Source organism: Astatotilapia calliptera, chromosome 7 (genome assembly GCF_964374335.1).
Source record: "Astatotilapia calliptera chromosome 7, fAstCal68.1, whole genome shotgun sequence".
NCBI classification, from domain to species: Eukaryota; Metazoa; Chordata; class Actinopteri; order Cichliformes; family Cichlidae; genus Astatotilapia; species Astatotilapia calliptera.
The window spans coordinates 68976022-69046645 of record NC_137428.1 but is presented as its reverse complement, the minus strand read 5'-3'; the positions used below and the strand labels follow the sequence as shown (position 1 = coordinate 69046645).

Here is a 70624-nt window from a genome sequence, read left to right as displayed (position 1 = left end):
ACTTAACCCTTTCATGCGTGGTGGTCGCTACAGTGGACACATTCAAAGGCCGTTGTCTTGTATTTGTGTCAGTGTTGATGATATACTTCCACACGAACACCACACACAGTGTATATTATTGACTCGTCTGTCAAATTCATAAGTCAGAACGTATGTTGTCCACCTAAGTGTAAAAAAATCCTGATTGATGTTGTCATAATTCATGCATGAAGGGTTAAAGCAATTGCCCTGTGATATTGCTGCAAAGTTCAGGTACACTGCATATTCCTCTTTTTTTAGTGTTTATTTATAAGATTTAAAGTTCAAAAAGACATAAAATCACACAAGACACAGGGAAAAATTCAAAAACAACAACATCCAAGCACAGAGAAACAAACAAACCCACCGCTCAGTCAGTCCGAAAGGTGTGAGGAACAAGTCCAGGAAGGAATCGGTGTAGTTTTACACAAAGTGCAGTCAAATTATGTTAATATGATTGAGAAAGGGCCCAGATTTCACCAAATGTAAAGCAAATGCCAGTCAGACCACAGAGAACCTCCTCGATATACAAACATGAATCATCTCACGCAGCCAAACCCTAAACGGGGGAGGAGAGGGTGATTCCAGGCTTCCTGACGGGGACGTCGGGGTGCCAGTGAGCCACAGCGAGTATACCATCTGACTTTACTCTTAGGTCATGAAGCAGGCTAAATATGTCAGTGTGGGGCAGGAGGTTCCTTCCATTGCTTTGTGTTCATCACATAATGAGGAACCGGACGACATATTTCAAAGTCAGCGTTCTGCTTCATGTCATCATTCAGCCGTGAAAAACAATCAGATTACATTTGTTCTGACTCCAAAAATACAAAATGAAAATATATGTAAATGTGCAACTAGCCTTTGGCCTGTATCCTGTTACAATGACTGTGGTCAGAATGAAGACGCTTACTCTGGATTACTTCAACACTCATGTATGTAACGAATAATGGACGTGTTATTGGTAGTGTTAAAAGTCATCCCTGTGACACCCAGCCCATAGAGTAGTAGCCATTTTTATTTATTAACCCTCATAGCAAAATCCACAAAATGTTTTTGCTGTATCATCTTATGTATGATATCTTTTTTATATATTATTATATATTTTTTGTATCACATTTGATAGATTGGGCGTTTTTGGCAACTTTTTGTTAACAACAATGTTTAGACAAAAAAAGAGTTTTGTCCAAATTATGGCAAGTATTGATCATGTTGATAAGAGACAGAGGTCTCAGGAACTCATGTAGCAAATATGATACAAAGGGCATGACGGGGTTAATTAAATAGAGAAATGTCTGTAACGGTGCAACAAAAGAGACGATAACTGTGTTTTCCTCGACCTTGTAGGCTCACAGGTTCAAATCAAAACCAGTCAACAGCCTTTACAGCTCCATGGACCTCACATGTTCTCAGAGACTCAGGTTTGCCTTCTGCATTTGTCTCATAGACTGTACATAAAAGATGGATGTAGCCACCATCAATCACCCAGTGGTGTGCTAAGCCCAATTCCCAGTTTTAGACTGGGTAGAGACATGAACCCAACCTCAGGGCATCAGAAGCACTTCAAGTACCAATCCCAAGTCTGGATAAGTGGTGTCAGGAAGGCCATCCGACATCAATGTCACGTCCAGCACGTGGATGAATCCACTGTAGCAGCCCCTGGGAAATAAGGGATTGCTGAAAGTTGGCTTTAGGTTGCAGCTGGAGGGTAGCATGGCTGATTACAATTTTTAAACCAAGTGCTTATCAGGCTGTCAGATTCAGCTGAATCCTCTTCCCAAAATTATCCCAAACTAATAGTTCAATGAGTTTGTCGATGCCACAGAGTTGGTGAAACCCAAAATTCTCTCTAATCCACTCGTTTTTTCACATTTCATACATCCGTAGCAAAAATGACAATTAGTTAAGTGCAGGCGTTGCTAAAGGCTGACGGCGCCGTCTCCACATCAGCGTGAACCCTCCCTTTGTGTTGAGCTCTCACACACTCGGTGTCCCGAGCACCACTCTGCGTCTCACAGGAGTCAAAGCCCGAGACTGCCGAGGTGAGGAGCGCCCCATCCTCCACACTCTTGCTCCCGAACACGGGATCGTTGTGCTGCTTGCTTGCCTGCCACTAGTGGATAGAGTTCATGTTGTATTTATGTGGCCTAAAGCACACTCTCTCCCTCTCTCCCTTTATCATTCTCAGCCCCCCCGTCTCACTCGCTGCCTGTCTTCTGCCGCGTTGAACTCTCGCCAGCTCTACTAGGTCTCCCCTCTGCAGACAACAGTGTTCCATCTCGTTGCTTTTGCCCTAGATAGCGTCTATTTTTATAGGGAATAATTAGACACATAACTGATTTAAATACTAATACTGAGCCGTGTTCTTTTGTCTCAACTTAATGTGCACTGGGTGCACAATGCCAAAGGTAAAAAGTGCACGTGCATTCACGCGTGCACAGTGTGTGTGTGCACTCTGCCGTCTAAAGTGATTTTTATGCAGATAGGCTCAGTAGTGGCACGGACAGAATGCAGTCTTCTGCATTATTTCAGTATAATTGATCTGTGGCTGCATGTGCTGCACACACGAATACTGAAATGTGTGTTTGTGATTGTGTGAGCTGACAGGGGGCGATAGCATGTGGGGTGTGTGTGTGTGTGTGTGTGTGCGTGTGTGTGTGTGTGTGTGTGTGTGTGTGTGTGTGTGTGTGTGTGTGTGTGTGTGTGTGCGTGTGTGTGTGTGTGTGTGCGTGCGTGCGTGCGTGCGTGCGTGCGTGTGTGTGTAGGCTGCATTCATTATCCAATTGGAAGGTGAAAACAAGGGAGAACCTTTAGCCTGCGGTTGCTTCTCATTAAATATTCAGTGTGGAAACAGAAGAAAGATCAACATTACTTTTAATATTTGTTTAGCCTGTTAATTTACACCCAGTCTCCTGTGCCAAGGTCTTTGAGGAGGTATCAGAGTTTATATGGAGCTCAACAAGAAGAGAAAACGCAGCAGTGATGGTGATGGAGAACTTTCTGCCTTAAATTTTTATCTTTTTCATTATTCTTCTGTCATTTATACACCTTCGTGTTGGTTGACGCTCACATTAAACATGACCAAAGCATCAAACAATGAGGCCGTATATGAATTAGCTGTAAACACACAGTTTCAGGTTGTTCTCGCTCTTAACTCTACGTGGTGTCACTGAAAGTGGTCGAGGAGACTTGTTTCAGACAGAAACACTGAGCTGAAAAAAAGAATAGCAAGTCCCAAAGTCTGTTTCTGTTTAATGCACTATTCAAATTTCTGTAACACCGCAGAAAACACGATGAAATCGATAGAGTTAAGAAAATAGATCAATAGACAGACGCTTCTTTGCTGTCTTATTACAGTGTGGTTAACATTTTCATGTATGAGCAGGCAGTGAAGTTCAGCAGGTCGACTGCAGCTCCGTGCCATTCAAATGTGATGACATTTGCCAGCCCACACCTCTCAGCACAGGAAGTGACGAGCAGCAAAGACGTGCACTTCACACCAGAGCAGAGACAGAGAGAGGAGTCAGTGGGCCACAGGCTTATAGATTACAGACTATATTATAGATGAGCAACAGGACATATGTGTATGTATTTACACACAAAAACACACCTGTGTGTTCTCCCTCACCCGTCCTTCAGGCCTCCTGCCTCCTCTATAAGATTTCTTACATTCATCACTCATCAGAGCTGCCTCTCTGCTGCCTTACACTTTATGCCACTGTACCTAACTTAATGTCAGTTATGGAGTAATAATCAGCAGACTAACAGAAGAGTGAGCACATTTTCTAAAATCTCAGTATTTTTAATATTTTTTGTATTTTTGTCTTCTTTAAAATATCACGACTCCGATGTGGTTCTCCACCTGGAAGAGTGAAGGTTTGAGTTGAAAACATAAACTGTGTGCAAAAGATGCAGGTAGCTGCTGCGACGTCACACACTAGTGTCTATTTAACAGCTGAGCATTTTTAACATTGCCTACTTTCTGGACAATGAGTGTAATGGACATGGGGTGGAGCTAACTGAGAATCACAAAGGATTCAACTCAGGAAATAGTGCTTCATTATTTATTATCCTACAGTGTATAAAACGAGCATAATGCTGTATTAAACGACTTCAAATGGAAAGTAACGAACCATAAATTGATTGGGGGGGGGGGGGGGGGGGAGTATTCTGATCATAAATAAAATGATTAACGGGGCTGTTTTTTCTTCATACCTTCTTCTATCAACCAGAGGTCGCCCCGTGCTGGTCATTTGACAGAGTGCACATTAAAGGCTGTAACTGTGTCGTCTTTAATTATATAGTATAATAACTTTAATTAGCACGATGGTTAGCACTGTTGCCGCACAGCAAGAAGGTCCTGAGTTCAATTCCACCATCAGGCCGGGGTCTTTCTGTGTGGAGTTTGCATGTTCTCCCCGTGTTTGCGTGGGTTCTCTCCGGGTACTCCGGCTTCCTCCCACCGTCCAAAGACATGCAGCTTGTGGGGATAGGTTAATTGGATAATCCAAATTGTCACTAGGAGTGAATGTGAGTGTGAATGGTTGTCTGTCCCTGTGTGTTGGCCCTGCGACAGACTGGCGACCTGTCCAGGGTGTACCCCGCCTTTCGCCCTATGACAGCTGGGATAGGCTCCAGCGCCCCCCGCGACCCTGAAAAGGATAAGTGGAAGCGAATGGATGGATGGATGGATAACTTTAATTATACAGGAGTGCTCACGAGACATGAGTAGATGATCGTGTCTACTAGAGATGGACCGATCCGATATTAAGTATCGTATCGGTCCGATACTGGCCTAAATTACTGGATCGGATATCGGGGGGAAATAAAGAAATGTAATCCGATCCATTAAATATCACGAACAACACTGGTAACTCGCCTCATAATCTTAGCATGTCGGAGCAGTGTGCGTCACGTGATAGAGCGGTTGTGACCTGTCTGCGGTCTGGTTGAACATTTGGAGCTTCGCTACCAACCCGGCATTTCATCTCCGAGGAAGTGATCCCAGAGAGAAGTAAAGCAAGTGTGTAAGTTCATCTCTGAATGTTTGTAAAGCATCCCAGCGTTAAGCTTAACAAGCGATACCTGGAGCGACTGCCTCTGTCTCTCTCGCTCTCCTGCTGCTACTTCAATCATGAAACTGCTTAACGATCAGCTGATCGGCTTTTCTGTCGCGAGTCCGTCTCTCTTTGTTTTTGGCCCACTTTGCACCAGAAAGAGGAAACCAGCGGCTGAACAACAGCAGCACGTTTAAGCTTGATCAGCTGTTGTTAGAATGTATTTAATATTACTTTCTACTCGAGGATCTTTTTCTACAGCTGACGCTGGTAACTGTGCAGGGGCGGATCTAGCAAAGTTTAGCCAGGGGGGCCGATAGGGCATGAACAGGGAAAAGGGGGCACAAAGACATACTTTTCTTTCTTATTCTGTCGAGCTTTTAATAAATAATTATCTGACTCTTACACCCAAAGTTTTAATATGATGTAAAATGTATAAAGTCCATTACTGTATATAGTAACTATTAAGTGTAATATACCCTAGTAAGCTATAGTACTTTTTCCATCTGTGCAGTTCTGTTGAAGAAAGATGTTGAATCTATTTAATATTTCTTGAAAAATAATTGATTTCTGTGCATTTTTTTCACACTGCATCAAATTAAGGTTGATTATGTCGATTAAGCATCATGAGGTGGAGCGTGAGGGGTGGTTCCTTATTTTTTATTTATTTTTTTATTTTTTTATTTTTTTCGTTGCTGGGAGTTGGAGCCCTATTGGTTAGGTTGCTTACTCTTTAAAATACCAGAATAGGGAGGATGGTGCAGGTTTAAGTTTATTAGCTTGATCAGTATTGCGAAACGGAACTATTTTTTTTGCATGCAGGTATAACAGAATAGCGTTAGTGTTGTCGTTGTTTTTTAAACTTGAGTATGAACTTATACAAAATGCAGCAGGATATTGAAAAACTGTTTTATTGATTAAAAAACACTATCGGAGTCATATCAGTATCGGCAGATATCCAAATTTATGATATCGGTATCGGACATAAAAAAGTGGTATCGTGCCATCTCTAGTTTTTACCACCATTTCAATGACATATCAGTAAAGAAGCTCAGAGGCTCAAAGATCACACAGAGGCAACAGTTTGAAAAAGACGGGACTTCGTGGAAAAAACACAGGATTTCAATCCTTCTCCTCTGAACAATGGCCGATGCTGAAGTTTTTAGAGTGACAAAATCTATGGTTCAGGAGAATACTGCAGCTGTGGAGACGTCACAGTGGGGCCCGAATCTGCAGTTGTTTACACAGTTTTCTAACAAGTTGTGTTTTATTATATAAATACAACCCAAGGGTGTCTTATATGAATACACCCCTTTATATTTCCCATATATCTAATTTCATATATATTGGAATTAATGAAATGATGTATTTTTACAGAATATTCTTGTGCTTTTCAAGTTATATTGCATTATGTTCTAGTAGAAGAATGAAGAATATTATTGTGAACTGTGCAGACCTGTAAACTGGTATTGTCTGCTGAATTTCCCGGTTCAGGCGAAAGTGGAAGCATTTCTTTGGTTTTGTTTTGAACAAAAAGTAACTGTGTGTGTGTGTGTAATCTGCATGCATACATACAATGACATGTCTCCGTCTCCTGTGCCTTCAGTCATGGGAGAGTGTTAAAAAGAAACAGTGGCAGCACTAAAATGCAAACCAAATTGACTTTCTTCCATTTTCTTTTCTTTCTTCGTACTCTCCGCTCTCATTGAGTGCTTCGTTTCTAACAATGCCGTGTTTCCCTCGTTGATCAGCCTCTGCAGGGAACCCACCCCCCTTTTTCCTAATTTCCCTCTACCTAAACAGAAAAGAGCCCCGTTAAGGAGCGTCATTAGTGCCAGACCATTTTTTTTGTTTGTTTCCATACTCTCAGAAGAAAGAAGAAATGTTATCTGTGGCGGGCAAACTTAACCCAATTAAGATCTGGTGGGGCGCAGGGGCTTGGCTTGGGACACGGGTAAGACTGCCAGCTTTCCAAGCAGGCACACAGCCAGCCAGTCAGGCAGGCAAGTAGCCAGCTGCCCACTCAGTAACCCAGCAGCCAGTGAAACAGTCAGCCAGCCAGGAAACCAAGCAGCTGCCTACTCAGTATACCTACTAGCTAAACAGCCAACAAATTGGCCTCCAGTTAGCCAGGCACTCTGTCAGGTAGCCAGGCAGAGTCAGCCTCTTTAGGCCAGTCCTGTAAAGCGGGTTTGACTTTTGTGAAATTATTTACTGTCTTCTTTTAGTTATACTTTTAGCTCTACAGCATATACAGTATATTTGCATACAACAGGAAGAAGGGTCATTTCAAGCTGTTTTCGCATATTCCCCGTCTCTCTGAGAAGAACTCATTGAAGATGCTGAGCATGAATGTGAGCTGGAATAAACTGGACTGGTTTGTTACTGTTCTAACAGAGCTGCATTTTCTTCTTCTGTTTCTTTTTTGTTTGCTTCTTCTGCGAGAGTACAGTCCATCGGCACCATGTTGCATCGACACAGTGGTCATGGAGAGCTGCGTTTCTGCACACAGGGTTAATGTCTGCCCGAATACAGGCTGAGGCAAAGATAGCCTCGGGTTAGAATAAAGAGAGGTGCTAGTCTGCAGTAGGTCTATGATCCTGCAGGTACCTGATAAAAAAGTGAGGGAAGTCTGGCACCAAAAACGCTGCACACCTGTTTATAGTTGTTCAAGAATGGGTTTTAGGAACATATCAATTCTTTTTATACATTAACAGAGACACATTTTAATGGATGTGAACTAGAAGCTCTCTGCATTGCAACTTTTGCTGCATTGATAGATTGAGCAACAATGCTCAAAAATGCTTCTAAGACTGCAAAGAAATCCATACGTATCCTTAAGATGACAAGCCCCATCTCAAATATTCGTACTTACTAGGTTATGTTCTTAAAGCCCACCGCATTTATCTTCCAGGACCTTTAGCACCTTAAACGTTGGCACCTTTCTTTAAATCCTGCACTTGAGGCCAGAGAGGATGCCTCAGGGGAGAAAGAGCTGGTAATTTGCTCTAATGTGCTCTTGATGCATGCGCTGCATTGGTGTCATTTCTCAAATAAAGCATTTGCAATTAACTAAACAACAAAAGAGGCCTTGTCATATGCAAATGTGGACTGAGACGGAGACATCATCGCTCCGTACATGGGAGCGGAGACCCCCTCACACAGACACACACATGCACAGACGCAGCATATTTCAAAATCATCAAACCTTCTTCCCCTGGTGCCACACCTCACACTGGCACACATGCAAACACGCTCACCCCATGATCCATACACAAGTGCCAGATACACACTCCGACAGCCAAACATGTTGATAATTAGAGCCTTGTTATTGGAAGGTGTTATCACAACAATTAACACCCTAATGTGTGTATAAATGTGTGTGTGTGAGTGAGTGATGACGGTGATAGGAGTGTGTGTGTGTGTGTGTGTGTGTGTGTGTGTGTGTGTGTGTGTGTGTGTGTGTGTGTGTGTGTGTGTGGTGCCGTCATGTGATGATGGGTGGTGAGGAGGTGTGTGTGCATTCCATTAATTCTTTGTCTCTGTCACACACACATACGCGCACACGCACAGTAAGGGTCCAATGTAACAATGAAACAGTTTCCCATTTGATGAAGTTCCTGTGAATTCTGACACAAAGGCAGCAGGAAGAGGTGCTGGTGATAGATTCTGATTGATATCCAGCAGGGAGCAGAGAACGTGGATGGGTGGGGAGGGGAAAAGAGGGTGATAAGTGAAAAGGAACGAGGAAAGTTGGGGGGTGGACCGTGCAGACATCAAAGAGGAAGCAGAGGAAGAGAAGAGTGTTTTAATTGGGTGCTTGTTTTCTACTTAAATGACCAGAGCCTGGTGGCAAACACACTGCAAATGATACGACAGATGGCTGGGCGTGAAGGCTGAGGTCACAAATAAGAGGAACGCTGTTAAAGGACGGCGAGGCAGAGCAGACGATCGCAAGCTCTCTGTGTTTTCCCTTTTTTATTGTCTTTTACGTATCGATGTCATATTTGATTGGCTGACAGGTCATATACAGAGGTGGAGCGGATACCCGGCGCGCTGTAGCAGCACATCGCTCTTCAAACTACAATATCTGCTGACCATGTCAGCTACTGAATACTAGATACAAAAAGGATGTTGTAAAACTAATAATATTCATAACCCCCCCCCCCACACAACAGTGCACTCCAATTAGAAACAAACTCCATGTATGCAGGTCTGCTGCAGCTTTTGCATTAATGTGCTGACCCAGCAAGCTCAGCAGCGACCTCCAGAAACTAGTGACTGAAAGTAAAGCCATACTCTTTTCATTTTAATTAGTTGAGAAAACAATGTAAATGGTAAATCAGAAATAAAAAGAAAAATGAAATCTATGCGTGCAGGAGAAAAACTGCTAATAAAGCTGAGTGTGAAGCTTTCTGTATTTATCTATAAATGCACTTAAATGCATGGCTTTTTAATAATATCCTCACGCACCATGTGGCTGTACTTAAAGCGACCAGATGGCTTGTAGTAACTGAATAGTATTTATTTTGATATTTTAATTGATATTTATTTAGCTGCAGGAAGCCTTCAAAAAGGATTCAATAATGTCCTTTTGACTGTGACGACGACGCCTCGGGCTCAGTTTCAAACAGCACAAAATACACATCAAACTAAAGAAGTTTAAAGCAGGATCATTTTCTACATAAAATGACAGCTTATTTAAAATAATGTGTTTTTATGGCAGAGATGTACGAAGCTCTAATTAAGTATAGGTAGGAACCAAACCAGAGTGACAGGCTTCAGCACTGTCACGGTCGACAGCAGGGACTCGAGCGCAGAGCAGGTTGATGCTTCCAAACACAGTTTATTTACAACAGCAGTGCAGAATAAATACAGTGAGGGAAATCCAGGGTTCCAAAGGTCCAAGAGGAAGCTCTCTCACACTCGTTCTCGTCTTCACATCCAAACTCACACACGTTCGCACAGCAGGAAGGTCACAGGTCCGGGGAGGAAAACTATCGCACAGGAGAGGGAAATTACTCACAAGGTACAAAACACTTCAGCACAGATTCGCGGGAGCTGAGAGGACGACTAACGTGTCACAATCATCCAGCGACGAGAAGGTCTTTGTCCCAGCCTCAAATAGCGGACAGGTAATGACAACTAATCGCGAACAGGTGTGTGGGCCAAGGGCGGGAGCCCGCAGTGAGCTCCGCCCAGGCAGAGCGGAGAGAGAGGGAGAAAGAGTACAGAACACATGCAGCCTTGGGGGCCGGCTGGGCGGACACGGGCACCATGACAAGCACTATTCTTATTTTAAGTAATGATAAGGTTTCTGTCATCTGGCCTCTCATCAGTGTTGTAAACCATAAACTGGGATGTAGCACAAATGTTAATCTCAGGAAAGTGCAGCATGTACCCCAAACTGAACTTTTATTAGTGCAGCAAATGAGAAAAATGTTCATACAAACGTGTTTGTGAAAATCAGGGACAGTAATTGTTCCCTTCAGAGGTTGACTCAACCACAGTCACTGCAAACTCTGCTTTATTTTACTGCACTACAATCAAAGGATACTGTGAATTATGATGCACAATTAAATTATGAAACTGCACAGTTATTAGAAAAAGCCCTTTTCATGAGGTGCTTAAGGTATTATTAATACATGATACCCACACAGATGAAAAATGACATCAGTTATGACAGATAATCTGAAGTATCTGTAAGCTGTCAGTTCTCTGGATGCTGCTTTTTAAAAGGAAAACTTAAATCAAACACAGTCTGCTAAATCAAACTCTTTAGAAATGTTCTCCTGCACACATTTCTGCAAAGGCTGGAATAATTCTTCAAAGTAAGACACGAGAAATATGAATTTGAGCTACTTGACAGTGCACTGCCTTCAAACACACACAGTGTCCAATCAGAGTCTGTGTGTAGGCTGGTGTAATGAGGTGAAGACAGTTGTCCATTACTTCCTGAGTTGATGGGCTCCTCACAGCAGTGCAGCCACAGCTGGAGGAGAGGGGGTGGAGGCACCATGAGGAGAGTATCAGACACATTCAGCCATATTCCTGCTCTGTGTTTGTGTCACAGCTTATTTGACTCCCACATATAATGTCATCAGTGAAATAATCATAATGCACTTTTTACTTACACAGCAAGTATCTCACAAGTTGTTCTTTTCTTTTCTACTTTTCTACAGTAAGAAAAGTAACAATTTATTCTCAGGAACAGGAAAGAGACGGGAACGCAGCACTCCGTCACATCCACACCCAGTTCCATCCAATTTAAAACCTGATCCTTGTTGTTAAATGAGAGAGATGAGGAGGCAGGAAGATCGTGCCACGATATAACATCTTCATTCATGCAAAGCTAGGACGACGCAGTAATGCAGATGTCACTTTCTATTTATACATATAATTACTTTGACTCTGGGTAGTATGATGTTGACTGTAAAGATGCTCAACAACTAACTGCAGTCACGATGCCAGCATCACAGTGATGAATGAAAATGCTGGTCACACACTCGGTTTGGCACACAGTCGTGTTGTCAGAGAAAACTTTGTGTTTCAGGAGTGTTTAAATTAGCAAGTTTCATAAGAATAAACAATTTGACAGGACAAACTTTTGCTGTGACATCAAATAAAAGAACAGGTCTGTGTCGCCATCTAGAGGTGAAAAGGTGCAACGTCACAGGATTTCTACAGGTTTACGCTTCATGTCAACTCAAAAAAGCACACACGATACAATCCAAGCAGCAGCATCGTTTTTCCTTCAAACAGAAAGTCGATTTTATTCCAGTTTCATGTTTTGAATTAAAATGTTGGGCTGTAAAATCCAGTTTAACCTGCAGCTTTGGAAACTGATGTTTTTCTCCTTTCAGAGGACAATATTGCCTCGCAGTGTCACATGACGGGATTAAGGTAACGTTAGATTTTTTTTATTTTGACAAAAGAAAAGAAAAACATCCCTCAAATGACTGAAGCCCCAAATCTCTTGCTATTGATGCATTATGCATGAAGTGGTGACGTATGGATGTGTGCATGCATATGTCTACATATTTGGTGTATGTGTATTTGTACATGTATGTGTGCATGTACATGTCTATACTTATAGTTATCTGTTACTTACACAGTAAGAGTAGAATAGTTGAAATTTAATACTTGCATATTTCCACAAGCCTCATATGGATAGTAGATGGAAAATATATAACATGTTCAGAACCTCAGCTACTGTTGCAAGTCCTTGTTGTATTATCTTGTTTATTTTGTATTACTTGACTGTATTCTGGTATACTCTTTGTATTCTTCTGCTATCTGTACCTGAGCTGTGGTAACGCACAGGTTTCCCTGCGTAGGATCAATAAAGTCTCATCTTATTGCAAAATCGCTTAATGAAACCTCTGAACAGCGTGCGTGAGTGCACACACCAGGCTGCTTGTCCACTTAGTTTGGTTGAACATATAGTGTGTAACATCTGATGCCCCAGTACCCACAAAAAGTTGTGAAATATAATTTAAAAAAATACAGCACTGTGCAAAAGTTTTAGGCAGGTGAGGAAAAAATGCTGTAAACAAAGAAAGCTTTCAAAAACAAAAGCATTGTTTATTTTCATCAATCAACAAAATGCAGAGAATGAAAGAAGGAGAAATTAAATCACATCCACATTTGGTGCGAGCAGCCTTGGCCTTCTTCTAGGTACTGTTGAAATCTCCCAATTCTTTGAATCTTTGGGCTGAAGGAAGGACAATACTCGGTGTATTTATGCTCAATCAACAATCATTTATTTCCATACAATTCAACACTTAAGAGCATAAGGACCATCATGATGGGGAGACCTGCCTGAAGAGGGTCACAGCAAGTCTCAAAATGGTGACGGGTTGCTCAGCTTTTTATAGTCTCTAGTGGCCCCCATCTAGTCGTAAAAGCCAAAACATCACATTCTTTCTCTGTTACAGCGCCTAAGTTATGACCTCGGCAGTTGTCTCTCTGCTTTCTGTAAGGTGGGGGTGTGGAATGTGGTCTGTCTATCTCCCCTGTCTTAGACACAGAGTCTCCTGCTGACAATCTTCTCTTCATGATTCAACAATTAAGCATGTAACACATCACAGCAGATCAAGGATACAGAGTGATGCACACTTGTCTAATAAACTAATAAGTGAATATGTTCTGTTAACTCAAAAGTATAATGAGAACTAAACTACATACAGATCACACACTCTATATTAAAGGGTATAATATGATCTACAGCAGTATTCTAATTCAACTACTTTGATTACATATATAAGGTAACATATAATAACAGAATAATCTAATAGTACACTGGCACACAGTTTTTGAAGGAACTCGGCTGTAAGGACCAAAAAGCTCTTCAAAGTTATCCATACAGCAGAACGCTGCTGCAGGGCTGCTCTCCCCTCGCTACAGGACATTTACACCAGGAGATGCTGGCCCAGAGCAGCTCACATACTGAAGGATCCGTCCCATCCCAGCAATAAACTGTCCCAACTTCTGCAATCAGGCAGAAGGTGCAACACCACCCGAGCAACAGAGAGGCTGAAGAGGAGCTTCTCTCCTGTCATTGTTACCACATTCTCATATCACGGCTGAGCCTTCTGGCTTCACTACAGCACACTTTAACACCCCACTCACACAATGCTCAGATTTTGAACTGTAAATTTCCAGATTGTTTTATTTATATAATGTAACTCACTCACTGAATATAATGTTCTCTCTCTTTTTGCACAGTCGAGCGTATCAGGTCACCTGCGTGTTGTACTTTTATTAGGGGTGGCTGTAGCCACTGTAGGGCAAGATACTAACCCCATGTTTGCCTGATGGTGGTGGTCAGAGGGCCCAGTGGCACCAGTGTCCGTCTGTCAGTGCGCCCCAGGGTGGCTGTGGCTACAATGTAGCTGCCATCACCAGTGGGTGGATGACTGGATGTAGTGGAAAGCGCTTTGGGGTCTTTAGGGACCAGAGATGGGCAGTAACGCGTTACTGTAATCCGATTACTTTTTTCAAGTAACGAGTAAAGGGATTACTATTGCAAAAACGGTAATTAGATTACTGTTACTTTCCCGTAGGAACGCTGCGTTACTGCGTTACTAAAACCGTGATTTTTTGCGAGAATGTCTCACGACAGTGACGTAAGCGAGTGTGACGTTCGTGCCAACAGCTGTGTGCAGATCAACAATGGATCATATATCGAGTGCAGAGAGAGTATGAGCGTGCAGCGTTTACAGCGTGGAAGTACTGACCTTACTTTGAGTTTGATTCCATAAAAAGTGACAAAAACATTAGTGTCCGCTGTGCGTGGGAAGAAAACTTCTTTTTACAGCGAAAAAAACCCCTAAACTTCCAACAAGCACCGAGTAGCTACGACGTAATGGGAAACTCACAGAGAAACTCACGGATTCTTCCACTGACCGCTGCACACCTGCACCAGGGTAAACCTCCGCCTGCTTTACAGGTGAAAATAGAGCAACAGGACCGCTGAGTCTTTGACTTTATTTATGTTCTGCTGTGTTTTACTTGCATCTATTTGAAAGACTGAGTGTAAACACAAAAAATATTTTATTTTACGTGCTGGAATGTGCAGAAAATAGGTTTAAATGTTAAACTAATTTATTCCAGTCAGAGAATGTTGCAGATAATTAAATGTTTGCTTGATACATAAAGTTAAAAGATTAAAACTAATAAAACAAGTTTTAAAAAGAGACTTTTCCATCTGATCACATTTTGTATGATGATTATGCAGAAAAAGTAGAATTGGGCTGAAAGATCTATCACTTTATCACCTACTCAGGTTGTAAATCGTGTTTTTAAAAAGTAACTAAGTAACTAATTACTTTTGAAAATAAGTAATCAGTAAAGTAACGGGATTACTTTTTGGGGAAGTAATCAGTAATTAGTTACTGATTACTTTTTTCAAGTAACTTGACCAACACTGTTAGGGACTGAGTAAAAGCGCTATACACATGCAGGCCATTTACCATTTTTTAAACTATGTTCGTGACAAATAAAGAATCTTGGTAGGTCGTTCCAAACATCTCGGAGAATCAAGCACAGATCTCCTGTGGATGTCGGCGTCTTCACATCCTTCTGTCTCTGATCCCAGACACACTCGATGTTGAGATCAGGGCTCTGTGGGGGCCGTACCATCACTTCCAGGACTTCTTGTTCGTCTTTACGCTGAAGATAGCGCTTCATGACTTTGGCTGTGTGTTTGGGTCGTTGTCCTGCAGAATACATTTGGGGCCAATAAACAATCGTTTATATTTCTGAAAGCACCTTTCACCTGCCGAAACCCTTTTGCACAGGACTGTAAATAAATTAAAACCATATATAATAATCTTGATTGTTCACAGTAGAATATATGAACATATATAAACTGATAAACAAAGGCTAGACGAGCAGGTGGCAGTAAAAACAAACAGCTGGAACAACTGGCAACAGGTCAGCAACATGACTGTGTATAAAAAGAGCAAAGTAGAGACTCTGGTGTTTAAAACTACACTAAGATGTCAAAAGAACATTACAGCAAACACGCGACAGAAAATCACCAATACAAATGTACACAACTACTTCTGTGCCACTTAATATGCAGTTCGCTACCATGAAGCCTGGAAGCTGTTTCCTGTGTGTTACTGTACAGCAGCTCAGGCAAGCTTCCAGTATGGAAATAAAAATGAGTCCAGAAATCTCCATCCACGCGAGAGCTTCAACTGGAGCTTAAAAAAATCCTCATACAACTTTAAAAACCGATGCAGCGAAACCAAAGCCTGTCCAGGCCTCACTCGCTGCTGCAGCAGCTCGTTGTACAAAATACACAAAGGGTTCACTTTTATGTTTTATTCACTTAAATAGACTGATCAATACGTATGTGTTAGGAATTTGAGCACTAACATCTATTCAGACTCTTACAGAAAGATGCGTCAGTTTGGTGAACTTGTATCAAGATGTTCATTTTAATTCGTAATAAAAGAAAAACGTCTCAAAACATTTATAAATGTTTTCTTTGAAAATATAATCGGGACTCCAAACCTGTTCAACATCAGCACGCCGCACAGCAAAGGGAAAAGCATACAGTGGTTCAAAAACATGAAGAAAAAAAACATTTTTACAGTATCTACAAAAGCAAAGCGTTTGTCTTTGTGAGGCCTCAGCCTCCCGCAGCTCCAACAGAAAAAGGCTTCTTAACCAGATAAATGCTTTTCAGTAATGCTAATAAATATTAGCAACAAAACAACAGTGTGCTAGAAATTCTAGCAATGACAAAAAAAGCCACATATGATAAGTAGTTGTTTGTTCCAGACTCGTGTGCTCTGCCTGCATCACATATTTAACAGATATTAAGCTTAAAGGCTGAAACCCACAGCGTGTAACCAAACCTGTGGAGCCTTCTTACTCACATCAGACCTGCCATTCAGAAAATATGTGGTCACTGGACTTATAATGAAGAGAGTCGCATTTCTTTCATTTATGCTGGGAAATAGTTGGAGCTTAGTCTTGTGCTTTGATAGAAGGACTCTGTCAGAAGCCTGGGTAACAAAACAAAGCTGATAGTTGCAATTCCAATGTCACAAGGACGATTATTTTACTGAAATGTACTGTACACGACAGCGATTTTACTGTGCACAGTGCAGGAAATGCAATTTAACAAATACACGTGTTTGTGTTCTGCCATGAAGATACTGCATGCATCATACAGAGTCCTTCAGAGTGACCGTTTTCCTCTGTGGCACAAATAAAATTACACATGAATCAAGTTATATTTGAACCAGAAATACGGCTCCGAAGAACAAACCATTATAAAGTGAAATATCTGTTGTCCAGAGAAACTTTGAGAAATTCAAAGCACCATGTTGAAAAACTGTACACAGCAAGTAGGCTCGTGGCGTTTAATACAGAAGACGTCCTGTTGCAGCCGTGATTGGGTATTGATTACTGCGTGGCTGTATTTCTGTGCAATCAGCTAAACGAACTACCTGATGGACCTGTGCAACACTCACCAACAGTTACAGACCCTGACGGACAAAACATAAAAAAGGCACCGATGCCTTGGGGGGGGGGGGGGGGGGGTCTTAACATTACCACTCAAACCACCCACAGTGAGCTGAAGACATAACATCAACTTTCATTTATCTTCCAGCTAAATTTAGATAAAAAACATAAAAAAGGATGCTTTTGCTCTAACATGAAGTGATACACTGTTCATAACCTGCAAATTTGTGTGTGTGTGTGCGTCTCATTTCCTAATGCCGGGGGACACTCTGACGAAGAAGAGGAGCACCTGAGAAAACAAAGAGGCAAAAAACACGACTTTAGGACAAAAGTTTAAGAAAAGAAAGAAAAACCCCCCAAAAGAAACCAAAGACCAACCTGGAGACGACAGAAGTGGAGGGCGAGCACTCTTTAGAGTGGGAGGGGCTCCTCTAGTGGGACCTCTGGGGCCTGGGTGGAACACAGGAGGAGGGTGGAGCAGGGGCCCACGAGGCACACCGGGACCGCCGTAAGGGATGTGTGACGACAGGGGACCTCGGACAATTGGGCCCCCTAACGACGGACCAGGAAGGCGATGCAAGGAGAGCAGCGGAGGAGGTTTGGTTTTGGGATGAGCAACTAAAAATAAAAAGAAGCAAATCAGCCTCTAGCTGTTCATGATTAGCAATGCCGTGGTAGGTTTTAGCACTCTCACCAAAGTAGGACACCAGGACTTTTCATCATGCTTCACAGCCTCACAGCATTAAAGGTTTGACAGATTTAAAAAGACACAAAGAGGGAAAACCCAAACCTGGTGAAGGCAAGAGGGGTACAGGTGAAGGTGAGGCGTGGTCTCCCATGGGCCCCCCTGTTAAAGATGCAGGCTGAGGCTGTGGTGGCCCAGATGGAGTCGGAAGCAGAGGAGGTGGTTTCCCCAACCCTGGAGGTAACATGATCCCTTTCTCACCCTCACTGTTGGAAGCTGAAGAGATAAAACGCAGGTGAAACAGAGATATATGACCTAAGGACAAAGCAAAGCTGATACAAGAAGTCAAAGCTGAAACAGCGCTTCTGTAGGAACTGCTGTGTAATCGTTTCACCTTGTACGTGGTCCTGCCGAGAGCGCACGTACTCCGAGATGGTTTCCAACTCCTCGGGGTACAGATGGACACCCTCGCCTAACAGTACGAGGAGCTGACGTGTTTCAGAGGGAACGGTGTGGCGCGCGATCTTTTCTCGATCCAGAAAGTCATCGAGCAGCTGCGACGCCTCGGCTGCAATGTCTGCTGGGTCCCTCGGGGGTCGCTCTTTAGCCAGTCCACGGTTGTACTCTGCTAGAACAAAGTCCATGGCCTGGTCTTTGGGCATGTTTCGATGGACTGAGGAGGGAAAGGGAACGGTAACGGTGAAGTGTCATGAGGCTGAGGTAGGAGAAAGAGGTGAAAAAAAGATCCCTTTCAGCTCGCGCTGAGATCGTTTTGATGTCAATGTTGGGATCAGCTGATTAAATTAGTATTTTGGTAAGTAATGCTTCGGGGGGTGGGGGTGGTGTTGGATTGCTGGATGTGTGGCACTGAGGGACATGCATTTTGTGCAAATACGTGCATTATCAGTAACTTTAATACAACCTGATTAGTAAGTACTGAATTTATCTAAATGTGCATCCAGACATTTTATTCTAAATATAATGAATGGTGACGCTTTTTCAGCTTTGTTTCTGAGGACAGACAATTGTGTTTGTTGAATTGATCTAATTTTGGTTGAATTCACCTAACAATGTGTTTAACATTTGTGTTATAAAGATTAGGTCGTGTATGTGTGCTAATAAAGCATAAAATGTCATTTTAAGCAGATTTAAAGCAAACTGCACATTATTACAACTTGAGTTTGATTTTATCCAGAGCCTGGGTCATGCCTCTGTAAAACCGGCCACACGCTTCGTCCAGGAGGATACAAAAGATAAAAATGAAAATCCCCACAGTTACGAGGTTAGATCATAAAGGTCCATAAAACCATAACTGATTTAAATGTAGCCAGTTTCCTCCTCGTGATCATATTTAGAGCCAGTATCTGATCTGATGCAGATCCAAAGTTCAGCTCAGGCTTTGGAGTCGAGGATTACTCTCTGTTAAAAAGTGCTGCTTGTTCAGCTTCGACCTAAAATTTCTCAGTTTGAGAAACCACAGGCATCAGGAGCATGGTCACGGTCTCCTTTTGACATTCACAGCAAATCTGCTTCCCAGGTTCAGATGTGAAAATGCAGTCCTACAGTAGGAGTCCGACCGTAGGAGTTCGAAGGAGAAAACTGGGTCAGCTGAACTGTGATACACGCCGCTGTGGAACTGTGAAAGGATTTGTATACAATCTTCACACTAGGGCTGCCACGATTAGTCGACTAGTCACGATTACGTCGACTATCAACTAATCGACTAATTTAATAGTCGACGCGTCGTTTGAAGCTTTGTAAGATCCTGAAAGGCGCAGGAATAAGTAGCAGGATTTAAGAGCTCAGTTTCCAACAATGGCGGCAGCTAGTTAGTTTTAATGTTACTCTTATTATTCTTTCTGGGTCACAAAATAAACGTTTAACATATTTTCAGGTAAGAATGTAGCTGTGTAAACCTCAAATATCTGCTCAGTTTATCAGGACACCACATATTTTCAAAAGCGCTCCGACGTTTTCGGAGACGTCTGTTACCCACTAGCTCGATAGCGAGCCGGGGGCTAGGCTAACTAGAGCCGTGAGAACACCGGACTCCCGGCAGATCGTTTTCAAACCCACCGCCGCCTTTCGCTACTCAGGTTAAACATATATGAGTCACTTAGATAACTTAAACATGTTATTGTTTGGCTTTTTTCTGTGTTTTTTATTTGTTGATGAGATGAGATAGCCTTAATTTTTCAGTTCCAGGTCTTTTGCCCACAACCGAGATGACAGACCTTTATTTGTTCCTGAGTAAATCGGTTTGGCTGAGATTAAAGTTATTAGATTAGGTTAGATTAGATAAAATAAAACTTTATTAATCCACTGGGTGGTTTTCACACAGCTGAACAAACGTCAAACAGAAAATTGATTAAACAGAAGTGTGAGATGGTCGAGAATTTACTCCGGTGTCCCGTTATATTTTAGGGAGCAAAGCGCAGACGACTGAGTTTATTAAACTTCACCGAGACAATCTGCAAATTTCATTAAAATTTAATAAACTACCATCTTGTGTTTATTTTTAGTTAGCACAGACCTTAAACACATAAAGCTGTAAGCTAATGATGGTTATATAAGAGCAGATGCTGCTGGTGCAATAAGCTGTACGTTTTCTGTCCAATGGATGATGACCTGATTAGTCGACTAATCGCAAAAATAATCGGTGACTAGTCGACTATCAAAATAATCGTTTGTGGCAGCCCTACTTCACACCATCCTGAGAATTTTCTGTCCTCCCTGAAATGAAGTTTCAGCTGAAACGTTGTAGTTTTGCGACACTTGGTACATCTGGTTCCCACAGGACTGAGGTGACACAGAAATACTTTTATGGTCTGTGTTGCTAAACATCTCGACTGCACCTCATATGCAGCTGAACCTGACCTCAAGCCCAGGTCTTGCGTTTGGCACCTGGCACAGATCGTGCATACGTCTGATAATAATACAGATTTGGTTTATTTGTTTTTGTTAAGAGTAACACTCACGTTATCGCACAAAAATCAAAGATGAAGTGAAGTTGGTGTGTAAGCTAACAAATAGTCTGAATGGTAGCTACAACGTTGCCTTTGTGCCGTCTTCCAAAGAAGTCTGATTGTTGGTTTGGTCTGGTTTGTTATTTGGTTTAAGATAGCAGTTAGTGACAGAACTGATGACCCATAAAATGAAACACATGTTGTAATAAATTGACCGTTTTTTAGTTTTTGGTTTGGTTTTTTTGGGATGTATTGTCATGTATTGTTGTGTGAAGTATATGCATGTGCTAGCCAAAGGATCGTTTGCCAAGATCCAGCTATTAACATGTAGATATGATAGACTCAGCACAGTTTTTAAATGCATGCATGACTGAAGAACTGTAGCTTTGTGTAACTTTAGATAGTGGTCTTTTAAATGGTAGTGTGTCTTTTTAATTTATTTGGTTTTACAAGAAATTTGTTTTAGACCTCGTGTTTAAAGATGTGGAATCTACAGACTGTTGAACTGAGCCTAGTAAAAGGGATGGTTTGGTAAGTTTGAAGGAATACGAGGGGTACGAACTTACTTTTGAGGGATTCTGAGAATATGATAACAGTGCAGGAGGACAGAGCTACGTTTGTCTGCTCCACCAGAATACATAAGGGGGAGCCTTCTGCTCGGACATCCTGTAGGGCCCGGGTCAGGCCCGATTCCGCTTGAAGGTAGAGCATTTCCACTGACAGGCCACGCTCCTGCAAGCACTGGCTTAGCGATTTGGGGTAATCCCTTTGAGAGGAAGAGAAACACTTTGTTAACGTGACATTTCTATATTAAGCGACTCACCTCGTATAGGAGATACCCCGAGTTAAATCTGTGACGGAGCAAAGGGTGACTCCTTCATTTAAAATGTGCTTTCCCAACAAAAACAGTGTTTTATGTGAAGCTAACACAGATTTTCAAATCTCTCATCGGTGTGATTAGTGTTGTATTGTGGGTTTATTCTTAATGAGATGTTTGTACCGTAAATATTATAATACTAGTATTTCCTAGTGTCTTTGGGATACTGAGAAAGTCAAATAAAGTGCTGCATCAATTTATACTTATCAATAAGCATTTTATAACTGCCAGTCCATCTGTATCAACTGAGTCTCATAGTTAGCTTGAGTTATACTCCTGTGCTGAACCAATTCCAGTGGTTGACACCCTTGTGACTATACTAGTAGGACACTTTATTAAGTACACCCTGCAAGTTCAACAAGGTGCTGGAAACCATTCCACATTAAATGTGTCCCCTAAAATCAGCACTCTCTCTGATTCTGATGCTCAGTTTGAACTTCAGCAAGTCTTCTTGGACACGTCTGTATACCCAGTATAGGGTGCATGGCCGTGCCATTCAACACAGGAGTATGGCCTAAATCAAGCCTAAGCGGCCATATTTGTGATTCAAATTAATCGTTGCTTTTAGTGTAGAAGTGCGTGAAAATTGACTGATGATGTTGCAATCTTGCAGAGCATAAGGAGTGCAAGTTTTTTAGTGTGCTTTGACCGCTACTCTGTTAGACTTTTACCATGTGTAGAATGTCATGGTCGGGGGGTGGGGGGGTCCAATTTCACTGCAGGTGCAAACTTGCATGTGACAAATAAAGGTTTGTTTGATTGATTGATTACTGGTTTACAACTGTGGCAGTTTTTCAAAAGCATAAAATAAAGAGTATTTTAACAGAACGTGATCCAAGTGGCACATTTGATATGTGAAAGGTGTATTCAAGAATGTTTAACCTTCACATGTATGTATCTGTTAATGTACTTCAATGCAAATCAGTGTGTAGTTGAACACTGAATTTTAAAGATGTGCTACATGACATTTTTTGACTGTGCATAAATGAATACAATCTTCGTTACTGACTGATCAAGACACCAAAAACAAACAGCTGTTCCAACTTTATGTAAATGTGTTTGTGTGAGTGACAAAGTGAGGTGTTTTTTTGCTGGTGTTCACGTTGCTTCGTCTGTGGTTGTCAGTTATCACAACTAATTTAACAGACAATCATTCAACACAACACAGGAAGAAAACTACGTGTGCAAAAAAACCTGTGGGCTTTTACTTTGGTTTTTGTTTGTTGCCATGGTGACAAAGCTTCACAGCAGACATCTGCATTGGAAATGTGGTTATATGAACACTTACACACAGGGTCTGCGTGTGAAACACTGTTAATACATCAACAAAAAGACTTTCCAAAGGGAACAAGAACCTAAACTTGAGTAGCCAGAACAAATTTGAAGTTACAGCACGTTAAATGTGAACAAAGCCTCGTAGCTGAAACGATTTGCAGCCTGCACAGCACACCAAGAAAGTAAAGAAAGGCAAGCAAAAAACTGACGGTGATAATAAAAGGATAAGATCTGATACAGAGTTATAAGTCCTTCTGCTCCTAACACTTTCATTGCCTCATACTTACTGACACATCAAAACAGCTTTCATCCAATAAGTCTCATCCTGCAGGGAACCAAAACTCCACAGTCATGGTCTGCAGCTGCTGCTGGAAGCACTCATTTGTTCTGCGGTCTCTGTGAGCTTAGCACAGCAGCACAAGAACCAGTCCTCCATCTGCTGCAGGCTCTGATTAAAGTGACCCTAAAGCTCACAGCAGAGCTCCAAAGCAGGAGGACGACTACTGTGGCCAGCTGCAGTCCAAGACGGTGCAGTTGACTCAATGACACTGAGAAACACTACAACAGTAACCTGGCCAGCAAGCCAACCGGTAGGGAAAACACCAGCCGGGGAAAGGTTGTTAGCATCAACTAAGGTTTTAATATAAGACTGAGGAAGATAGAAAAACAAAAGATAATATGAGTCGGCCCGAGTGTGGGGAAACACTGAATGATATCAGTCTCCTCACGCTGATAGTAAAGGATAAACCAGCAAATTCTGTTGGCAATGAATAAATACTCACAGGCACTGTTTGGTAACAGAGAGAACCACGCAGTCGGCTGGCTTCCTCTCCTCCTGCACCTGTCTGTAGAACTTCTGATACAGCGTTTTACGTCTGTCTGCTGGAGTGCCACCCTCTGGTTTGGCTGGAAGTTTGAGAACGGTGACGTTGAAAGAGACTCGAAAAGCGGCAAAAATATTACTGCACTCTTTTCTTCTTTGGATCAATGTGTAATTAAGATTTTAGAGTATTTAAAAACATGTCTTGTGTAAAGCGTATCCATTTTGCTCATACGGACAAAACAAAGAAACAAATCTCACCATTTGGCTGATGCTTGTAGCCCTCGTACTTCACACTTCCACTGTAGTTTTGGATTTGCTCTAGCTCTTCATAACTGAAAAAAAAGCAGTGAAAAGTGTCATAACAGTTTAATATGGGAGGTATTTCTATGCCTCCTCTACGACACCTTAATATGACGAGCATATAAATATCCAAAAATAGATTTTCTGAAAGTGAGACTCAGAGAGCAAGTGCACGAAGGAGCCTGTGCGTCCGACATTCAGTGCATCAAAGTTTTAAGTTTCACTCAAACAGCTTTTTCCCCTCACAACACAGAAACAATAGTAGACTGTTGCAAACACCGTATTCCTGATGTCTTACTAAAACATTACGTCAGCATATTCTGACATTCACACTTTCAAAGGATTCACAGCTAAAGTGTTGAAATATTTGATTTTGTCATAGTTGACAGTAAAATTACATCCGTCTTCTGTCCCAAAGTACAGAATAGAGACTAAAGTATGGGATCACCCACACTTTAGACCCACGGGAGCTGCTCAGCTGCCGGAACCCAAACCCTGAAACTCCAGTGGCATGTCAGCACAGATGTTCATTGAGAAGTTTGGAAATGTGGAGTTGGTGAGTCAGCAGAGCGCAGTCGGTGACCCCACTCTCTAACTTTACGTTCGTGACCGAGTGGCTGGTTGCTAAACTTTACAAAAACACATCTTACAGTTGACTGTGGAATATGTAGGAGAGAAGAAACTGTTGCAGTGACGGTATCCTATTATAGTACGACGCTCAAATTCAGCGTACTCGTTTGAATGACCCATCCCGTCACAAATGTTTGGAACGCCACAGCCAGGAGCACACACCTGTGACACCTCACTTAAAGATAAAAGGTGGGCCCCAATTCTTCCATCCATATAGCACATGCTCTACAGTGAACAGTGTGCAATATTTTTCTCATCAGGAAGCAGCAGTAACACGTTACTTCTATACTAGTCTGGTGACATGGCCGCAAAAAAGTCAGTGCAGTTTGCACAGAGCTCAGAACAGCTGCTTTCAGCTTATATACTCTAACTAAGCACTAACAGTTTTACAACACACACTAAAAATTAATGTTCAGGTAACTTTAGTTCATTTTACATCTATGATTCCAAACTACCAAGCTTCTATCAGTACCTGCTTTGCCTGTTGCACATGCAATTATGAACTTACCCAAATAAAAGTGATTTCTGTGTTAAAGATGAGTCTACAACCTCGCTAGGCAGCTGAAACTGTAAGTGTACTCAAACTGGAGAGCTGCATTCAAAGTTTGGTCTAACCAGTTAAACCTGTAAACAAGATCCTAGAATTATTTGTTTCATGATTTACCTTCAGGGAGGAAAGAAAAGTCTGGCTGGGAAGGAAGTAAGATGTTCCCCAGTGCTGACATAAAGAGAGTTGGGCAGCTATAAGGAACTATTAAATATGACTTATAGCAACTTGGAGGCTTTAAATGCAGTTTTTATTTACTAAGACGGTGCATTTTCTTTCATCTAAAACAAAACCATGAATGACGTGTAGCACTACACACAGAAGTGAAGGTGCACAGTAAATCACTCATAATAAAGCTTTGGTCACTTTAAACCATTGCCGACAACAAAAAGGCTGCCCGAGGCTGGTACCTGTCCAGGGCATCCTTGAGCTCTTCGGTCCTCTCCTCTCTGGTTGGGTATGGAGCTGCCCTCCGAAACACACGCGGCTGTGGAGCACTACACAGCACAGGTGGCGGTTTATAGCGCCGCTAATTGACAGCGTTTCACGTTTCTATATTATTGTGAGCTAGCAGCTAATGCTAACCTCGCTAGCCTGGAAACTCACCTTCCGTTAGGGTTACCGGATGGCCGCCGACCACCCGCAGGTGATTTCACCCAAGACGACATTTTGCCTGCCTTTAAACTTCACCTCAGCAAAAGGCAGCTTTAAAAACACCCAGAAAAAGACGCTCTCCTGGTGTTATTCCGCCAATGTTACCAGATACAGCCTGTGGTGATGAACGAGGAGGGGAAGAGCTCTTCTTCTGGCTTTACTGCTCTCACAGTGTGTAGGTGCACCATCGCCCCCTGCTGGACGACCCTCTAATAACATTAATGGTTGCGCCTTTGAAACTCCTAGCAGCTTGTAGCTCTTTGTTTACACATTAAAAGTGATTTGTAAACAAACAGGCAGAAACGAAACTACAAATTAACTAAATGTAGGTGTTAAATTTAAAACTTGACAAATAATTAATAACTAAGGATGTAAAAAAATGAAATATAAAGTGATAATAATCGTGAAACACATATATTAGTAAATAAATATATGACATATAACTCCATTAATTAGTTGAATTAAAAATACAGATTTCAGTACAGCATTTACATTTGTACACTGCTGTTTATTGTCATATTGTTTTTCTTCTTTCTTCAAATCAAATCAAATCACTTTTTATTGTCACATCACATGTGCAGGCACACTGGCACAGCACATGCGAGTGAAATTCTTGTGTGCGAGCCCCACAAGCAACAGAGATGTGCAAACACAACAACACAAACGAGCAAAATACAAGAATGGCCAACCTGAAACTAATAAATATATGTACAATATATAATAGTGTATGCATTTCTGGATGTGTATACTAAATATTTTCCTACGTGTGTGTGTGTGTGTGTGTGTGTGTGTGTGTGTGTGTGTGTGTATACACATTTTTACAAATTAAATAGTAAAAAAATAAAATAATAATAATAATAATAAAATATACAGAGTTGAATATGTGCAAAACAGTGGCGTTACTGTACAGTGTGGAGTGCATAATGTTGAAGTTCCAGTAGTGAAGCTGAGGTGTCTATGACGTGTTCAGCAGTCTGATGGCCTGGTGGAAGAAGCTGTCTCTCAGTCTGCTGGTACGGGACCGGATGCTGCAGAACCTCCTTCCTGATGGAAGCAGTCTGAACAGTTTATGGCTGGGGTGACTGGAGTCCTTGATGATCCTCCCCGCTTTCCTCAGGCAGCGCTTCCTGTAGATGTCTTGGAGGGAGGGAAGCTCACCTCCAATTATCCGTTCAGAGCACCGCACTACTCGCTGGAGAGCTTTGCAGTTGTAGGCGGTGCTGTTGCTTCTGCTCCTTCAGATTAATAATCTCCCTCCATCTCACTAGCATGCATCTCTGTCACACCAACTCACAGCAAGTCCTCCTTTCTTTGTGGTCTTCCTCCTTTCTTCCTGCCTGTCAGCTCCGTATTCGCCATCCTTTGTAAAATACATGCACTGTCCTCCCACTGCACATGTCCAAACATACTTGAGTCCAAATAACTCAGTTTGAGTATTTTCTCTGATATTCTCCTTTACAATCCTGTCCATTCAGGTCACTCACATCACTCATTTGCCTCCTCTCCTCTTCATTACCTGTTTAGTTTTTCTTTCGCTGACATTTTTTAGCAGTACTCCTTTTCAAAATTATCCATGTAAAAAACAGTGACCACAAACAAACCCTGACCTTGCATATCAGGTTCACTCAAGTGACAGCAGTAAAGTAAAAACTGAGTATCACAAAAAAACAAACAAAAAACCAATACCTGGGTTGGTTTAATTAAGAGGGAAGCTGGAAGCATCTGTGAGGATACCACTTTAGGATTTTTCACTTTAATCAACACTCAGCAATCCAGGTGAATGATCTGCCTGTGGCTTTACAGATAATAGCCTGTCTGATCTTCAGTGAATCATAAGCACACCTGCATGTTCTTTTTATCTTTTAGAGAAAGCTTTGATTGCTTAGAAACAAATACGTTAATGGGTTTGGTTATGCTTCGAAAGATGTGACGACCATACTGTGTACTGTGGGTTGGAGGAGAGGGCCATGCCATCTGTGGTTACAGATAAGGAAGACAACCGAAGATAAAGAGAGAGCAGATTTCTCCTGTTTTGGCTTCCTTTCATTGGCTTCCTGTTAAATCCAGAATTCAAAATCCTGCTCCTCACATACAAGGTCTTAAATAATCAGGCCCCATCTTATCTTAATGACCTTGTAGTACCATATCACCCTATTAGAGCACTTCGCTCTCGCTCTGCAGGCCTACTTGTTGTTCCTAGAGTATTTAAAAGTAGAATGGGAGGCAGAGCCTTCAGTTTTCAGGCCCCTCTTCTATGGAACCAGCTTCCAGTTTGGATTCAGGAGACAGACACTATCTCTACTTTCAAGATTAGGCTTCAAACTTTTCTTTTTGCTAAAGCATATAGTTAGGGCTGGACCAGGTGACCCTGAATCCTCCCTTAGTTATGCTGCAATAGACGTAGGCTGCCGGGGGATTCCCATGATGCACTGGGTGTTTCTTCTCTCTGCATTGAATCATACTTGTTATTAACCTCTGTCTCTCTTCCACAGCATGTCTTTTATCCTGTCTTCCTTCTCTCAACCCAACCAATCACAGCAGATGGCCCCGCCCCCCCTGAGCCTGGCTCTGTTGAAGGTTTCTTCCTGTTAAAAGGGAGTTTTTCCTTCCCACTGTCACCAAAGTGCTTGCTCATAGGGGTCATATGATTGTTGGGTTTTTCTCTGTATGTATAATTGTAGGGTCTACCTTACAATAAAAAAACCTAATTGAGGCGACTGTTGGTGTGATTTGGCACTGTATAAATAAAAGCGAATTGAACTGAACCAGGTTGGATCTCCATATTCTTCTGTTTCCATATCCTGAAACTATTATCCAGGGTGTATCTGACAGTACCGTCCCAGGAGACTCCAAATCAGCTGCACTGAGTTGTGCAGCTGACTTGGGTGTGTATAGTCCCATGTTGCCTTTTTCTGGAAAGGTTAATATAGGTTACGACTGACAATGCAGCCCTCAAGATACCTTGAGACAGCTGCACACGTCAGTACAATGATCACATTATATTCCGTTCATCTCCAAATCTCGATTTGAGGACATATCATCAGTAACTGATGGTTCAGTGAGGTTCAACATTTTAAAAATTACCCTTGGCAATTGTATCAAAGTCCATCAGTCCTTGGCACGTGTCTCTTGGCCAATTTTGTTTTCAAATTTGCTGTTATTCAGCACGGGGAAAAGTCTATCTATGACCTTTTCTAATAACATACATATGTATGTTTTAGTTACCTTAATGAAGATATGTCTTCATGATGGCATGAGAATCAACTATTATTTTAAGTGTGCTATCGTGACTTGACTCAGAGTTCACCCCTGTTTTTCTTTTCCTGGCACGCCTCCTGTTGTTTAAACTGTTTGTCACAGAGCAGAGCCTTCTTAATTTCCACTGCATCTCCAGTTCGAAGCTTTTGTCCTTATTGCCCCCCCTCTTTTTCAACCATTTTCTTTTTCAGAAGGACTTCCAGGGTTACCACATGAGCTTTAGTATGAAGCCCTATATTTACTGATGATTTATTAGAAGCTTGTGTTTTCCTTCAAGCTTTTTTCCCCCCTACTTCCTTCCTGTGTTGATCTTAAAACTGCTCATTAAGGGATTTATTGTCCTCCTTTATCTCCTAGAAAGAAAGCATCTCTGAGTCCCCGAGCAAGTGTGTTTCAAAACATGAATTCAAATTCATTGTGTTCAACAAAATGTGAAACTCTAGACAAAAAAACAAGGACTCGATAAAAAAAAAAGATGTTGAATACTTGGCAGTCGAATGAATGTTGGTTTTGATGAAGGAAACAATACCTGTCAGTCAAGATGGGAGCACCCAAAGAGGTTTCTGTGGGCGATCATGGCTCAAGAGTTGGCAGCTCGTCTTGTAATCAGAAGGTTGCCGGTTCGAGCCCCGGCTTGGACAGTCTCGGTCGTTGTGTCCTTGGGCAAGACACTTCACCCGTTGCCTACTGGTGGTGGTCAGAGGGCCCGGTGGCGCCAGTGTCCGGCAGCCTCGCCTCTGTCAGTGCGCCCCAGGGCAGCTGTGGCTACCATGTAGCTGCCATCACCAGTGTGTGAATGTGTGTGTGAATGACTGAATGTGTAAAGCGCTTTGGGGTCCTTAGGGACTAGTAAAGCGCTATATAAATACAGGCCATTTACCATTTCTGGACAACTATACAGCTAACATGTTGTATTATGTCAAGACTTGGTAAGATTTCACCTTAAGAATACCAAGCTATGAATAAAAACTGATTTTATCTTGTTTAATATTTTCAATATAATTCTATTTATGTTATTGGATAGTTAGATAACTAACGCTATCCAAACTTTGAGGATTGATTCAAGGATTTTTATTGTCATTCCAACACCTGTACTGATCAACAACAATGTGAACACAAGAGGAATATTTGCAGAACCAAGGAACTGAACATGTTTACAACATGTGCAGCAAATAGCACAAAGACAGGCGATTGCTCATATCTGTTGCTTTTGGTTGGGAGTAGCAGATGATAGAAAGCACCACCAAAGTTCAACCGTGTTAACTGTCTCTTAGTCTGGGAACTCTACTCTTGATGCTCCTGCCTGAGGGGAGGGGGACAATAATAGTGTGTGTCCTGGGTGACTATAGGCTCTTTCAAGATACAGCAGGTCCTTTTCCTGCATCTGCTGATGTAGATGTCCATGGTGGTGGTGAAGCTGCTGGCAACAATCCTCTGTGCAGCTTTCATCACCCTCAGTAGAGTCTTCTTCCCTGTCACAGAGCAGCCGCCACACCACATAGTGATGCACGAACCACACATCTGCAGAAGGAAGGAAGGAAGTGTTTTGGCTCCAGGTAAAATCCTTGCTGGAGACCATTTTCACACCTGCTTCCCCACTTTCTGTGCCACCTGAAATCTATATCTCATTTATTTTCTTGACATTGACGCTGACACCAAACTGCCTTTCCGCCTGCTTGTAGTCAGACCAACCTTGTAGGTATCTGGCCAACCCTGCAAGCTATAGGTGGGATCTTTTTTTGTTTAGCCGTACCATCCTTTTTTATTTACAACCTAATGAAACCCAAATCGTCTGCCATGTCCCTGAATTTACAACCCCAGTGACATCGTTTTCATCATTACAAAAGAAACAGAAAGCACAGGCTGCAGAGCACCAGCCTGCTCACCTTCACGTGTGAAATTTGCGCAGGTCCCTTTAAAATGTATTCCTTCCTAGTTTAGGGGGAAAAAATCTGCACAGCAAACCTTTTTATTTAGATATTTTTAATATCGCCAGTTTCATTGTTTGTCGTATATAACTTCTTCTCTTTTATCGTTTTAAATGAATAAAATACTGACTGAATATGTGGCGGTTTCAGGTGTGTGTCGCGCGAATAAGTTCACGCACTCGTCTCTCTCGAACCGTGAGCGCGCCGCGGCGGTGATAGTCGCCATTTTATTTTGAAAATCAAACTGAATTGAAGGCACGGCAACCCTTCCATTTCGTCAAGTTTGTTCCGAGAAACAAAAAGAGATGAGGATCTGAATTACTTTATTGAGAGCACGGTGAGGCTTGTGATATATTTAACAAATGATCGTGGATTGCTTTAGGTTGAGAAATTGGCACAAAAGCAGCGATATTAATACGGAGAATAGCCGTTAGCTCCCGGAGCGGGGGAGGTCTACTTGCTGAGAAACAGCTGTCATATTGGTGAACGCAAAAAAGTAAAAATTCCATAATTTAGCAAAGTTTTTCGTGTAGCGAAGGTACCGCTGTATACGTGTATTTGTTCAGGTAACACGTGAGATTTACGTTATGTCCGAAGATAGCAGTTTTAAGTAAAGTGTTAGCGATTCCATAAACTAGTCGGAGCCCGAAGAGAGAGCGAGGCTAGCGTTAAAAAGGTTAGTGCTAACGTTAGCTGACATGATCGCGCAAAACCCGTCCGAGTATTGCGCTCGCGGCCTTCAGGCTTCCGGCCAAATGTGGCGTTCCAAACCTTAGTAGTTGCTTACATAAACAACTTGTATCTGAATGTGTAAAAGGAATGCCATTTTATTCGATTCTGCTGTATAACAATAACCAACATGAAACGGGACTCACGTTGCCGTTAGCTTCACATTGCTAATGAGATAGCATTAGCCTGTACTCTCGCACCCGGGGCTGGTAATGGGTTAATGTTGGTATTTAATCAGCGACGAATGGTATCGATCCGATTTAAATTCCCGTTTAGACTTGGCTGAGTAAACAATAATACATCTCATGTTTTATGTTAATACGAAGCTAATATTCGGTGAACATAAGGGCTAACTGCTCCGTAGCAAGTGTTTATCAGCGTCATGGTGATAGTTAGCTCGAGTATTTGGCATGTTTCACTACTTGCTACATGAACCGAGTCCCTGAATCTTGACATTTTTTAAACGTTGTCTTTATTCGCATATTAAGACGTTTGGGTAAATTATGAATCTGTTAACGCTCATAAAAATGTCTCATGCTTGCGCATAGGTACTCTCCAAGATTTGGTAAGTTACGTTAGCCTGCTCTTTGTTTCAGTGTGTGATTTCCACACTTGTCCTTTTCTCATTGTAAACTCAGGGCTGGTTGCTTTTAACGCCACGTACTTTTTTGGGGGGCATTTCATTAAGTGACCAAACCGGAGTGACTCTGTTCCAAACATTACGGTGTTTTTAAGGCCTAGTGTAGTTTATGCAACCCTATACAATCTTAGTGCATATGTTGTACCAAACTGTGTGGCAGTAACTTCTTTCACTGTTGTTTCTGAATTTATTAGCAGATAAGTAGCCATGCAGTTATTCACTGCATTGTTGGGTCTGTCATTCAAGTAGGCCTCATTAGTGGCACCTAGGCTGCACATAAAGTTTAGTGCAGCTCAAAAGTAAGTTTCTCTCTTATATTTCAAAGTGATTTTTGTGTTTGTTTTTCTTGTTTCAGATGCTGAACTTGATTTTAAACTGAAAGACTCTACCTACTTAGCACCGGGAGCCACCCACCCACCATTACCTTGGAAGTCAACATTATTCACACCTTTTGGGGGGGGGGAGCAGAAGTAACTTATCACTGAAGTGACTAAAGGGGAATAATGGTGATTTTGCGCCGTGCTCGGCCGCCTGCTTCCGCCCCAACCAGCAATGAATCTTGACTCGCTCTCGCTGGCTTTGTCTCAAATCAGCTATCTGGTGGACAATTTAACAAAGAAAAACTACCGAGCCAGCCAGCAGGAAATACAGCATGTGAGTGGTAGCGAAAAGTCTTTACTGTTATTTATTTAATTTTAAATTTGCAAACAGATATCTTGGAATACTTAAACACCACAAGATATTCTATTCACTTAAAGTTGTAGATGTTTAAAACCTTAATTAAACAAAAAATTGCATTTTTCTTCTGTTTTAGAGAGTTGTGTGTGTGTGTAAATTTTATGATGCTAATACGCTAGGACTGCCCAATGTTGATCAGGGTCTGCGTATCAGAGAAGTTTAAGTTGGCTCACTTTCAAGATACTATTGGATCAGCTGGGCAGTGCTCTTTTTCCCTCGGTGAAAGGAGGAGCAAAGAGGACACAGTCTTGCCGTTTTGATGTTTCACTTGTGGCCACATTGTTATGAAAACTTGAACTTTATATGGCTTAGTGTGTCTGTGATGGTCTGTGTGACATGTTCTGACATTTTGGTGTGTTTCATGTGCTCTCCCAGATTGTAAATCGTCACGGTCCTGAGGCAGACAGGCATCTACTACGCTGTCTCTTCTCCCATGTGGATTTCAGTGGCGATGGTAAAAGCAGTGGCAAGGACTTTCACCAGGTAACTTTAAATTTGAGACGTTTGAATTCTGGATTTTCATATGTGCTGTTGTCATTTAAGGCTGCAGCTAAATTTTGCCAGAGGAGCAAAACAAAACTCTTGAGTGGGTTTTGACAGGTTTTCGTCTTACTAGAAGGGATGTGCGCAGAGCCATTAGGTGGAAAACACACTTAGCTTTAACATGGTGGCCGAGTGTTCGTGTTTGTTCTTCAGTTTGCTCAACCATTGCTTATCTCAACTTCTTCGTACTTGGAAAAGATTTTGATGGGGGATCTAAGGAGGTGCGGTGTGGCATTTTAATTAAATGTTTTTAAATTTGTTTGTTGTTACCCTTTGATATGTTTTCACTGACATCCTCCAAGGTGGCTGTTTGTTCACAGCATACACACACTTTGTTTAGGAAGAATACCTCAGTTTCTGCAAGGGTATTTTTTTTTTCTTTCTTTTTTTTTAAGGCCTGATCCTGAAAAATTGCTGGATCCATAAAGACATGCTCCATGGAGCATGTAGATAAGAAATTGGCTGCCAAATGGCAGCATGGTGTTTTTAAAATTTAAATGTTTACACAGGATATGTTCATTGCTTTCTTTGAATTTGGCATTTTTCTTTGACATTTATTACCGCTAGAATGACAGAAACAAGGACCAATAACAAAGTAACAGCGCCTCTTTTCTTTTAAATTTCAGTGGGGATGTTGTTTCCAAGCAAAATGTCCCATTCCTTTCATAGTGTTTTGAGCATGACTCACTCAAGCACTACAGAAAAGCCATAACCACCCTGAACTCACACATGCACTGACCACACACTTCACCCCCCAATCCAACGACTTCAAACAGACTACCATCACTACTATGCGTTACTTTATTTACAGTGTGGCTTATTGCACATAAATTTAGAACACTATTTATTTTATTGCAGATTTGTATTTTTTTTTTTAACTTTTTTATATTTTTTTTGACTACTGTTCATGTGTATATAGTGCTGCAGAACTGTGCACCTCACACCCCTTTTTTTCCCCACATGTTTGCATTGGGTAGGAGATGCTCTGTATCACATTGTACGTGAGAATCGTGACAGTAAAAGGCATTCTATTCTATACAGCTGTGAACACATGTGGCATCAGTGAACTCTGTGAGAGTTGAGATATTAGACCTTAGGGATGGAGATGGGGCTGATACTAATTGACTGTGCTTGCTCCTTAGACTGCCTTTGCAACATTGGGGGTCTTTTGTTTTGCTGTAGTGATAATAACTGTAAATATACAACCGCTGGCTGCAATTTCTCCATTTTGAACACCAGTTAATGTAATGTATAAGGATATAGGCGTTTGACGTGTCAGAAATGCAGTAGTTACAGACTCTGACCCTTGCACTGCCATCTACTTACTTGATTACTAACATCAAAGCACGATCTGATATCCTCGTGTTGGTGTTGTTCCCAGATCATCATACTAAATGTTGTTCCAGGATCAACATTGCAAGTGACCAATCAGAATGTTGTGACGTCATACTTTTGCGACTTCGGGAAAAACCGGCGTAAAACAAAAAACTGTACTTAAGCTGCGAGAAACCGCCTCTGTCCGCCGATCAACGGACCCTGACCCTTTAATAAACAGTAAGCAGAATTGATATTGTCCTTGCAACATTGGAATTTCATAAATGCACGAATGGCTTGGCGCGCAAAAGAATAACGTCACAACAATGTGATTGGTCACTTGCAATGTTGAACCTGGAACAACATTTTCATGATGGTCTGGGAACAACACCGACACCAACACGAGGCTATCAGATCATCCAACATCAAACAGACACGTAAGCTTTTAGCAGTGGATGACCAGAAACTCTGTTCTTGCTCCAAACAACTTCAGAAAATAATCAGTCTTTTAAAGTTGCCTGAAACTTTCCTTTAACTTATTATTGGTTGTGTTTACAGCAGTAATTTGGCAGAAATGAAGAGAAAAATTTATCCTGCTCGAATTTCAACTAGACTCTATTTGGAAAGAATAAAAATGGTGTAAACAAAACATTAGGGTTAGGGGGTTGCAATATGGAAACTAAAATGTAAAATGGTTTCACTTGGTAAGATCCGTTTTAACCTCTGGTTTAGTTTCACATCTCTTCTTGAGAGTCGGACTGCTGTTGCTTCTTGGAGCCCCAGTAATACGTAGAAGGCTGATGTAATCAATTCCTGTTTAGTATCATATTTATTTTTCTTCTTCTTTTGTGAACTTAGCGTTTGTTATTAAATCTGTCATTTTCTGAAAGCTGTTGGCCATGAAAACATGAAAATACATCTTCCTTTGAAATTACCTTTAAACTGTTGGAGCAACTATTGTAATAAAATCAGCTTCCAGCAGCAAAGTGTGAGTCCACTGTGGGTGGCTGTCCAAGAGTACAAGTACCTTCTTTTCACTTTGACAGTAACTTATTAACTGAGCTCTGATGTTGTAAGCTGTAAGACACAAGCATCTGTCATCAACTCCTTCACACTTTATGTTTAATGACAATCTTATACATTTCATATTTGGTAATAGTGGAGTTGGGCAAACAAAACTTGCAGAAGAAAGATGAATCCTTGCTTAGGACACTGCTATTATAATCAGAAAATTAGCTTAAACCCCTGAAATGCACGTTGTTTGTGTCTTTGACGTTATTAAAAAACAGAATACACTTTCTCCGAGATGCAGTTTGGTGTGTTGACAGCTCACCGCGGTCTCTGTGCAGCTTTGTTTGTGCCCCTGTAAGTGGGGAAACCTATACTTCATAAGTCACTGGTAACTCTGTTAGGAAAGTTACATTAATTAAAATGGCTTAGTCTGGTTATTGTTTTTATGAGTTTTCTGATTTTGTTCTTCACCCTAAACTTTTTTTATTTTTTTCCTCCAACCTGTCAAAGACACAGTTTCTGATCCAGGAGTGTGTGTCGCTGATATCAAAACCAAATTTTATCTCTACTCTGTGCTACGCCATCGACAATCCCCTGCACTACCAGAAGGTAAGGAAAGATGCTGAAATGTCAGCGTATCAGTAAGATAAGCTCTTGATCTATTAAACCACTTTTTTACATGTTGGGCTTTAACCCTTTAAGACCGGTCGGAGTGGGCACGCTCCATGTTGTGTAACTATTTTTAAATTCCTGTAGCTCTGCAACCACGTAAGCTAGCGCAGTAATTTTTTTTTGCATATGAAACCGGAGGAGTTGTACTTGCATCTTGTGCCATCAGCTTGTCCTAGGTCAGTTTCCTTCCACATAAAGCTTTGCAGAAACTGCGTAAAAAGCACTTGCAGCAACAATAATAATAATAATGATAATAATAATAATGATGATGATGATGATTGGGTTTATATAGCGCTTTTCAAGGCACCCAAAGCGCTTTACAATGCCACTATTCATTCACTCTCACATTCACACACTGGTGGAAGCAAGCTAACAAATACATAATATTCCAGAAACAGGCTTTGCCGATCCGATCAGCTGTTCAAAACACTTCCTGCATTGGAATAGACGTCAGCGCAAACTATCACATATCCGCCATTACCTGCCCAAAACCGGAAGTGCTGTCATTTTTTGCAGAAAACAGTTTTTGTTTTTTACCTTCAGGGCCTTATAAGCCTGTACTGGTGTTTTTAAAAGTCCTGTTTGACTTTATGCTTTTCTGTATTGTTTCTTGGAACTGCTGGAAATAGTTTTTGATGCACATGCTGTTTGTTTGTGTGTTTGGTGGTTTTTTTGTTTGTTTGTTTTTTTTTTGGGTTTTTTTTGCAAATTTGCATTACGATATTTATTTTGGTTTTTCCTGCAGTCCATAAAAAAATGGTGCATCTCAAAAATAAAACTATGAAGCACAAATTTCCTCTGGAAACCATTTTGTGCAACTTTTTTGTATTTACAGTTTTGGGGGATAAAGTTCTTAAATTTCTCTAACTAGAAATATATGTAAAAAAAATAGTGTTGTTTTTTTTTTCCATTTTTTTTGTAGTTTATTGCACTTTTTTGCAATTTATGTACAGTGGGGCAAAAAAGTATTTAGTCAGCCACCGATTGTGCAAGTTCCCCCACCTAAAATGATGACAGAGGTCAGTAATTTGCACCAGAGGTACACTTCAACTGTGAGAGACAGAATGTGAAAAAAAAATCCATGAATCCACATGGTAGGATTTGTAAAGAATTTATTCGTAAATCAGGGTGGAAAATAAGTATTTGGTCACCTCAAACAAGGAAAATCTCTGGCTCTCACAGACCTGTAACGTCTTCTGTAAGAAGCTTTTCTGTCCCCCACTCGTTACCTGTATGAATGGCACCTGTTTGAACTCATCATCTGTATAAAAGACACCTGTCCACAGCCTCAAACAGTCAGACTCCAAACTCCGCCATGGCCAAGACCAAAGAGCTTTCGAAGGACACCAGGAAAAGTATTGTAGACCTGCACCAGACTGGGAAGAGTGAATCTACAATAGGCAAGCAGCTTGGTGTGAAAAAATCAACTGTGGGAGCAATCATCAGAAAATGGAAGACACACAAGACCACTGATAATCTCCCTCGATCTGGGGCTCCACGCAAGATCTCATCCCGTGGGGTCAAAATGATGATGAGAACGGTGAGCAAAGATCCCAGAACCACACGGGGGGAGCTGGTGAATGACCTGCAGAGAGCTGGGACCAAAGTAACAAAGGTCACCATCAGTAACACACTACAACGGCAGGGAATCAAATCCCGCAGTGCCAGACGTGTTCCGCTGCTGAAGCCAGTGCATGTCCAGGCCCGTCTGAAGTTTGCCAGAGAGCACATGGATGATACAGCAGAGGATTGGGAGAATGTCATGTGGTCAGATGAAACCAAAGTAGAACTTTTTGGTATAAACTCAACTGGTCGTGTTTGGAGGAAGAAGAATACTGAGTTGCATCCCAAGAACACCATACCTACTGTGAAGCATGGGGGTGGAAACATCATGCTATGGGGCTGTTTTTCTGCCAAGGGGACAGGACGACTGATCCGTGTTAAGGACAGAATGAATGGGGCCATGTATCGTGAGATTTTGAGCCAAAACCTCCTTCCATCAGTGAGAACTTTGAAGATGAAACGAGGCTGGGTCTTCCAACATGACAATGATCCAAAACACACCGCCCGGGCAACAAAGGAGTGGCTCCGTAAGAAGCATTTGAAAGTCCTGGAGTGGCCTAGCCAGTCTCCAGACCTCAACCCCATAGAAAATCTGTGGCGGGAGTTGAAAGTCCGTGTTGCTCGGCGACAGCCCCAAAACATCACTGCTCTCGAGAAGATCTGCATGGAGGAATGGGCCAAAATACCAGCTACTGTGTGTGCAAACCTGGTAAAGACCTATAGTAAACGTTTGACCTCTGTTATTGCCAACAAAGGTTATGTTACAAAGTATTGAGTTGTATTTTTGTTATTGACCAAATACTTATTTTCCACCCTGATTTACGAATAAATTCTTTACAAATCCTACCATGTGGATTCATGGATTTTTTTTTCACATTCTGTCTCTCACAGTTGAAGTGTACCTCTGGTGCAAATTACTGACCTCTGTCATCATTTTAAGTGGGGGAACTTGCACAATCGGTGGCTGACTAAATACTTTTTTGCCCCACTGTAGTTCCTATGGATTTAATGCAGACATATTATTAAAATTTGGGCTATAACGGTTGTATTGATGCGTAGCAACTTGAAGTGCTCCCAAAATTGGCAGTACAGCATGAAAAATATAAAGATAAGCTCTGGCGAACTTGGTTCTATGGTCTTAAAGGGTTAAGTAGCTGAGAGACAAACTCGAGACGCCCATGTTTGTACCGACATGTTAAAGGTGTTTACGAATACTAACAATGAATTGTATTTCAACCTTCAGGTGAAACACAAGATAACAACCGGTTTTCATTGTTGATTTAAATTGTCTTTCAGAGTTTGAAGCCATCTGCTCACTTATTCACTCAATTGAGCAAAGTTCTTAAGCTCAGCAAAGTCCAAGAGGTAAGCCCGCTCTATCAACTTTATTTCTTTCTTTATTTTAAACCATTGGCCCATCAGCGAGCCCATTTTACAAGCATTCTTTAAATGACTAACTCCGAGACAGTTTTTCCCTTAAACAAAATTCAAACTGTTTTGGAAAGAAGAGAAGACGAGCTTCAAAGCTTTCACATATGCTGATGTCTGAACAGACAGAAGTCAACTTTGCAATGATTTACTTAACTGTAGCTCCCACCATTCTGGGATAAATAGAAAATTTAAGTAGTTCCTCAAAGATGAGAATGTATTTTGTAACTTTTCAGCGAAAAATGACAAATTAAGGACAAGTGGCCTCGATGACACTAGGTGGTAAAGGATCAAGTGAAAACAATGTAAATGCAATATAGTAGCTTTGGCACTTGTATGAACATAAAGTTAAATTTTGATCTAAAGATTCTCTGTATGAAATCAAGGAAACATTAGGCTCTCCTTTTAAGTGTTTTGTTTTTTTACCCCTCAGGTTATATTTGGCCTTGCTCTGCTCAACTCCAGCAACACAGACCTTCGTGGCTTTGGTAAGTTTTTCTAGCACACCTTCATTTATTTAAACCCAGTGAATAAACAGTGTTTTTCTAGCAGTATTTGTCAGTAAAGTGAACAAACGGTTATATTTCCAACAAATCTTGTATTTCTAAAGATGAACTAATACATTTCATGCTTGTTCTTCCTGAATTGTCTTAAAATCTTGGCTGAAATGAGCCTGGTAGTCTGCTGCTGGTATGCAGTTTGCATTCTTTATGCCAGCTAGGGCTGCACGATTTTGCATAAAATGAGAATCACGATTTTTTTTGCTTAGAATTGAGATCATGATTCTCTCACGATTTTCTTTTCCAGTATAAATATTTATTGCACTTATTAACTGCACATCAACTTCGTAACAGTTGAGATTGAACATAAAAACAATAAATAAACATAAAAACAACAAATGTCTCACGTTTTGTTGTTGCCGAAAAATGTTGTACTGCTTGAAATTCTGTCTCCACCGTTGCTCGATGCTGCGTGTATAGAGCAGGTAGTGCAACAATAGAAAAATAGTTGCGGGACGGCACTGTGTAGCGTTTGTCTAGGGTGTTGATCATTCTCCTAAATCCCTCGTTTTGCATCAGCCAAACCGATTTACGGTGTTCTCACGGCTCTAGTTAGCCTAGCCCCCGGCTAACTATCGAGCTAGTGGGTAACAGACGCCTCCGAAAACGTCGGAGCGCTTTTGAAAATATGCGGTGTCCTGATAAACTGAGCAGATATTTGAGGTTTGCACAGCTACATTCTCGCCTGAAAATATGTTAAACGTTTATTTTGTGACCCAGAAAGAATAATAAGAGTAACATTAAAACTAACTAGCTGCCGCCATTGTTGGAAACTGCGCTGGGCCGCGCTATGAATTCTGGGACACAGCTGCTTCTTCTTCTTCGGGGTTTAACGGCAGCTGGCATCCTTGTACATGCAGTGCTGCCATCTTCTGTTTCAGTCCGTTATTACACTCTTAAATCCTGCCACTTATTCCTGCGTCTTTTGCGATCTTACAAAGCTTCAAACGACGCGTCGACTATTAAATCAGTCGTCGACGATTTTGATAGTCGACGTAATCGCGACTAGTCGACTAATCGTGGCAGCTCTACCTGTCACACACACGCTTACCAATGCAGAGAAATCCTGAAATCAATGCTTGACTTTGTTTCAAGATTTCAGTTCATCTCTTTTGCACACAAACACGCTTCTTGCGGAGATGCATTAAGGAGCATTGTGTGCTTTGATTGCAGTCATTTCTGGAAGGCATGGCGTACTGTCCCTATCATTCTTCTGAACATTTAATCACTTAAATGTTTCACATTAGCTGCACCTAATGATTTTTTTTTCTTTTTCAAACATAGTACACAGGAAAGCACATGATAAACTGTTTTTTTTCTCTCAGCTGCTCAGTTCATCAAGCAGAAACTTCCAGACCTCCTGCGGTCATACGTTGACGCAGATCTTGGAGGAAACCAAGAAGGTGGCTTCCAAGACATTGCCATAGAGGTGCTGCACCTACTGCTCTCCCATCTACTGTTTGGACAGAAGGGAGCCAGTGGGGTAGGGCAAGAGCAGATTGACGCCTTCCTCAAAACACTTTGCCGAGGTATGGAGGATCAGTTGGGGGGGGGGGGGGGGCTGATTGTAAATCTTAAATATGCACGCAGACTGACTCGATATGGTGAAACGGCCAGTTTTGTTTTCCCAATCTGACTCTGCCACGCTTTCTGTGTGTTGCTGTCAGATTTCCCCCAGGAGCGCTGTCCTGTGGTGCTCGCACCACTGCTGTACCCTGAAAAACGGGACATTCTCATGGACAGGATCCTACCTGACTCGGGGGAGTTAGCTAAGACCAGGATGGAGAGTTCTCTTGCAGAATTCATTCAAGAAGTTGGCTATGGTTTCTGTGCTAGGTGAGTGTGGCTTGTTTGAAACTGTGTGAACAAAGTGATTTAAAAGAAATAAACCTGTGACTACAGTTATTTGTCTTGTATCTAAATTCTAAGTAATCATTTGAACGACCGTGTGTTGGCACCAAGAAGCTCTTGCGTGTTTGGTAAATTGTGTTAAATAAATATGAAAGAAAACTGGCAGTCTTTTTATTGTTTGAACACGCTTTATCACAAACCTCAAAGTGAGTTATTACTTAATCCTGTCCTAATATAAGTTCTGGTCTGAAATTACATGCGAGTGCTCAGTAATGACGGATTGTAGGCAACATTGACCTTTTCTTTCCTCTCTTCAGTCTGGACGAGTGCAGAAACATAATCGTTCAATATGGGGTGAGAGAGGTGACGGCCAGCCAGGTAGCCAGGGTCCTGGGCATGATGGCTCGTACCCACTCTGGTCTAACTGACGGCATCCCACTACAGGTGAGACTCTTTATTTGATGGAGGGGACAGGAAAGTGTAAGAACGCTGTTTGGTTTGCTTCATAGTTAGTTTCTCTTCACACAGACTTGCCATGAACTACTGTAAGTGCAAACATGAAGATTCAAACTGCTGTTGTTTTTGCTGAGTGCAGGAGACAGTCTAGCAGTTCACACTGTTTTATTATCAACCAGTTAAAGATTTGGCTAGCACAGCTGTGGACTTCTCAATGTCAGGCAGCTTCTCCGTGTGCACATGTTTTATTTTCATGCTGAAGTCGGCCTTAACTGACAGAATGAAGTCGAATAGAGTACCCTGTTATCATACAAGGCCGAGCAGCCCTTCTGTCTGATGCTGTGTTCTGTAAGCATGTAGCAGTTCACCTTCGACACTCGGCTCTTTCTGTCCCTCTTAGTTAAGCCTTCACGCCGTGGGCTTAATGTTAAAAAGAAACCTTATCAAAGCCCAGGCGTACCTGCTTTGCTCTTCTCTTGTTTTTAAATGTGAGTGCACTCTGTCCCATGGTACTGGACAAAGGTGGAGACGGTGGCTCAAACACAGATTTTGATGGATGATTGATGGCTTTCCTCTTTCTGCAGTCTATCTCTGCTCCAGGAAGCGGTATCTGGAGCGATGGGAAAGATAAGAACGATGGTTCGCAGACACATACGTGGAACGTTGAGGTCCTCATCGACATTGTCAAAGAAGTGGTAAGTGAACTGTCAGTTCATCTGAAAACCAGAAATTTTCCAGGAAACGCTGAGATGGAAAACTTAACAAAAATAAAAAATCCTTTTTAATGGCTGAATTTTCACTGCTTATTTATTTATTTATTTTTAACCTATACCCTAGAATCCCAATCTCAACTTCAAAGAGGTGACATATGAACTGGACCACCCGGGCTTTATAATCCGAGACAGCAAAGGCCTGCAGGTAGTGGTGTATGGGATCCAGAGAGGGCTGGGCATTGAAAGTTTTCCTGTGGATCTCATCTATCGGCCTTGGAAACATGCTGAGGGACAGGTAACTTATGTTCATCGAGAGGGTAAAAATTCAGGTGTTTGGGGAAAATTATGAGAGGAATCTTTGTCAAGTTGGAATAGATTTGTGTAGTTTAATGCATCTTTTCTGTATTTTTTCCAGTTGTCATTCATTCAACACTCCCTGATGAACCCAGACGTGTTTTGCTTTGCTGACTACCCTTGTCACACTGTGGCCATTGACATCCTCAAGGCCCCACCAGAGGATGACAATAGAGAGATTGCCACATGGTATGGAAATTGAATATCACCTTGCCTCTGCAGAACGGTGTGCCGTTGCGTATTTTTCTTACTGTGGCTTCAGATTTTGCTTTAAAGCAGTAAAAATGTAATTGAGGTGTCCTTGATGGGCTCTTAAACTGGAGGCAAAGTTGGACCTCTGTGTGTACTGAAGTGTTCACGTTAAAAATGAATAAATAAAAAAAATCCATCACTTCAAATCAAGTTTACCACGACACTTTAAAACTCTGCCAAAGTGCTCATCTTTTTGTAATTCTTCACAGGAAAAGTCTGGATCTGGTGGAGAGTCTGCTTCGACTGTCTGAGGTGGGCCAGTATGAGCAGGTGAAGCAGCTGTTCAGCTTCCCGATCAAACACTGCCCCGACATGTTGGTGCTGGCGTTACTGCAGATTACCACCTCGTGGCACACACTGCGCCACGAGCTCATCTCCACCCTGATGCCCATCTTTTTGGGAAATCACCCCAACTCTGCCATTATCCTGCACTATGCCTGGCATGGACAGGTTGGTGTTTGTTATTAGATCAGTGTTGCTGGGTAACATGTTGTTTGGCAAGTCATGTCTTCAGTTAAGTGTTTCTCAAGTTTTCTACTAGTTTGGTGCGTCGTTCAAAAACAAAAACTAAAAAAATCCTGCTTGCATACAAAACTGTGTCTGTCTGTCTTGCAGGGACAGTCTCCTTCCATACGTCAGCTAATTATGCATTCGATGGCTGAATGGTACATGAGAGGGGAGCAGTATGACCAAGCAAAGTTATCTCGCATCCTGGATGTGGCCCAAGACTTAAAGGTTGGTTAGAATACTGCGTTCTCCTTGACCATTAAAGTTTTTGTACTCTTGTATCATTTCATCTGAATTTAAGGTAGAGGGTAAAGGTACACGCTGTATAGCATGTCGGTTCTCTCCTTAGAAACTTTTTTTGATTTAATATTTAAAAACATTGTATTTGCTGCAATAACAGACCTCTGTACATAATCTGATTATTGGATTTAAAGAGTCCGTGTCTATAGTTGTAAAGGTGGATTATTAAATGTTTCATGTAATAAATGGAGACAGATTAAGTGAACCCAATGTGAACATGAATGTGTTTTTCCTCTCTACAGTCTCTATCAATGCTGCTGAATGGTACTCCGTTTGCCTTTGTTATTGATCTCGCTGCACTTGCCTCGCGTCGTGAATACCTCAAACTCGATAAATGGCTTACTGACAAAATTAGAGAGCACGGGGTAGGTCTTTAAACTAATGATTGCTAATCGATATGTCTTTTTAGATGGGTTTCCTGTTTATGCTAGTGTAACATTAAACGTATTTCATGAAAAGTCTGGTTTTGTATTAATTATATTTCTTGTTCTTGTGACAGGAACCTTTCATCCAAGCTTGTGTGACGTTCTTGAAGAGGCGCTGTCCATCCATTATGGGGGGTTTGGCTCCTGATAAGGACCAGCCCAAAAGTGCCCAGTTGCCTCCAGAGACTCTAGCCACCATGCTGGCCTGCTTGCAGTCATGTGCTGGGTGAGGAACTTTAAAGCCTGTTGTTTATCCCCTATTCGGATCGACTGCTTTTTCCATTGCAATTGCGCACCACCTTTTGTGCGTGGTCATCATCATAGCAACGCGAGCGAGCGTCCTGTGATGTAATTGGTATGCAACACACTACAACAAAGGTACAAGCAGAGGTGATCGTACTCGGGCCGCGGCTTTTTCTTCTTAGTTGTAGCCATTTCCCTCGATGCCAGGTTATGAAAATGGCGGTTGTGATTTTCGTGAACGTGCTGCTTTCACGACTCATCTCTCAATCAGTAGCATGCACTCTGGTGACATCGCATTTCAGTACCTGCTCGGATCACTTGAACCTCGGCCGAGCGGGTACTATTTTAGCACCAGAGACTGACTTAGTGGAAAACTGTGGCCAGTTGATCCGAGTAGGTGCTAAAGGAAAAGGGGCTTTTGTTTGATGCTCCTGGACTTTTGGAGCTTCGAGTGGAGCCCAACGCTGGTTCGATGCAGTGTAACATCTGTCTTACATGTATGTTGTTTTTGTTTTAAATCCTTAGCAGTGTATCCCAGGAGTTGTCGGAGACTATCCTGACGATGGTGGCTAATTGCAGCAATGTAATGAATAAAGCCCGACAGCCACCACCAGGTGTAATGCCAAAGGGACGTGCCCCGAGCACCAGCACCCTAGATGCCATCTCACCTGTACAGGTATCTTGCATATCACGTCTTTTGAAATACATTTTCATGATTGGTTTTGTGGATGCTAATTTTGATATTAACACTTTTATAAAGTGTACAATGTTTTGGGTTTCTATAACAGTTCTGTCATGTTTTCTTTTACTGTAAAAAGCTGACGTTAGTAGCTCTGTTCCATTCCTGCCTGCTTAACTTTATGTCCCTTTGTTTAGATGGACCCTCTGAGTGGCATTGGCGGTTTGAATTTGGGGCCCTCAGCTACTTCCCTCAATCCAAGCATAAGTTTCCCAACCCCAGTGAATACACCTTTCAATAATCCCCAGTCTCCAGCAAAAGCCTTTCCACCACTTCCCAATCCTAATCCCAGCACACCTTTTGGGAGCATTTCCGGCCTGCCCTCACAACTCCCTGGTATGACCTCAGGTTTTTGTATTTCAATCCAAACATGCTATCAAGTGTGAAGCAGAAAAGTGACATTATTGTTACTTCCAGGTCCACTGGGCACGGGCATCGGTCCTGGTCTAGGGATGCCAGCAGGGAGCACTGATCCTTTTGGTCCCAGGAAGATGAGCACACCGGGCCTGAACCCACCAACCTTTCAGCAGAGTAAGATGAAGGCCTGTAAGTGGTGGTGGTAGTGGTGTGACTGAGAGCCCCGCCCCGCGCTGCTCAGCACTGTATTTCCTCTGCTTTTGACAACAATCACTTACTAAAGAAATTGGCTTTCAGGGCACTTTGTCTGCCGCACCAAAACGTTTCCTTAACGTGAGATTTTATTCCTGAAACAAGTTAATTGGTGATTTGTTTTACATAAAATGATTGTAGACTTCAGTGTGAGAGGAAATACAGATCAGTCTTCCATTCCTTGTCTGCTTTTGCTGACAGCCCCACTTTAATATTTTTCAGCTTCTTCAACATGACGTAATTGTCTACAGTACTGAATTGTTAGAGGCCTCTAAGATGAAGAGACACTTGTTTTCTTTCATCCAGTCTATAAAGACGAACATGAATGATTGATGTTGGTAGGGCTGTTCGATACAACGATATATATCGGATGACGAAATAAAAACGTCTGTCGTTTCATTTCACGCTATCGTTTGTTTCGTGGTGTCGTAAAATAAACTGTTTACAGCAATATTATTTTCATCGTTCTGATGGTCACTGCAGTGGCTGTATTCATTTCTTAAACTTCTCTCTTTCTCTTATATTTAATATCACCACACTACGGACGGACAAGCGCCTGTTTTTATGCGTTGTCGTTAGCAACAACGACGGTAACACCATCGCGTGTCCGCTTGTTAATGTTCCACATAAACCTTTCAGAATAAAGCTCAAGATCCTGTTGAGACTTTTCAAAATAAACCGAATCATGTGAAAGAGCAGATTATTTACAGATGAGAAGTAAAAAAGAGCCGTCAGGTGCTTAAAAAATAGACCTTAGACTCAAACGTTAGAACAGGCTTTTCCCCGCAGCACGCCGTGTAAGAAATACTCACAAAGAAAATGTCGGCCGTTACAACTTGTGTCTAAAAATGTGTCGTTTCATGCATCGGTTAAAACACTCGACTCCAGCTACACGACGCGCAGCTGGAAACACTTCACGCAGGTCGAGCTGCCCGAGATTCACAGACTTTACAGAAAATGTTACGTTTGATTTTGGTCATATCGCGCAGCCCTAGATGTTGGTGTTTTAAGGTTAACGGTGAAAGAAGTTTTCTCAGCTGTTATTGACCTCCAGCTGTCGCCTGTACTTTGGGCTGAATCAGGTCATTCAGTTTCAGCTGTTGTTGTTGTGTTTGCTCGCCTCTGTAACATTTCCGAAAGGGCCCCTACGGGAATTTTTATTTTCTTTTTCTTGTGTGTGAAGAAATTTTAAACAACACAAACAATGTGACTTGCGTGTTGTAGATAAACCAAGACACTTTTGTGTTTTATTATAGTGAAAATGAGTGCATTCTTATTCATTGTTGGACTTAAAATGATCACTTATGCTTTTCTGTTCCCAGCCGACCTTTCTCAGGTGTGGCCCGAAGCAAACCAGCACTTTAGTAAGGAAATAGATGACGAAGCAAACAGTTACTTCCAGCGCATTTACAACCACCCACCTCACCCAACCATGTCTGTGGATGAAGTGAGTAGTTTACATGACATTTTTTTCTGCGAATATCATTCCTCTTCAAATAGAATCCTTTCCACACTTGTCAAACAATTCATATGTGATGTCATTGGACTCATGCAGGTCTTGGAAATGCTGCAAAGGTTTAAGGATTCTACCATCAAGCGGGAGCGAGAGGTGTTCAACTGCATGCTTCGAAACCTGTTTGAGGAATACAGATTCTTCCCCCAGTACCCAGACAAGGAGCTGCATATCACTGCCTGTCTTTTTGGTGGAATAATCGAGAAAGGTCTCGTCACTTACATGGCCCTGGGTTTGGCCCTCCGATATGTTCTTGAAGCCTTACGAAAACCGTACGGATCCAAAATGTATTACTTTGGAATTGCTGCCCTAGATCGGTTCAAAAACAGGTACTAGCTTTTTCTTTTGCAAAACAAGTGTAAGTATAAGGCGTTATGTTACAGCTGACATCTCTTTTTTTTTTTTTCTCCCCTAGGCTAAAGGACTACCCTCAGTACTGTCAGCACCTGGCTTCAATTGGTCACTTCTTGCAATTCCCCCACCATTTACAAGAGGTAATCAGGTTTCCTTAATTTATTTGTGGTGATCCTTTTTCTGTTATCAGCATTCATTAAGTTTTACTTAGTTCTCTCTCTTGCTGGAGAGAGAAGCGCGCCTTTGATTCAGCTAAATTAAATCTGTCGCTCTGCATCTTCAAATATCCTGTGTGTGCAGTATATTGAGTATGGACAACAGTCACGGGACCCTCCAGTGAAGATGCAGGGGTCCATCACCACACCTGGGAGCCTGGCTCTAGTACAAGCCCAGGCACAGTCGCAGCAACCTGCCGGCCTTAAAGCCCCACAGCCAGGCCAGCCCAGCACCCTCGTCACAACCACCACGACTACACCCACAGCCTCTAAGACGTCCACGATCGCAAGGCCGACAGCCACTAACTTCAAGAAGGATGTGCCTGTGAGTTCAGTTTTGACCGGACACCATGCGGCAGCATAGAGAGAGAGAGAGAGATATATCTAGATATATCTAGATATAGATAGACAGACACACACACACACACAATAATAATAAATAGTCTCCGTTCCTACCTACAGCCCTCCATAAACACTACCAACATTGACACCCTGCTGGTGGCTACTGACCAAACGGAAAGGATCGTAGAACCTCCGGAGAATGTCCAGGAGAAGATTGCTTTTATTTTCAACAACCTTTCTCAATCCAACATGACTCAGAAGGTAAAGACAAAGAAACAAAATATTACTGCATTAGAACAACCTTAATAATCAAAGATGCTGTTTTTTAAAAGCAGAACATTTCTTTTGTCAGGTCGAGGAGTTGAAAGAGACGGTGAAAGAGGAGTTCATGCCCTGGGTGTCTCAGTACCTGGTGATGAAGCGAGTCAGCATCGAGCCCAACTTTCACAGCCTCTACTCGAACTTTTTGGACACACTGAAAAACCCCGAGTTTGTGAAGATGGTTCTTAATGAAACCTACAGGAACATCAAGGTAGACTTAAAGACGGAATATTTAGTTCAGTGCAATGTTTGACACCTCTACCAAAAGTCGGATTGAGCTCTGCTGTCTTATTGCCAAAAACTTGCCTAGTGTGATGCGCTTGTAGTTACGTTTCTCACACGTCACATTATTATGTTGGGTAAACTGGTTTTGCTCTGGTAAACTGTCATCCTTTGTAAAGTACTTTTCCCCTGCGTCTTTCAGGTGCTTCTGACCTCAGACAAGGCAGCTGCCAACTTCTCTGATCGCTCCCTGCTGAAGAACCTTGGCCACTGGTTAGGCATGATTACACTGGCCAAAAACAAGCCTATCCTTTATACAGTAAGAGCATTTTATTACTTGCTCCGTAAAATTATCTGCTGGTTTTTGTGCTTCAGAGTGGCCTAATTTTTATTTTTCCCCTCTTCTAGGATCTAGAAGTAAAGTCTTTGCTACTGGAAGCTTATGTGAAAGGCCAGCAGGAGCTGCTCTATGTGGTTCCCTTTGTGGCCAAAGTTTTGGAGTCCAGCGTGCGAAGCATGGTGAGAAATATAGGTGTACTTCTCAGTAGACCCTAAGCAGTATGGCCCATATACCAACTTTTCTATATATACAGTGGGGGGAAATGTCCAAACCACTCAGCGTGATTATATTTTTGAGTCCACAGGTTTTCAGACCCCAGAATCCTTGGACTATGGCCATCATGAATGTTCTCGCTGAGCTGCATCAGGAACATGACCTGAAGGTAGTAATAAGTTAGCCTTGTGTGTTGCTATTTAGAAAACACATCTGGATTTGTACCGTAGTCTTAAACTCCAGTCCGGTTGTTTTACATTTACAGTAACAACAGTGGAGCTGCCTGCCATGATTCCTGTTTTTGATTGGATGCACTGAGTGATATTTAACAATTAAGATTAAATGCACAATGATGCATAGCAGGATGTCTTATCACTGAAAACTGCACTTGTCTAAACCGTCATTATCACTTAACGTCATGAATAAAATTACAGTTCAAGTGACTGACGTTTCCTTAGGTAAATAAAAAGGTATCAGAAGTTCATTGCTTCCATGCTTTTGTTTACTACAGTTGAATTTGAAGTTTGAGATTGAAGTTCTGTGTAAGAACTTATCTTTGGACATCAACGAGCTGAAGCCAGGAAACCTGCTGAAGGACAAGGAGAAGCTAAAGAACCTCGAGGAGCAGCTATCGGCACCAAAGAAGGAGGCAAAACCTCCAGAGGAGATGCTGCCAGTCTCTACTGCAGGTGATCATGTTATTCCTCTTTAAATTGTCTTTGTAGTTTAAACATCTCAAATGTTTGTTTTTGTCATGTAGAAACAAAATGCATTACTTCTGTTACGTCTGAAACTTGAATTGTTTTGTTTTGAATACTTGAACATGTCAGAATCTTATTGTTACTTGTAATCTTGTCATGTTGGGGCCATCACTTGTCCTTTGAGAACACTTTAAGAAGCTCGTTGGTTTTTGTGTGCTTGCTGTTTGTTTTGCCTTTTCTTGTGAGTTTTTTAATCAAATTAGCATTTTCAACCAACAGGAGACTTTGTTCCATTTGCAGCTCCTCCCTCCACCCCAGCTGCAACCACCACCACTTGTACAACGACCGGGCCGCCCACCCCGCAGTTTAGTTACCATGACATCAATGTGTATGCATTGGCAGGCCTGGCTCCCCACATCAATATAAATGTCAACGTAAGTATAAAGACTGCGTCATGATTTTGGCGTCTGAGCAGAGTTGTAGACTGTTGCAGGATTCTATACACTTCAGCTATGCACACATGAAGCTACGCACACTAGACGCCCTCAGGGACCTGATGACACCGAGAGTAACTAATTAATGAGTAATCATTTCATGTGTTTGGATCTCTTTTTAGTAGTTTCTCTCATTCTTGGGCTGCTCTTGTTTTCTTAGATCCCTCTGCTGCAGGCTCATCCTCAGCTAAAGCAATGTGTGCGTCAGTCAGTGGAGCGTGCCGTCCAGGAGCTGGTGCACCCTGTGGTCGATCGCTCTATCAAAATCGCAATGACGACCTGTGAGCAGATCATCAGGAAGGACTTCGCTCTGGATTCTGAAGAGTCCCGCATGCGTGTGGCTGCGCACCATATGATGAGAAACCTGACTGCTGGCATGGCCATGATCACCTGCCGTGAGCCTCTGCTCATGAGCATTGCCACCAACCTTAAGAATAGCTTTGCTGCAGCTCTGAGGGTAAGGCCTCCACGAGGGTGTGTATTTAAATTGCTAGTTTACAGAAGAAAGAGGAAAAGCATGCATCAAATAACAAACTTGTTTTCCTTTTAGGCACCAACACCCCAACAGAGGGACATGATGGAAGAGGCTGCAGCCAGAATTGCTCAAGAAAACTGTGAACTTGCTTGCTGTTTCATTCAGAAAACGGCAGTGGAGAAGGCTGGCCCTGAAATGGACAAGAGACTAGCCACGGTAAGACTTTAAAGGGGATTAACCCAAAAGGCACAAATACAAATCTACTTGGATTTTCATGGAACTGATCATTGGCCTATGGCCCAAGTTGGAGTGGTGAATACATGTACCGTATTTTCACGACCATAAGACGCACTGTACTAAAAGGCGCAGTCTCAGTTATGTGTGCCATTACTGTATTTAACACACACATAAGGTGCACCTGATTATAGGGCGCATACAAGTGTGCGTATTTAAAAATAAAGCGGGAGCAAAACTGAGTTTGGTACTCACATTTTTATTACCGGTAATAGTCATCAATCAAACCCATCGAAGTCCTCATCCTCTGTGTCTGAATTGAACAGCTGCGCTAAATCTCCATCAAACATGCCAGGTTCACTTTCTTCACTGTCAGAGTCACTTTCCGTGCCGTGCGGCTCCTCGGAAATGATGCCGGCTTTTGCGAAAGCTCGGACAACAGTGCCAGCAGACATGTTAGCCCAAGCATCTACAATCCATTGGAAAATTGTGGCGTAACTCGCCCGGCGCTGCCTTCCACTCTTGGTGAAACTGTGGTCTCCATCGCTCCCAGGCCGCTCGCAGCCTTACTTTGAACGGCCGGTTCACAGTGATGTCCAGCGGTTGGAGTTCCTTTGTCAGGCCTCCTGAATGACAGCAAGCTCACAGTCATCTTGGTGGCTGTCTATGTTCCCCCCTCTGCTAACCCCACAGCTGCATGTGACACTATCCACTCTGCCATAGCTCGGCTACAGACTCAGCACCCGAGTGCCTTTATTGTGATCTCGGGTGACTTCAACCATGTATCACTGGACAATATACCAACATTCAAACAATATGTGGACTGTCCCACCAGGGGAGAGAAAACTTTAGACTTACTGTATGCTAACGTCAAGGATGCATACAGCTCCTCCTCCCTCCCCCCACTTGGTAGGTCAGATCATAACTTGATTCACCTCACCCCCCGCTATGTGCCAATTGTGAGGAGGGAACCTGTGACCACCAGGACTGTTAGGAGGTGGTCAGAGGAGGCCTTAGCAGAACTACAGGGCTGTTTCGAGGTGACCGACTGGGAAACACTCTGTGAGCCTCACGCCGAGGACATCAATGGGCTTACTGAGTGTATCACAGACTACATAACTTTCTGCACCGACTCCATTGTTCCAGCTCAGACTGTTCATTGTTACCCAAATAACAAGCCGTGGGTGACTAAGGACATCAAAGCCCTCCTCAACAACAAGAAGAGGGCTTTCAGAGGGGGCAACAAAGAGGAGGTGAGGAAGATCCAGGTGTTACTAAAGGACAAGATCAGAGAGGCTAAGGACAATTACAGGAGGAAGCTGGAGTGGAAACTCCAGCAGAACAGCATGAGAGAGGTGTGGAGGGGCATGAAGACCATCACTGGATTCAGGCCAACCAACAGCAGGGGAGCTGAGGGAGGTGAGAATAGAGCCGACGAGTTGAATCTGTTTTTCAATAGATTCGACACCACAGTGTCTGCTCCCACCCCCACAACCTCACCTGCAGTCAGCCTGGAATCCAGAGCCACACCACTGTGCCAGCCTCTCTCTTCACATGTTGCCTCCTGTGAGATTCCTGACACCCCTCCCCCACCCATCACCTTCACTCAATACCAGGTTGAGATGCAAATGAGGAGACTTCACTCAGGCAAGTCTGCTGGACCAGACGGAGTGAGTCCCCTTGTCCTCAAGACCTGTGCCCCCCAGCTGTGTGGAGTCTTTCATAAACTGTTTATGCTGAGTCTGAGTCTGCAGAGGGTCCCGGTGATGTGGAAGACATCATGCCTCGTCCCTGTACCAAAGACGCCTCGTCCCAGTGGCCCCCAGGATTACAGGCCCGTGGCACTGACCTCCCACATCATGAAGACCCTGGAAAGGCTCATCCTGGACCAGCTGCGACCCATAGTAAGACCACATCTGGATCCCCTTCAGTTCGCTTATCAGCCTCGTCTCGGAACAGAGGACGCCATCATCTACCTGCTCAATCGTGTCTACACCCATCTGGACCAGCCGGCGAGCACTGTGAGGGTCATGTTTTTTGACTTTTCCAGTGCTTTCAACACCATCAGGCCGACCCTCCTGGGTGATAAGTTAGCAGCGATGCAGGTGGATGCTTCTCTGGTGTCCTGGATTGTTGATTACCTGACAGGAAGACCACAATATGTACGTCTCCCACAGTGTGTGTCTGACAAGGTGATTAGCAACACAGGGGCACCACAGGGGACTGTCCTCTCCCCCTTCCTCTTCACCCTCTACACCACAGACTTCAGCCACTGCACAGAGACCTGCCATCTTCAGAAGTTTTCTGATGACTCTGCGGTGGTTGGATGCATCAGCAGGGATGATGAGACAGAGTACCGGGCTGTGGTCGACTCCTTTGTCACGTGGTGTGAGCAGAATCATCTGCAGCTCAACGTGGCAAAGACCAAGGAACTGATCGTGGACTTCAGGAAGACCAGGAAACACTTGACCCCTGTTTCAATCCAGGGGGTCAGTGTTGACATTGTGGAGGACTATAAATACCTTGGAGTACACATTGACAATAAACTGGACTGGGCTAAAAACACCACAGCACTTTACAGGAAGGGCCAGAGTCGTCTCTATTTTTTGAGGCGACTGAGGTCCTTCAATATCTGCCAGAAAATGCTGAGGATTTTCTATGAGTCTGTGGTGGCCAGTGCGATCCTCTATGCTGTTGCATGCTGGGGGAGCAGGCTGAGGGTCGCAGATGCCAACAGACTTAATAAACTGATCCGTAAGGCCAGCAATGTTGTGGGGATGGAGCTGGACTCCCTCAAGGTGGTGTCGGAGAGGCGGATGCTGTCCAAGATAAAGACAATGTTGGATAACACCTCCCACCCACTCCATGACATGTTGGTCAGTCACAGGAGCTCGTTCAGTGAGAGACTGAGATTACCGAAAAGCACCACTGAACGACACAGGAAATCTTTCCTGCCTGTGGCCATCTCCCTGTACAACGCATCCACTTAACACACTGTTTGCTGCTACAACTACACATGTTTCTTTTCCAAATATTTATTTATAAGTGACTTATGTATGTATGTATATATATGTATATATTGTACTATTCTTAGTTAGCGTATTGTCTGTCTTGTCTTAATGTTGGTTTAAAATGGAGCACTGTAACAAAAAATAATTTCCCCCAGGGATCAATAAAGTATTCTGATTCTGATTCTGATTCATTTGCTGCACTTGTTTTTTCACATCGGCTGTGAGATGCATAGAGTCACAGATCAACAGCGATGGTGATGCGTGGAAAAAACCACCTGGTCTCCTTACATACACCTCCCTCAGCCACTCTTTCATCATTTCCTCATCCATCCAGCCCTTTTCATTTGCCTTAATGATGATTCCTACTGGAAACTTCTCTTTAGGCAAAGTCTTTCGCTTAAAAATCACCATAGTTTCTGTCCATTAGCATGGCAGCCAAGCACAACAGTGAAAGAAGACTTTTCATACCCCGTTGTGCGTATCGCTACCGTGCTGGTCCCCTTCTTCTCCACAGTGTGACTCACCGGGATGTCAAAAGTGAGCGGGACCTCGTCCATGTTTGTGATGTGGCTGGGCTGGATGTTTTTGTCGCCAATGTGTTTGCTGCAGTAGGAGCGGAAGATGGCCAGCTTTTCCTTATAATCTGCTGGAAGTTGCTGCGCTACCGTAGTCCTGGTCCGGATGGAAAAATGGCACCGTTTCATAAAACGAAAGCACCAAGACGGACCTCCTCGGAAATGTTCAATTTTTTATTTCTTCTGCTAGCGAAACTGCTTTTAGTCGAATGGTGAAGTCGAAACGCTTCTCCCGCTCGCTCTTTGCTCGATGATCCACCGCTCGAGTCTTTCCTCCAACTCTTGCCACCTCGCCTTATGTCCGCGGAAACTCAGCTGCGTCTTCTTGACCTGTCGGAGCTTGTTTTCCATGTTCCTCCGCGTAGCTGATGGCCTTCAGTTTAAACTGTGCTTCGTAAGCGTGTCTCTTTGCCATTTTCAGGGTTGTTAAAACAACGATGTTCTGCATAACGCACATACCTGTTCTTTTATAAACAATCAACGCCCACACTTCACCCTTTAGCATTCTCATGGTGTTCTTTACTATGTCCTCCTTACAACACACAGGGCGCACTGCGCTATAGGGCGCGCCGCACTTTTTGAAGAAAATCTAAGACTTTTATGTGCGCCTTATAGTCGCGAAAATACGGTAGCTTTGTAACTGTGTAGAAACGTTTAAGTCAAATTTCTTGACATTGTTTCCTTTTTACTCTTCCAGGAGTTTGAGCTGAGGAAGCATGCACGCCAGGAGGGACGTCGCTATTGTGATCCCGTTGTTCTGACTTACCAGGCTGAACGTATGCCAGAGCAGATCAGGCTAAAGGTGAGGTCACTGTAACATGCTAGTTTTATCTTAAAACGCACGATTAACAATGGAAACCTGCCCTGAATTTGTATTAATTTGAAGAGATGCAACAAAAAGAACTCATAATCTGTGGATACAGTCTCTGAGTAACGGTGTGCCTGTGCTGCAGGTGGGAGGAGTGGACCCTAAGCAGCTGGCTGTGTATGAGGAGTTTGCTAGAAACGTTCCAGGTTTCTTGCCAAGTAATGACCTTTCCCAACCAACTGGCTTCTTGGCTCAGCCCATGAAGGTACGTTTATTTTCAGGGACCCACGCACTCATCCCAAACACAAGAGCTGAATGCTGAAAAGTACCACAGTGTTACAGAACTGATAACATGTTTAGAAGTTTATGTCCTGCAGGTTAGAGTAGCATGGAGAGATCATCATTTATTATTCTGTCATCATTTATGAATATTCAGTGGATGAGTTGCTCAGAAAGCAACATTTAACTAAATACTTCTTGTGTTGCCGCATTTAACTCAAACTTTTTTTCCCCATGTTATCTCAGCAACAGGCATGGGCGACGGATGATGTTGCTCAGATCTATGATAAGTGCATAGCAGACCTGGAGCAGCATCTTCATGCCATCCCTCCAGCGCTTGCCATGAACCCTCTTACCCAGGCCTTGCGGAGCTTGCTGGAAGCTGTGGCTCTGGCTAGAAACTCCAGGGATGGCATTGCAGCGCTTGGCTTGCTGCAGAAGGTGGGATAACTAAATGTTGCTGGTTTAGTTTTGGCTCGTAGACGTCTTCCGCACAGTAGCTTCTCGTTTTGTGCATACTTAGAAGCAGTTTATAGAACTGATGTCGTTTTGTCTTCACAATCGCTGTTAGACAGGTCAGGTCTTAATGCTCATTCCATCCTCCAGGCTGTTGAAGGTCTTCTGGATGCTACAAGTGGCGCCGATGCCGACTTGCTGCTTCGCTACAGGGAGTGCCACTTGTTGGTGCTTAAAGCCCTGCAGGATGGACGTGCCTATGGCCCACAGTGGTGCAATAAGCAGATCACCAGGTGCGTCTATGTTGGAACAGTTTTTGTGCAGAATGGGATATCCTGCACCATCCTAAAAGCTATTGTAACATTTTCCATGAATCTGTTAAATTTAGTGTCTCTGACTTGCTTCATGTTCGCAGGTGTCTGATTGAATGCCGTGACGAATACAAGTACAACGTCGAGGCGGTGGAGCTTTTGATCAGGAACCATCTTGTAAATATGCAGCAGTATGACCTGCACCTAGCACAGGTACACACATTTCTACTTCTGTGGGTAGTGTCTTTGTCTGTTCACTGCCATTAACTGGTCTTCACATCTGTTCTGTAAGTTGGTGAAATAAAACTTCTGGAGGCATAAACATGCTTTTTCTGATTGAATCAGTTTCCTTTGCTGTTGGTTGCTCTGTCAATGTGTTTTTAAATTAACAAAATGTTTTCCCCTCCTCCCTCCAGTCAATGGAAAATGGACTGCACTACATGGCGGTTGCATTTGCCATGCAGTTGGTGAAGCTGCTGCTGGTGGATGAACGCAGTGTGAGCCACGTCACAGAAGCTGACCTCTTCCACACAATTGAGACTTTGATGAGGACCTGTGCGCACTCCAGAGCTAATGCACCTGAGGGGTAATGAACCACAGCAGTTTTAATTCATTAGAAGTGGAATGATTATAGCTACAATCTGAGGCTGGAGATTAACCTTCAGGGCTGCTTTACAGCTCCATTGGCCAGTTTTATGATGCTAGTGCAAAATCTTGGTAGACGGTAATGTTTCCCTTTGCTCTGTGATGGCATTTGTTCACTGCGCTTACATGTGTTTGATGTTCAGTGATCTGAACATGTGTTTGTGGTCTGCTCGTCTGAGGTGGCAGACCCTAGCTTGACCTTTGCTCTGATGGCATGAGTAGTTCTGGAGGTGTAGTGTGCTGAGACCTGATTCCTACGCCCTCTACCACCTCGTTTCCAGGCTTCCCCAGTTGATGGATGTGGTTCGCTCCAACTATGAAGCCATGATTGACCGGGCCCACGGTGGACCCAACTTCATGATGCACTCTGGGATTTCACAGGCGTCAGAATATGATGATCCTCCAGGCTTGAGGGAGAAAGCGGAGTACCTCCTGAGGGAATGGGTCAACCTGTATCACTCCGCTGCTGCTGGCAGGGATAGCACCAAAGCTTTCTCTGCCTTTGTTGGCCAGGTTTTTATCAGCATTTATTAGTTAATGGGAATGATTAAAAAGTAGTACTGTTACTCATGTTTGCATCCCCGTTTTCTTTTTCCTAGATGCACCAGCAGGGAATTCTGAAGACAGATGACCTGATCACTCGCTTCTTCCGGCTGTGCACAGAAATGTGTGTGGAGATTAGCTATCGGGCACAAGCTGAACAACAGCACAACCCAGCAGCCAGTGCAGCCATCATCAGAGCCAAATGTTACCACAACCTGGATGCCTTTGTGAGGCTCATAGCCCTGCTGGTGAAACACTCTGGAGAGGCCACCAACACAGTGACAAAAATCAACCTCCTCAACAAGGTGCACCCACATCACACTGAATATTATTCTGATATATCATTTATAGCCCAGTTTCACTCATTTTCATTATGGTATAACCTTAATATCTCCACAGGTGCTCGGTATTGTAGTTGGCGTGTTGATCCAGGACCACGATGTCCGTCAGACTGAATTCCAGCAGCTGCCGTATCACCGCATTTTCATCATGCTGCTGCTGGAGCTCAACGCCCCTGAACATGTCCTGGAAACCATCAACTTCCAGACACTCACTGCCTTCTGGTAAGTAGTCGCTTTTTCTGAAGGGCCTCGTCCTGCCGAGAAACTGTAGTTCGGCGAGTTCTTGTGATGTTTTCTTCGGTCCATGTGGTCGTCCAACGTTTGCCTTTATCTGCAGCAATACCTTCCACATCCTGAGACCCACCAAAGCACCTGGGTTTGTGTACGCCTGGCTGGAACTGATTTCTCATCGCATCTTCATTGCCAGGATGCTTGCACACACCCCGCAGCAGAAGGTCTTTAAGGAGAAATCTTACATAAATAACATCACATGGCTGTTTTTGTTTGAATAGTTTTTGAATATTTGTTCTAAACCGATGCTGTCCTCTAGGGTTGGCCCATGTACGCACAACTGTTGATTGATCTTTTCAAGTACCTGGCCCCTTTCCTGAGGAACGTAGAGCTCAACAAACCTATGCAAATCCTCTACAAGGTGATCTTTCAGGGTCATTTTAATCAATATCCTGGCTTTTAAGTGTTAATGTTGCTCTTGAAGCAAGGAGTATTTTGAGTGATGTGTAGAAAACGTCTGCTGTTCTGATGATCCGTTCAGGGCACGCTGCGAGTGCTCCTGGTTCTGCTTCACGACTTCCCAGAGTTTCTGTGCGATTACCATTACGGCTTCTGTGACGTCATCCCACCCAACTGCATCCAGCTCCGCAACCTCATCCTCAGTGCCTTTCCACGCAACATGAGGCTTCCTGACCCTTTCACACCCAACCTGAAGGTTCGATTAGCGCTTTGGTGTGAATCGTGGATATGAGCCAAGTTGGTTCGAGACCGAAAGATGTAATAGGCCTGTCCTTTATCGATTCCTGCCGCAGGTGGACATGCTGAGCGAGATCAACATCGCTCCGCGGATTCTCACAAACTTCACAGGCGTGATGCCGTCACAGTTCAAAAAGGATCTGGACTCGTATCTGAAGACGCGCTCACCTGTGACGTTCCTGTCGGAGCTCCGTAGTAACCTGCAGGTAGGCTTGGTGTCCGTTTACTTTAAATCAGGAGTAAGAGAAGCACAAAGGTGTGACGAGCTTGTGGCGGTCTTTTGTCTCCCAGGTGTCTAATGAACCAGGAAACCGCTACAACATCCAGCTGATCAATGCTCTAGTGTTGTATGTGGGGACACAGGCAATCGCTCACATCCACAATAAGGGCAGCACCCCCTCCATGAGCACCATCACCCACTCCGCTCACATGGACATCTTCCAGAATCTGGCTGTGGACCTGGACACTGAGGGTAGGCTAGCAGCATTAAATTAAGGTCTTTTCATAGATATTTAGACACTACTCCTTAGAAACCAACTGTGTTTAAAGCTCTTTTCACCCAAATAACGAATGTCTTTGCTGGCTCTTGGTAGTGCAGACGGAGCTGGATTTTTAGGTGTTGAGCATCTGACCTTAAGCAAATCATCAGGCTTCTGATTTTGTCTTTTTCCAGGGCGTTACCTGTTCTTGAATGCGATCGCCAATCAGCTGCGTTACCCCAACAGTCACACTCACTACTTCAGCTGCACGATGCTCTATTTGTTTGCCGAGGCCAACACTGAGGCCATCCAGGAGCAGATCACCAGGTGAGACCGATCCGAGGTCCAGACGATGTCGTTGAGCGTCGTCTGCGAATACTTGGTTAATGTTTCCTCCTTGTTCTTTAGGGTTCTGTTGGAGAGGCTGATAGTGAACAGGCCTCACCCGTGGGGTCTCCTCATCACCTTCATCGAGCTGATCAAGAATCCTGCCTTCAAGTTCTGGAGCCACGACTTTGTGCACTGTGCGCCCGAGATTGAAAAGTATGTTGCCTGTTTGATATGCGATGTCTGGGAGCAGCTGTTGTTGTGGCGCCTTAAACCGACGCTGTCTTTTCCTCCCGTCTCTCCTCAGGCTGTTTCAGTCTGTCGCCCAGTGCTGCATGGGACAGAAGCAGGCCCAGCAGGTGATGGAGGGCACCGGTGCCAGTTAGCCTGTGTACCAGCCAGCTCGTAGCCCCCCGGAGAGATGCTGTGGCCTTGATCCACCCCCCTCACCACCCCACACATACACACCTCCCTCTTTACTGTTGGCACTGGATAAACTGGCAACCATAGTCATTTGGACTGTGGATGAAAGGACTACTGCTCATGGATCTAGTTAGGTTTTTTTTCCCTCCCCCTTTTTTGTCATATCCCTTTGGAGTTGAGATGAGATGGATCGGGACATGCTGTTTAATATACTTTTTTTGACGCTTTGATGTAAATATTGGAGAAAAAAAAGGGGAAAATAGGGGAGTAGACAAGTGGAAAGCAATGCACATGTCAAATAAAATGTACCTTGACATGTAAAGACATGTAAACATATTTTCACTCACTACCAAAGTCCTCTGTTTGCTTCCCTCCCACACATCCTTTTTTTCCTGGCTTTTTTGTTGTTGTTTTTCTTCAGCGGCTGAACGGTAGAGTGACGAGAAAAGCTGCCTACTTTCATTTGATTCCTTTTATCTCCAAGTGGGACAGAAAGATGTAGTTCTCCCATGTGGGGTGGGGGTCTACTCCTGGTGTGTTGGTGGAGAACGTTTGCTGATGGTTTGTCCATTTGAAACTGGCTCTGGAAGTCTCTCCCTGGCACGTGTAAAATTATGCAGTGATGGAAACCTTGTATCTTGACAAATTTGTATAAAGATCCAAATTGAAGAACAACAATAGAAGGACCAATACAGCCCATTTTGTAACATTTTGAATGTTTTGTAAATGTATTGGTCCATGTGTTGTATTTTGTAGTCCTTTCTAGTTTGCCTTTAGTTCTTGCTACTTAACTGCAGTATGCATACATACAGTAAATAAAGCATTCAAACTGCTATTTCATCTGTCTTCTTTCAGGACTGCATGACTAAGATTAACAAAGTGGGACTAACTGTATTAGCAGTAATAAGTTTTCAAGCATGTTAGTTTTTAAATATTAGGAAGCCAGAAAAATGGACTCTTTGAACCAAATGCTTTTTGTAGTCAGCGAGTTTCTGGCCGTCTGTTTGCTAAAGAGTGACCAGAGTTCATTTAAATTTGAACTGTTGTCCAGAAAACATTTGGCTTATTCATATGGGCAGTTAGTAATTTCAGTTAAGCATAAATGTCTTTGCTTTGTAGCCGGGCTTCTTGGTTGGCGCACTCTCAGTCCAAATACTTCACTGTAGACGGTGATGCTGGTGCAGCAGCAGTTTATAGTGGAGTCTTTGGAGTTGTTTCTAAACATAACCGGTTTCCTCACATCTGAGGGCAACCATTTGGGTTGGGTTTGAACTGATCATCTAGGGATCTGCAGATGTTTAGGTGATGGTTTAAAGAGAACTTCTCAGTTGGAGAAGGTCCTTGGACTTGGTATTGGTCAATCTGATGTCAAATCCTGTATATGCTGCCAAAGAGAAACTACCAGTTGTAGACTATCACGATTGTTAATGAGGCTTGGCTGTGTCACGTTAAGACGGCACCACTTAAACAGATTTAAGTATATGAGCACTGCTCAAAAGATCAAACATCAAGTCAAAACTTCTGGGAAGTTAAGTTATCAAACGGGGTTGTAAATCAGTTTCAGCTGCTTTAGAATAGAATAGAATAGAATAGAATAGCCTTTATTGTCATTGTACAGAGTACAACGAAATTGGAGTGCCACTCCCTTGGTGCAAGTTTCAATAATAAATATAAATGTAAAATATAAAAAGTACAAAAAAAACAATCGTAAGTACTCAAACAATAGTATGTACAATATATACGGGATAGCAGCATTAATATAATGACAGTATGAATAGCAGCATGATATAATGACAGTGACGGTATGGAATAGGTTCAATTGTTTTTGTGCTTATTTACTACGGTGATAGCTCTGGGAAAGAAGCTATCCCTGAATCTGTTTGTCCTGGTTTTATGTGACCTGTACCGTCGGCCTGACGGTAATAGTTCAAACAGTTGGTTGCTGGGGTGAGAGTGGTCCTTGATGATATTGCCAGCTCTGCTGAGGTACCGAGAGTTTGCAGTGACCTCCAGGCTGGGCAGAGAGCAGCCAGTGATCTTCTGGGCTGTGTTGATGCCCCTCTGCAGTACTTTCCTGTCTGCAGCTGAGCACCCTGCATACCATGTTGTTATGCCGTACGTTAGGATGCTCTCTATGGTGGCTCTGTAAAATGTCACCAGCAGCCTCTCCTCCAGGTTGTTCCTCCTGAGCACTCTCAGAAAGTGGAGACGCTGCTGGGCCTTTTTAACCACCGCTGTAGTATTTGCAGTCCAGGAGAGGTCATCAGATATCTGCACGCCCAGAAACCTCATGGACTGTACCCTCTCCACACAGCTCCCGTGAATGTAAAGTGGGGCCGGGTCTGCTCTGCCCTTCCTGAAGTCCAAGATAAGTTCTTTAGTTTTCGTGGTGTTCAGTTGGAGGTTGTTAACTGAACACCACTCAGTCAGTCTGTTGACCTCATCTCTGTAGTCCGACTCATCCCCCCTTGAGATGAGTCCAACCACTGTGGTGTCATCCGCGAACTTTATGATGGTGTTTGAGAGATGGGTAGGGGAGCAGTCGGATGTGTAGAGCGTAAACAGGAGGGGACTCAAAACACATCCTTGTGGAGACCCGGTGCTGAGTGTGATGGTGCTGGACCGGTGGGGGCCGAGTCTGACAGACTTAGTCTTAAAGTTAACAACAGGTCCAGAAAGGGCTGTGCAATATGACAAATCTCATATCCTGATTTAAGACATGTATCGTCCTGACGATATAAATCACAAAAATGTAACATTTTCTGTAAATTCTGTGAATCTCGGGCAGCTCGACTTGTGTGAAGTGTTTCCAGCTGGCGTCCTTTACCTGGAGTCGAGTGTTTTAACAGATCATGAAACTATATTTTTAGACACAAGTTGTAACGGCCGACATTTTCTTTCAAAGTTTGAGTCTAAGGTTTTTTTTGGGGTTTTTTTTAGCACCTGACGGCTTTTGCTTGTCATCCGTAAACTCTCTGCATTCTTTCACGTGATTCAGTTTCTTTTGAAAAGTCTCAACAGGATCGTGAGCTTTATTGTGAAAGGTTTACGTCAAAAAAAAGCAGAGCCACGCGATGGTTTTACTGTCGTTGTTGCTAATGACAACACGTAAAAACAGGCGCTTGTCCGTCCGTAGTGTGGTTATATTAAATATAAGAGAACTTTAAGAAATTAATATAGCTGCTACAGTGACCATCAAAACGATGAAAAACTATTGCCGTAAACAGTTTGTTTCGTGGTGTCGTAAAATAAACGATAGCTGTTTTTATATCGTCATCCGATATATATCATTGTATCGAACAGCCCTAAGTCCAGAGGTAACAATGAGCCAATGCCCAAAACAGGAATGATTTCACACAACTGTGGGGAACTCCAGGCCTCGGGGCCGGTGTCCTGCAGGTTTTAGATCTCAGCCTGGGTCAACACACCTGAATCAAATGAGTTCATTCCCAGGCCTCTGGAGAACTTCATGTTGAGGAGGTCATTTAGCCATTTAAATCAGCTGTGTTGGATCAAGGACACCGGCCCTCGATGCCTGGAGTTCGTCACCACTGATTTTACAGGTCGAGGCCACTGACATTTATTTTTTGACCAGTTCAACATTTGGCTCAGATCAGTATGCCTAACAGGAGACATCTGGACCCAAGATAGCACATCAATACATGCTGATGCCAGAAGGTTTGCTGTTCCCAGCACCATCTGAAGAGAGTGAGAGGAGAAATGACCTCCACCAGAATGTTCCTGACCAAACAATCAGAAACAGACCTGCGGGTGGCTGGAGGGTAGGGCTGCCACGATTTGTCGACTAGTCGCGATTACGTCGACTATCAAAATCGTCGACGACTGATTTAATAGTCGACGCGTCGTTTGAAGCTTTGTAAGATCACAAAAGACGCAGGAATAAGTGGCAGGATTTAAGAGTGTAATAACGGACTGAAACAGAAGATGGCAGCATTGCATGTACAAGGATGCCAGCTACCATTAAACCCCGAAGAAGAAGAAGCAGCTGTGTCCCAGAATTCATAGCGCGGCCCAGCGCAGTTTCCAACAATGGCGGCAGCTAGTTAGTTTTAATGTTACTCTTATTATTCTTTCTGGGTCACAAAATAAACGTTTAACATATTTTCAGGCGAGAATGTAGCTGTGTAAACCTCAAATATCTGCTCAGTTTATCAGGACACCACATATTTTCAAAAGCGCTCCGACGTTTTCGGAGACATCTGTTACCCACTAGCTCGTTAGCGAGCCGGGGGCTAGGCTCACTAGCACCGTGAGAACACCGGACTCCCCGCAAATCGTTTTCAAACCAACCGCCGTCTTTCGCTACTCAGGTTAAATATATATGAGTCACTTAGATAACTTAAAATGTTATTGTTTGGCTTTTTTTTAGTATTTTATTTGTTCCTGAGTAAATCAGTTTGTCTGAGATTAAAGTTTTTACACAGCTGAATAAACATCAAGCAGACAGCTGATTATCAGAAGTGTGAGATGCTCGAGAATATACTCCGGTGTCCTGTTATATTTTAGATAGCAAGGAGTTTATTAAACTTCACCGAAACAATCTGCAAATGTCATTAAAATTTAATAAACTATCATCTTGTCTTTATTTTTAGTTAGCACAGACCTTAAACACTTAAAGCTGTAAGCTAATGATAGTTATATAAGAGCAGATGCTGCTGGTGCAATAAGCTGTAGTTTTACGTCCAATGGATGATGATCTGATTAGTCGACTAATCGTAAAAATAATCGGTGACTAGTCGACTATCAAAATAATCGTTTGTGGCAGCCCTACTGGAGGGTATACCAGAACCGGTTGTTTCTTTGATTTTTCTGATGAGGATAAGACATATGAGCCTCAGTGGTTTGGAGAAAATCCAAAATAACTTTTTAAAACTAATTCCAGATGTATGCTGTACCGTGACATGACATTCATGGTTAGAGCCTGGTCAGTTCTCAGTGTAATAGTTTTACTACATTTTCCTTCACTGGACAGTGAAGTCAGTGTTGGTGGGAGCGAGTCCGAGTTAAAGCGGCTCACGTTCTGTATATTAATACTTGATTTTGTTTTTGCGAGATGTTCTGATGAAATGTGAAATCTCAATATTAATAGTGAAGAAAACAGTCCAAAAAAGCCCCAAACCATCTTGTAAGACATTTGTTTTATTAACCGTGTCATCTAAAAACGATTGCGCACACATACGATTAAAAACCTCGGCTGCGGTTCCCGTCAGAGCCGAACTCATGACTTGGTTAGCTCCATGAGTCCATGCAGGATGCTCTTCTGTCCATAGCGTACTTGCAGCGCCTTCCACTGCCTGCAGCTCAGTCCCGCGAGTGCCGCCTTATCCTCCATTAACGCCCGGTCGACATCCATGACTTTTTCCTCGTCCTCTCCGTCTCCGTAGGACCTCAATGTCAGATGGGCCGCCTCATAAATCAGTCGTTTCCATGAAGCCTTTAACTCGGAAAGACCCTCGTTGGAAAGCGCCAGGGATATCTTCTCATCATCCTCGTCGTCTTCTTCCCATCCTTCGTTGTCTTTAAACTCTGAAAGCTCCTCCTTTGACATGCACAGCACCTGAAAACAAAGTCAATCAGCAAACAATCTTATCTCAAACGGCGCTGCTTCAAGTGTTTGTCCCGACTGTTGTCATAAGTAAAAACAGACGATAACTAGCGCTGTTTTTACGCGCTCCCTCACCTTGAGCGCCGTATAGAGCTCTGTGTCTGTAAGGCAGCCTTGTTTACCAAAGACAAAGGCTGCTTCCTCTTCCGTCATCTGACACAACACCCCCCACTGCTCCTCAACCAGCTGCCGGTCCAGATCCGACTGAGCACCTGGGAGGGAAAATGAGGGATGTCGTTCACACCGTCACAACGCTTTGAAACAAAGCTGTTATCGTTGTTATCGTTCACCTCGTGCGGCAGCTTCGTAGACTTTAGCGACGGGGATGTCGGCAGTGTCGTTGCCGTTGCTGGAACACGGCTCGGTGAAGCCGTACATGTGAAGCAGCTGCCAGTTGGCCATCTGCCCGTACGTGTTAAACACCTCCTGGCCTTTATGAATAGGGCGCACGCAGACCATCTTCAAGCTATCCTGAAAAAATGTTGCGCAAATTCATTGTTCAAAACTAAAATTTGGAAACACAGCGACTCTATTCTACGCTTTCCTGATGATTTCATGACCACAATCCCTCGTTTCAAGCTAATTTTATACATCATGGCCACATTACTGTCCAAGCATACACAGACAGGTGCTGTACGAGTGTTTCGCCACCTCTTGCTTGTCTTGGACATCAAAAACTAATGGGGGGCATCACGCTGGCTTCTCCCATTTTTTATCTACAGTATATGATTTTCAAAGGTGCAAAGCTGCCACAACAGATGTGTCTCCTCACTTGTGTGAACTCCAGATTAGCATTGTGATTGGACACATGGTTAAGCATGTCAGCCATGGGAACCATCATTGGTGGGTTGGGAAGCTTCTCCTCATCCTCATCCTCATTGTCGTCATCCTCATCTTGTGGCTCTTGGAAACTGCAGACGAATGGAGAGACGGGATGGGAAAGAAGAAACAAACACACATACTCGTGCCCTGCTGTAACTGTCTTATGTATTTATGCATGCTAACCTGTAGGCCATGACAAAGGCCACAAGCTGTGTGTACAAGTCCAGAGTGTGTGTGCCAGGGTTCCAGAGGTCAGGATGTCTGGTCATGAATGGCAGGACCACATCTGTGTACTCCCGCTGGATGTTAGCCAGGTCCCTGTCCACTGCCTCCGGCACACCTGTTCCCTTCAAGAGGCTGCCTCTCTCCTCTTTAGACCTGAAAGGATGGACAGCTCAAATGTTTTCCTCCTCTTTCCCATAAGAGAGGAAATAAAATATTAATTTAACACTATTTCATGTACGGTAGTATAATTTAGAAAGACTAAACAAAGATACAGTCACTTTCTTTCAATAATTACCTGCAGGGTAATTATTGAAATAAGATCAGGCCAATTAAACAAATGCAAATTAGCGGCTCAAAAATTGGCACGTGCAGTTAGGAAGGACAGACATTTGGACCTGATGTGTGTGGCTCAGAGAAAATCTTTAGCAAAAAAAGAAATTACATGGACATTGCTCTGTGTGCTCACTGCTGAGAAGAGACGTTTTAATTACACCGATCTCTGTGCAGAAATGTGACTAAGCTCAGTTTCAACAAAATATTAGAAGAACAGAAAGGAAAGGGATTCTGCTCTTTCATTAAGTGAGCTATTTAAACAGGTTTGGAAACAAATAACACAACTCCAGCGAGCACGCCGATGTACGCGCCATCGTACCAGGGAAGTAACACCACACCTCTGGATAGGATGGGAGCCGAAGCGTGTTCCTCACCAGAACATGGGATGATCCAGTGTTTTGAAGTCTGTCCACAAAGAGAGGTAGGCTTTCCAGTGGGACTGTGAGGATGTGTATTCATACAGCAGAGCCAGCAGCAGGGGAACCCAACCCGACGAGCTCTGCAGAGTCGACTGCTCTGTGAAGGAAAAGGGAGAAAGTTACAAACGGAGGGATGCAGGCAGGCAGCATCTTTGCAGCGTTGCACGTCACCTTTTTCCAGCAAGGTAGAAACTTTGGTTGTTCCCTGATGGAGGAGAGCTGATCTGGGGATGGTGAACAAAACCTCCCCGTCCTCTATGTCATCCTTGGCCAGCATCCCGTACTCGGCCACGGTCCCCTCTTTACTCACGCACACCTACAGGTACAAACGTCAGTCCTAAACCAGGTCTTAGTGCTGACTAAGAAGCTGTAAATGCAGTCGCACGACGCCGTAACAAACCTTACTGCTGAGCTCCAGGCCGACTCCGTCACACCACTGTAAAAAGCTCTGCAGAGGGCTCAGCTCTGAGCCATCCTCCACCTGTCAGCGCAGAAACATCAGCAATACGAACAGGCACGTGTTATCTAATGCTATCGTGCACGTGGTTTCACGCGCTTCTAAAACGAAGCCACGTGATTACAGTTAGAAGAAGGTAACTGTGTTCCTTGCATCAATGCTAAGTGATAAAGTGAGCTGAATGGCGGCACGTTTTAAGTAGCAGATCACGATCGACTGCGTAAACCCAGCGTGTGCACCACAGCATGTTACACGTACACAGAAACACGCGGCGTCGTGTTTGCTGCTTAAAAACAAACCGGATCAAACTGTTACCTTGGCTCGTTTCGCTCTTGCTGCCATCCCGCAGAAGTACACTCGAAGCTAACTCGAGCATGCGCACTGTGAAACATGTGCAGGTTAAGTTTGGCCCACGCGGTGACTCGTAGTACGAGAAGTGCGGAAGTGAGAGGCTTTTTTTTTTTTTTAAATACTTTAATTAAATTTATGCACATATTACAATCTCTCGTTGGGAGACAACATTTATGCAACAACATCTTGAAAAGGTTGAATAAGAAATCAAACGAAAAAAAACAAAACAAACAAAAAAACAAAACAAAACAAAAACACATATATACATATACATAAATATATGAAGGCCATTTTTATGACATATAACAGTTTCCTTTCTGCGAACACTTTAACATACATGTGGCTTACTTAGTACACCAAAAACACAATCATTAAAAGGATAGAGATTGAGTCCCATTGTCGCATATCAAAGCAGCCTCTTTACATGAATCCCTCAGTAATTCTAAAGATGACAAAAAAGATTTTAATTCAATTTTCAATACAGTTAGGGAAGGTCTTTTACTTTTCCATTTGCATTTGTGTATGTGGTATTTGCCCATAATTATCACCACCTTGTGTAGCATGGACAGTTCCTTAGATGGATCACCATTATTATATAAAACTTGTGTTAGAGTCAGTGGGGTCATCCCATCTATTCTTATACTCAACCAGTCTACTAGATCTTGCCAAAAGTCAGTTGTTACTGAGCAGGAAAAAAACAAATGATCAATACTTTCCACATTTTGTGAACAAAATCCACATGGCTCTACCTCAAACCCAAACCTTTTTTTAAGCATTTCAGCTGCTGGGTAATATCCATTAATTATTTTAAATTGCATTTCTTTGACTTTGGGGGGGATAGGCCATTTTAAAAAGTGCGTATATTTGTTCGTTATTTTAACATTACTCCCTTTTAGTTTTGTGTTACTGTTAAAGTCGTGAAATAATTTGTTTTTAAATATCTTGTTCATGGTTTTATTATTACAGTTTTTATCCGTCAAAGGAATCTGGTTTAGATGTAAAGAAGGTAGACTAATTTGTGCCTTAGAGTAATACAAATAACCTTGAATCAAACTCAACAGAGGTAAGGGGATTGCCTTACAAACCTTGTCATATTCTCTAAGGGAACACTGAATGTTAAACTTCGCATTAAAAA

At 42.9% G+C, this 70624-nt stretch overlaps 3 protein-coding genes across 8 annotated transcripts; 1 reads left to right on the top strand and 2 right to left on the bottom strand.

Annotated features, from left to right (window-relative positions):
* Positions 1–15890: 15890 nt before the first annotated feature.
* On the bottom strand, positions 15891–25963 carry LOC113027194 (nuclear receptor coactivator 5). 2 transcript variants are annotated; one of them, XM_026176812.2, is made up of 9 exons: positions 25767–25963; positions 25571–25657; positions 23942–24015; positions 23643–23766; positions 21275–21474; positions 18137–18415; positions 17848–18018; positions 17436–17675; positions 15891–17346 (listed from the first exon to the last, which is right to left on the bottom strand). In XM_026176812.2, the coding sequence occupies exons 1-9, from the start codon at positions 25826–25828 to the stop codon at positions 17309–17311; spliced, it is 1275 nt and encodes a 424-aa protein (XP_026032597.1). In that variant the 5' UTR covers positions 25829–25963; the 3' UTR covers positions 15891–17308. The 2 variants fall into 2 exon arrangements, with proteins under 2 accessions (XP_026032597.1, XP_026032599.1); XM_026176814.2 differs by lacking the exon at positions 25571–25657.
* Positions 25964–31197: 5234 nt separating this feature from the next.
* cnot1 (CCR4-NOT transcription complex, subunit 1) lies at positions 31198–62091 on the top strand. 5 transcript variants are annotated; one of them, XM_026176808.2, is made up of 49 exons: positions 31198–31337; positions 32725–33023; positions 33483–33590; positions 36486–36584; positions 39507–39575; positions 40072–40126; positions 41524–41727; positions 41866–42034; positions 42367–42493; positions 43090–43200; positions 43343–43513; positions 43634–43761; positions 44034–44274; positions 44440–44559; positions 44874–44996; positions 45131–45282; positions 45828–45975; positions 46176–46374; positions 46456–46569; positions 47970–48094; positions 48203–48489; positions 48576–48654; positions 48806–49054; positions 49192–49332; positions 49424–49603; positions 49817–49933; positions 50023–50133; positions 50259–50336; positions 50679–50856; positions 51148–51302; positions 51523–51819; positions 51913–52053; positions 56355–56459; positions 56611–56730; positions 56991–57185; positions 57351–57493; positions 57616–57724; positions 57928–58097; positions 58438–58669; positions 58756–59004; positions 59099–59262; positions 59378–59495; positions 59591–59692; positions 59813–59986; positions 60084–60233; positions 60319–60499; positions 60701–60833; positions 60915–61049; positions 61141–62091. In XM_026176808.2, exons 2-49 carry the CDS (start codon positions 32922–32924, stop codon positions 61217–61219), a joined length of 7137 nt encoding a protein of 2378 aa, XP_026032593.1. In that variant the 5' UTR covers positions 31198–31337; positions 32725–32921; the 3' UTR covers positions 61220–62091. The 5 variants fall into 5 exon arrangements, with proteins under 5 accessions (XP_026032593.1, XP_026032596.1, XP_026032594.1 ...); XM_026176811.2 differs by having other exon boundaries at positions 45825–45975; positions 48815–49054; positions 51169–51302; XM_026176809.2 differs by having other exon boundaries at positions 45825–45975; positions 48815–49054.
* A 4305-nt stretch (positions 62092–66396) lies between these two features.
* Positions 66397–69531, bottom strand: setd6 (SET domain containing 6, protein lysine methyltransferase). The gene is made up of 9 exons (XM_026176804.2): positions 69454–69531; positions 69082–69162; positions 68853–68997; positions 68637–68778; positions 67888–68082; positions 67655–67793; positions 67173–67353; positions 66958–67094; positions 66397–66834 (listed from the first exon to the last, which is right to left on the bottom strand). The coding sequence occupies exons 1-9, from the start codon at positions 69478–69480 to the stop codon at positions 66496–66498; spliced, it is 1386 nt and encodes a 461-aa protein (XP_026032589.2). The 5' UTR covers positions 69481–69531; the 3' UTR covers positions 66397–66495.
* Positions 69532–70624: the final 1093 nt, after the last annotated feature.

What these genes read in the sequence shown, in the direction of transcription:
- LOC113027194 (XM_026176812.2), bottom strand. Translation starts at nt 25,828, where the DNA reads ATGTCGTCTTGGGTGAAATCACCTGCGGGTGGTCGGCGGCCATCCGGT. An exon ending in TCCGGTAACCCTAACGGAAG is followed by an intron (nt 25,658 to 25,766) that starts GTGAGTTTCCAG and finishes TGTGCTGTGTAG; the next exon opens with TGCTCCACAGCCGCGTGTGT. An exon ending in CTCAAGGATGCCCTGGACAG is followed by an intron (nt 24,016 to 25,570) that starts GTACCAGCCTCG and finishes CTTTTTTTTCAG; the next exon opens with TTATGAAGAGCTAGAGCAAA.
- cnot1 (XM_026176805.2), top strand. Translation starts at nt 32,922, where the DNA reads ATGAATCTTGACTCGCTCTCGCTGGCTTTGTCTCAAATCAGCTATCTG. An exon ending in ATCCCCTGCACTACCAGAAG is followed by an intron (nt 36,585 to 39,506) that starts GTAAGGAAAGAT and finishes ATTGTCTTTCAG; the next exon opens with AGTTTGAAGCCATCTGCTCA. An exon ending in TGCTTGCAGTCATGTGCTGG is followed by an intron (nt 45,283 to 45,824) that starts GTGAGGAACTTT and finishes TTAAATCCTTAG; the next exon opens with CAGTGTATCCCAGGAGTTGT.
- setd6 (XM_026176804.2), bottom strand. Translation starts at nt 69,480, where the DNA reads ATGGCAGCAAGAGCGAAACGAGCCAAG. An exon ending in CAAGAGCGAAACGAGCCAAG is followed by an intron (nt 69,163 to 69,453) that starts GTAACAGTTTGA and finishes CTGCGCTGACAG; the next exon opens with GTGGAGGATGGCTCAGAGCT. An exon ending in GCCTTTGTCATGGCCTACAG is followed by an intron (nt 67,794 to 67,887) that starts GTTAGCATGCAT and finishes ATTCGTCTGCAG; the next exon opens with TTTCCAAGAGCCACAAGATG.